Source organism: Benincasa hispida, chromosome 5, assembly GCF_027475165.1.
Source record: "Benincasa hispida cultivar pf3 chromosome 5, pf3_genome.v1.1, whole genome shotgun sequence".
Classification (NCBI taxonomy): domain Eukaryota; kingdom Viridiplantae; phylum Streptophyta; class Magnoliopsida; order Cucurbitales; family Cucurbitaceae; genus Benincasa; species Benincasa hispida.
The window spans coordinates 53,018,501-53,090,589 of NC_143482.1; the positions used below are offsets into that span (position 1 = coordinate 53,018,501).

Genomic DNA, 72,089 nt, shown 5'->3' on the forward strand with positions numbered 1-72,089 from the left:
CCTCTCGTTTCCTTGGGATAGCCCACAAAGAGGCAAACCTTCGAACGCGGTTCCAACTTCTTTGGGCTAGTCAGTAGCACATATGACGGACAGCCCCAAATCCTGAAATGGCGTAAACTACCTTTACGGCCTCTCCATAACTCAATAGGTGTTTCAGAAACAATTTTTGAGGGAACATTGTTTAGGATATAACATGCAATCTACACTGCATAACCCCAAAACGAGTCTAGAAGATGAGCATAACTTATCATAGATCGAACCATGTCCAACAAAGTTTTGTTTCTCCTTTCTGATACACAATTCTACTGAGGTGTACCTGGGGCCGAGAGTTAGGACGCAATCCCATGTTCTATCATATAGTTCTGGAATTGGAGGTCCATATTCTCTCCAACACAATCAGATCGTAGTGTTTTTATCTTCTTACCTAACAACTTTTCAACTTCAGCCTTATACTCCTTGAACTTTTCAAGAGCTTCAGACTTACATTGCATTAGGAAGAGATACCCAAACCTTGAATAATCATCTATGAAAGAGATGAAATATTCATACCCACCTTGAGCTCTAACATTCATCGGACCACATAGGTTTGAATGCAAGCTCCAAGGCTTCCTTGGCTCTGTAACCTTTTCCAGTAAAAGGTCATTTGGTCATCTTGCCTTCGAGGAATGATTCACATACCAACAAGGAGTTTTCTTCTAAACTCTTTAGAAGTCCACTTTTCACCAACTTCTCAATGCTATTGAGGTTGATGTGACCTAACCTTAGATGCCAAAGATGTGCGTTTTCCTTTGGAGAAACCTTTGGTCTTTTAGCTGTTGTTGTCGTACTGAACATTTCCATGTTAAATAAGCCTTTTATGACTAACGGCCTTAGTACATATAAGTTATTTTTTATTGAACTAGAATCAATCTTCATTCCATTCTTGAAAATAAACACTTTATTCTCAGAAAAGGAGAGGATATAGCCTTGTTCAATGAGACAAGAAACCGAGATTAAGTTCCTCTTTATATGAGGAACTACAGAAACATTATCTAGTAACAGATAACGTTTCTTGTCAACAAATAAATTCAGCTTGCCCACAGCAACAGCGGAAACAACCTCACCATTACCGACTCTAAGAGTCATTTCTCCTTGTAGCAACATTTGTTAGGAACTAAATCCTTAGTAAGAGAAACTGACATGATTGGTAGCACCTGAATCTAGGACCCAAGCAGAATCATCATTCTCTACCAGACATATCTCCAAGACCAATAAATCATATTTACTGTCTTGTCTCCTCTTTTGGAGAGTAGTCGGATGGATGTTGTTTGCTATGAAATTCGTTTCACACGATTCTTTCCACTGTAATAAATCGGTCATTTTTAAAAGCTTTAAATGGAAATACTAATGAGTTGCTGAAAAGAAAAACACATTGACCTACGTTAGGTTTTAAGCAAATATCCATTGTAAAACAAAATAACATCCAATAAGGTTTTAGCAAAACTAACATGAACCCCGTGTGACATCTAGTTTCGCAATGACGCTTCAAAGGTTTAGGACAAAAGCCACCAAAGGGAGGTCAGTTATCCTTCCTCTGAATTGAGAAGTTCTCAACCAGTCATTAATACCAGAATAACTTTTTCTCCTATAACGACTAGCCGTCATTGATTTGGCCAAGAGATCATTAACTTACTTAACAATCTCCCGTAAGTGTGACCCGCCATCTTAAGCCCTAGAGGTCCGTCCCAAAAGGCCAATCCGAAGGAAAAAATCTGATTAGGGCAAAACCTAAAGCGACCCTATCCATTTCTGGAGTTCACCTTGATATTGACCAACTGCACAAAACCTATCCGAAGGGGGCCGCATCGAAGGCGACACGAGGGCATACAGAATGATCTCATGGTGTGAACCAATGACAGAGACCATAGGACGTGTTGGCACACACCCTTCACCCACTTACTATAAATACTATCTCCGTCCAACTTGACATTGACTCATACAAACACCATTCGAAGGGGGATGTATCCTAGGGTATCTCGAGGCCAAGCATGAATCTCACGGTGTGAACATACAGGGAGAAACATGAGTGGAATCATAGACATATCTGATACGCCTCCTCCTCCCACTGAGTATTTTATAACCTAGGGTTTAAAACGTTCGATTACAGTCTGTAATTTGGAATATCAGAGAACCTGGCTCTGATACCAATTGAAGAAAATTGGAATCGAGATTTCCATGAGCAGCGAAACAAGACTATTCCAAATTACAATCATGAATCAACAATACATTTATAGTCGAATTCAATAAGCGATTATACAATTTACAGAGAAATTACAGCATGAAATAACAAATGTACAGAGGGACAAACTATACTAACAACGGCAGAAGCGTCTCCACACTCCAATGCGCACTCTGATCGAACAACCGCAACCACGAGCGCTCGATCTACACGATCGCAACACCGCACGAACACCGCATGAACTTTTTGCGCTCGTCCTCAACGATCTCCTCGGTCACGATCTCTTCCACAACACGAACTCCTCCGTAACAACGAACGACCTCCACAGCACCACGAACGACCTCTGAAAAACCTCGACGGTGTCGAGTTGAGTCTGACACCACCAACAAGGCGACCTTGTATTCTTGGGGTGAGAATCCAGAGGGTGGGCTCTGTTCGGACTTAGTGTGAGGAAGACGAACGGAAGAAACAGTGATCGCGTACACGACTGGGCAAGTGGGAGAAGTCGGAGACCTATCGTATAAGTCGATGCCCAATCGTTTAGATAAAACTTTGCGATTGTCTAGCAAACGTTATGCGATCGTTTAGCTCTATCATTTAACTCGTCGATTCTATACAATCGTTTACCTTGGGCTAGCGATCGTCTAGCAAAGCTATGCGATCGTTTAGTAAACATTACACGATCGTTTAGCTCGCCCAGTCGTCGTTTAGTAAATCTGTATTTACTTGACGACTTTCGTGAGTTTCTTTTCGTCGAAGAGAAAACTCAAATTTTTTTTAAAACTTTTTTGAGAAACCTCTTTTTTTATTTTCAAAATAGGAAACCGATTTCCTTTTAAACTCACGGTTACCATGATCAATAATCACCCACTACATTTGGTTATTTAAAAGAAAAGGTATTAATTATCTAATAATTAATATTATTATAAATATAAATGATAACCAACTTATCATATTATATTTATAACCTATAGTTTTAATATTTCATCTCATGAAACATATAAACCATAGTTCTTTTTCTATTCCATGGTACTTAATGTAAATCTCATTTACATCAATCCTTCACTAGATGCATCTTATACATCATATCGATTATATCATATATAATCAAAATACCTCTTGTCAATTTGAACATTTCAAATCAAGAACTGATTCTTTAACAGAATCCAAGCTACCAAGGGGACCTCATGGACCTGTAGATCCGAAGCTTTAACGGTACGTGAATAACTAACTAAACTCTTTAGTCACGGGATCCACCATCCGTTAACTGTCAAGCACTCCACTAAAGACCGACAGTTGAACTCTCCTCACTACAAATATATTATGTATCCATCTTAACCAATCAGCAGTGCGACAACTCTTCACAGATCACTCGTAAGTACAGCTGGGCCAATAACCATTACACCTCTGTAGTTACATCTGTTTCCTTAAATACCACTGATACCTCTAATGAACATAAATCATAGTCCTACTATGACTGAGTCTTCTCTTCCAAAGAGAAGCTGTGGCCACTATGTTCAGGCCCCGGAATCAGCCCTTAAGGGAGCAATCTCTCTACTTATCCCTGCTTCGGGAAAGGAGTGAATTCCATATTGTGGATTGAGTTCCCAGCTCCCAAATCAGACAAGTCCCCAAAAAGGTAGGCATGTTGAGTTGGCAATCTGGCCACTCTCACCCATACTAATCAAAAGACCGCCCTCAAAGGCAGGAGTTCACAAAACACTCAGGATTGAAGTTGTGTCACCTATGGTCGTTTAGATGAGATGCAAGTCTCTAGTATCAACAGTGTTATATACAGAGTCTAGTCATCTCGTGGTCCAAGTCTTATACAAATTCTTTATATAGGACACCCTCGTACCATGTCTCCACATGAATGGTCAGGATCTACCATTTGTAGTAGTTTACAACACTTGCAAACCTCAACAAAGCGGGCCGTATCCGTAGTGTCACCATGATTAGGTATCCCACCTTAATCCTTATACTACAAATCGATTTAGGTTATCACTTAAGGCATGATCCACTTATATGTCACATATACATGCTTAAGTTCACATAAGATAACCAAAAAGCTTTGTTTATTGGATATGAGTAAATGCCAGAATTAAATAACACTTATTTTATTCATTGAACAATGTGTATCTTTACAAAACAACGAGACTCCGGGAGAATTAGGACACCAATCCTAATAGTTAGTTCTTCTTCTTCCCTGTAGTGATTTTTCACAAGTGATAGAGAGACACAGAAGGGTTCTGTGAGAAAAACTGAAACATATCTCTTCCTCTCAGTACTCTCATACCTCTTCCTCTCAACACTCTCAAACCCCTTCCAAAATAGTCAGAGCCCAAAAAAATCCTAGATTCTCATCCAAAGAATATAGAGGAATCTTTCGTGGTGGTGTCCTTGTAGAAACCTAGAGGGTTCGAGTTTGTTCGTGATAATTATTGGAGAAGGAATCTCATAAACAAGAGTTCTTCGAGGGTAAATTTCTTAAACTCGTTTCTTTTCTGTAATCTTTGTTTTAATGCATGCTGTAATTTTCTTTTAATGCATAATTTGTATGTCTTTGCTACAAAATTTATATTCTTTAAATTTTGGGTATTTAGTCCGATCCCATGCTTCTACTCAATGACCTTTATTGGTTCCTTCAGTTATATGGTGTTTGAATCAATGGTTGATTAGTTTTATATGCGATGATCCATTAAACTAAGATCCAAGATTATCTCATGTGACTTAAACAAGTATGTAGAGACATACAAATGGATCATATTTTACTGATAATCTAAATGACCTGTAGTATATGGATAAGGTTGAATGTCTTATCCTAGTAACGTTACTGATACGGCCCGCTTTGTAAATATTACAACTGTTGTAAAGTGTTACAAATTATATGATCATGATCATTTATGTGGAGACAGATGTAATTACAGAGGTAAAATGGTAATTTTGACCCACTGTACTTATGAGCAATTTGTGAAAGGTCGATACTCTATCGATTGGCTATATCCAATAGACACATAAATATATCTAGAGAGTGAAGAATGTAGTTGTCGATCTTTAATGAAGTGATCGACAATTAACGAAAGTTTATTAATTTAATTAAAGAGTTTAATTAATTAATAAGTATCATTGGAGCTTAATCTATAGGTCCATAAGGTCCCCTTGTTAGCTTAATTAGGATTAATAAGAATTAAATTAATTTTGATTTAATTTGAATCATTAAAATTAATTAAATTAATTTTGATTTAATTTGAATCATTAAAATTAATTAAATTAATTTTGATTTAATTTGAATCATTAAAATTAATTAAATAAAATTAATTGTATAAAATACAATTAATATAATATATGTTGATACAATGTAAACTATAATGTATGTTGATACATTATATAGTATAATGAGAGATATAAGTATGTGAATATGATTCAAATATTAATTATGTGAATATGATTCATATAGAAATTATATATTAAAATTAATGTGAATATGATTCATATTAAATCAATATAGTTTTATGAGAGAAATAATTATTTGAATATAATTCTAATATTAATTATATGAATGTGATTCGTATAAAAACTATAGGTTAAAACTAATATGAATATGATTCATATTAATACCATAGGATATTTGAGAGAATAACAAACTATAAGTTATATTATATGTGACATAATATGAACTATATGTTATATGTGATATAATATATAGTTTAAATACATATTAAAGTGATTAATATATATTAAATTTATTTTTTAAAATTTTAATCTAAATTAATAACTCCCTCTTGGAGTTATTCTCTCAAATTTGACTCAAATAAGAATGGGGAGTTAACTTTGGAGGTGGTGGGTTGAACATGAAAGTGTTCCACGTATCATCTTCATCTTCTTCCTTAGATCTCTCTAGGTCACTACACTGTGTGATCCTTTAGAAAAATTCTCTAAAGCTCTCATCCTCTCCCTTTTCACCAAAGTAAAATGCAAGCCCACGAAATTCTACGTGATTCTCACCTTGAGAATAATGAGGAATATCCCAGGGTGGTGTCCCCTTTCTTATTGTTGTGTTCGTTGTGTCGGGTTTATGAGATCGGGAGAAGAAGACGTGTCGTGGAGAGAAAGTGAGAAGATGATGTTCTTGAAGGATATGTGAAATCCTATTTCTTCTTTCTTCTCTATAGTTCACAGTAGCAGCATGCTTAGGTCCTTGTTTATCCTTAGTTTTCGTCACTCTATATGTTGAATGTTTTGTAAAACGAAATTTAAAGACACATGGCGTTCGATTACTTCTGTTGTGTGTATTCAAAATCCCTCATATAATTCGACTATAACTAATTGTTCATTAGAGGAATCAATATTACTTAAGAAGTTGGATGTAACTACATGGATAAAACGACAATTTGATCCAAATGTAGTTACAAGCAATTCGTGAAGATTCGACTAACTATTGATTGGTTATATCCGTGGACACGAAAATATATCTACAGTGCGAAGAGTGTCACTATCAATCTTTAGTGAAGTGATCGACAGTTCATGAATGTTGGTTAATTAATTAAAGATTTTAACTAATTAATCTCGTATCATTGGAGCTTCTAATATATAGGCCCATTAAGTTCCCTTGCTAGCTCACTAAGAGTAAAACAAGGAATAAATGGTTTTGGTATAATTTGAAATGTTCAAATTATTTAAGGAAACTTTTATATTAATATGATGAATAAAAAGTATAATATATATCGATACATTATAGTTAATTAAGAATGTGACTTATAGTTAATACTATGTATAAGAGAACTAATATAATGTACATTGATACATTATAGTGAATCATGAATATGATGCATGATTAATAAGATAGATAAATATTTTAATAAGGCTCAAATTAATATAATGTATATTGATATATTATAATATATAGTTAATTATAAATATGATTTATAATACTATATAAGAGTAATATAGTTTAATAAGATTGAAATATTGTTTATATGAATGTGATTCATGTAAATACTATAGGTTAAAATTAATATGAATGAGATTCATATTAAAATTATAGGTTATGTGAGTGGATAATATGATTCGAATGAAATTAAATATATAATATTTAATTGTTAACTAATATATATATTAAATGAGATTTAATGTGTATATATTAAATTAATTTAAAAAATAATATTAATAATAACTCCCTTCTGGGAGTTACTAGGCGTTGAAAGAAAGGGTTATAACTCCCCTTCTCCAATCTCTCACGTAAGTAGAAAAAAAACCTGTAAAATGAGGATTATCGTTCTGTAAGAGTTACAAAGAACAAAAAGACAGAAGCTCTTAAACCCTCTCTCTTAAAAAAAGGAAACTCTCTCTCTCCCAAAATTAAAAAGGAATCCTATAATTCTATATTCCTTGTCGGAGAATAGCAAGGAAGTCCAAATGGTGGTGTCCTGTTTGTTGGACAAGAATTATTGTACGATGAGATCGTGCAAAGATATTGAAGACTGCTCGAGGCTTCGAGATGAAACAGAGAAGAGTGTCTTCAATGGTAAGTTTCCTCATGATATTATCTATTCTCCATCTCTCAGTAGTATGCTTGTGTGGATGTTTATTTGTGTTATTTTCTTCTCTATATTTCATGCTTTTCAAATTGGTTGTCGAATCACGACATTCACACCCTTCCACAAAGAATTCCATTCATTCAACTTCAACTTTTTACCAGATTCTCTCTCAACAAGGGCATGAAACCGTTTAAACACTTGTAACACATGATATTTAGTCTTCAAGGTATAAACCCACATTTCTCTTGAATGATCATTAATAAACGTCACAAAATATGATGCACTTCCCAATGTTTTATTTTCATAGGACTACAGACATCAGAATGTATCAAGACTAGTACATTTGGTTTCTTTGAATGCTGAGATGACTTCAAAATATCTCTTGTCTATCTTCCTACCAACCAATGAGGACACCTTTTTCAGGGTGCACTCTTTATATTAGAAAGATCATTTTTCTTGGTTAATATCTTCAAATCTTTCTCACTCATGTGACTGAGTCTTTTATGCCAAAGCTCAACACTTGCTTCATCATCCACTATATTTATATCCTAATCAATTATTTTAGCCTCCATAATACAGTGAGAAATATTTCTCTCCCAGTAGAAATCAAATTCATGTGAATATCATGAACGTGTTTCACATTCTTCAAAATCAGCTCAGTACCGTTCTTATTCTCCAAGTGTACATCTTTGATGCCAACTACTTTTGATGATCTGTCATTACCCATTCTAACACTACCAAAACCACCACGTATATAGGATGCAAAAAAATCCCTCTTTGATGTAGCATGAACTGAGGCACCACTGTCAATCACTCAATTGCTCTATTGTGTAACAAGATTTATAACATCACCATCGAATAAGATGTAAAAATTTTCGGTGGCTACAATAATTGTGTTTGCATCACTGTTGTTGTCATTCTTCTTTTTTTTGCCTTTACCATTTTTATTGTCCCTTTTAAATTTTTGACAATGCTTCTTTATATGCCCTTTCACGTGGCAATAATGGCATTCAACATTTGCAAACCAATCACTTTACTTTTTTTTTTTTTTTTTGTCTTTACCCCTAAGACCATTGCTCTTACTCATCCTTCTTCCTTTAGTAACGAGAACATCGGAATGTGAAGAAAAGTCCTGTGACTTTCTTCTCATCTCCTCGTTCAACACACTACTTTTTACTAAGTCCATACTTAGTACACCATTTGGGGTTGAGTTTGACAATGAAGTTCTAAATATCTCCCAAGAGTAACCATCTTAGCTGAACTAGTATCCATATTCAACACAAGGAAATCGTAGCTAATTTAACCAACGCTCTGATATCGCTTTGTTGAGATAAACACTATATCTTTTGGATTAATTATCCACTTTTGTGTGAATCTAATAGAATACTAATCAACTAGAATCAATAATAATAATCAAGTAAGGACACAAGCAATTTTAACGTGGAAAACCTCTTCAATATGAGGAGTAAAAAACTACGGAGCAAAGTCAAAATCTCCACTATAATCAACAATGGGTACAAACAAACTCTCCCTAGTCACAACTAGAGGCATACACGATATATACCTCAAGATAAACAATCTCGGCAACAAACGACAACAAATAGAGAAGAATAAAATTAGAAACGTCTCACTTGAAGTGACAACCAATTACCCACAATATCTGACTATAGGTAGCTCCAAACAAAATCTCCGCCGTCTAGATTGAAGACCTTCGTGTTAAAAACACATTGTTAAAATTTCAGCTCAATCGAACCATGGATCGATCCTGAAATGGCTGAAAACACCGCTAGTTGGATGAAGCTTTCTCAATTTTTCTCACGACCGTTTTTCACTATCCTCGATATGTGTATGATTCAATTGCTGTAAAAGGTTTAACAAAATAAAACCTAAAAGCTCATGTGGGCCTAAAAATGGGTCTTCGCTTTTTAAAGGGAAATAACCCAACAAAAAGAATACAATAAAACTTAAGAACTAAACAAATTAGAAAGTAAAACAGAATCCACCCATGAAAGATGACCTTCAAATAAGATTTTTGAAAATTTGAAACGACGAGATAGAAAGCTAAGCCATAAATAGTTGAGGTACACTTACAAATTAGATTGTTGCCCATCAAAATTTATAGACTAAAATTATTACATTTTTAGGGTAAAAGACTAAGGGGATGTTTGGCTCACCAACATGAGTTGAGTTGAGTTGGTATAATATACCAACTCATTGTTTAGCCCAACAACTTTAAATGTTGGTGGAGTTGAGTTGGTATGTTTTACCAACTTACCCCAACTCTTCCTTCTTCTCATGTTTTCAATGGCTTTACCTACGACCACTGTCACACTCCAAACTAACTCCAGGATCCGACAACTACCTCCATCGACAATTCTGACGACGAAATTTGGATTTTGACAACCATCTTTGATGACAGCTCCGGCGACCAACTTCGAGCTCCGATAACCTTCACACGATCAACTCTGACAACCAATTATGGCCTCCGACAACCACCTCCGGTGATCCAACTCTGATGACTACCTTCACGCTACCAACTCCGATGACCAATTAGCTCCGACAACAAACTTCAATGACCAACTTTGACTACAAACTCCGATAAAAATCACCTTCGATGATCACCTTTGAGCGAGTAACTCCGACGACCAACTCGGGGCTTTGACAATCACCTTCGACGAAAAACTCCGACAACTAACTCTAATACCACCTTCATGCGACTAACTTTGAGCTCCGACAGCCACCTCCGACTACAATTTTCAGTGAAAATCATCTTCAATGATCAACTTTGACAACCACTTTCGACCAACCAACACTGGGATTCGAAAATCACCTCCGATGACAAAATTCAACAACCAACTCCAATACACCTTCATGCAACCAGCTTCAGGCTCTGATAATCACCTCTGACTACAAACTCCAGTAAAAATTATCTTCGATAATCAACTTCGACAACCGCTTCCGACTACTATAAGACTGATGAATGTTAAAGTATGTTGTAGAGTTGTTAATTATATATAAAAAAAAAAAAAAAAAAAAAAAAAAAAATTATTTTGTCTACATTAAGTGCAATATTTATGTGTAAAAATTTGTAAAAAAAATATTTTTATTTAATTTAATTCACATATCAAATGAGTGTTAATAATATTTAAATGAAAAGTATGTATGTAGTTGAAAAATATGTAACATATAACAAAAAAAAAAAACCATAAAATGAAAAAAACAAATTCTGAAATATTTTCCAGCAAAAATTAGTGAAAAATAGATATTTGTTCTATGACAATCCTCCAAATTTAGAGGAAATGAATGTGAAATTGTTGAAGAAATGTGGTGACATTCCATTAGCTGTTGTGATGATGGGAAAATTTTAATTAAAAAAATTCATGACATAGTAAAAATATAAAACAACAATAGAAAGAAGAAGATGATAATGAAATTCATGGGGTAGAATCAAAAGTTTTGATTTCGCTTTGGTTTCTCATTTTATTTAAACATATTTCTACAAGAAATGTAATGGATTAATTGTTGTTCATTACCCAAAAAAGAAAGAAAGAAAAATTTTAAAATTAAAAAAAAAAATTGCAATCCATATTTTATTCAAACAAAGATGAATAGAATTATTAAATAAAAAGATTTAAAGAAAATAGTAATCATGAAAGCATATTATTGAATAAAAAAGTTTCAAAAAACGACATCAGATACTCATATATATGAACTCTACACCCCAAATACAAACATATGAACTTAGACCAAACAACTTTGCACCCCAAACACAGACATATAGAGATGACCATGGGCGGGACGGGGATGGGGAAGGCTTCCCCATCTCCGCCCCGTCCCCCTATTTCATTCCCCGTCCCCGCGGGGAACGGGATGGGGATTCCTCGCGGGGATCGGGTTCCACGTGGGAAAAACTTTCTCGTCATCATTTTTTTTCTAACAATTTTTTATTTCAATTAAATATATTTTTTTAATAATTTCTTAAACATATCCAATACAACTTTTATTTAAATAAAATATTATCAATCTTGGTAATAAAAACAGTAATATACCTTCAATTTAAAAAGATATAATTAAAATACTAAATTCTCATAATTTTTATAAATTAAAATTTAACAATTAGAACATCATATCTTAAATATTACAACATCTAAGAAAGTAAAGTAATAAAGTTTTAAATTTAAATAATTAAAACCTCCATAATTATCTTAATAAAATCTACAATATATATATATATATATATATCGAGACGAGGTCGGGGTCGGGAATATATCCCCGTCCCCGGCCTTGAATTGCAAATGGGGAAAAAAATTTCCCACTTCCTCTCCCATTCCCTGTCTCATAGATTTTTTTGGACATCTCTACGTACATGTGAATTCAGACATCCCACCTCAATTCTCCATCCAACAGTCCTTAAATCATTATTAAAATTGATAAACTTAAGTCATTACTTTTGATAAATATAAAAACAACAAATATTTTTCTTCCTTTGACGAGACGCATTAAAATTATACAACTGCAATTAGGTCGGCATTTTTTTTTTTTTGAAAGGAAAGCTTTTCCAATTTGACTGTTTCAAACGAAGAATTATAAATAAATGTTGACACTTCATGACATTTGGAACATTCATATTTAGACAAAATTGTTCTTTTGAAAAAAAGATATATATGTGTGTGTAACAATTCCCAATTCCCATTCAGCAATTCATCTTTTTATGCAAATCAACCTACCATATTGTATTCTAAAACATTAAATTGAATAATTAACAAAAATTAAAGAACTAAAATGACTTTTTTAGATCAAAATGAAATTAAAAAATAAATAAATAAAAGCTCGATAACCCTAATGAATATTTGGAAGGTTTTTAAACTTTAAAACATATCTATCTTTTAATTTTATGTATAAGTGGTTCCTTAAATATTAAGGAAATGTTGAAGAAGAGGAAACTTTTCGTATTTTATCATATAATTTTTTAATTTTTAATTTTGTGTATAATAATTAATAAACCTATTCAAATTGTTTTTAAATTTACAGATCTAATAAGCATAAACTTGAATTGAATGTAGACACTTTAATTAGATATAAAATTCAAATTAAATGTATCTACTAGATTTGTTAATTAAAAAAATTAATATGCCAAACTTTTTTAAAAGTGTTTGGGCACAAGAAAAAGTTGGAAAAAGTGTTAAATAAAGCACGTTTCTGATTGGGTCAACAGAGTTGAAGGAACGTAGAAAAAATGGCAAAAGGAAATATTTGTTAGAATACAACACATCAAAATTTACCTGCTTCTTTGACAAATAATTCTTAAGTTATTTAGTCCTAAACTTTTACGTTAGATTAGGGCTAACAATGTATTTTTACTTAAAAAGTATTTATTACATTTTTCAATTTATATCTAATAGGAATAGGACATGAAAATTAGATAAACATTTTAAACTTTTTCCTATGTTAAAAAAAAATGTTCCAAGAATTTTCAAATTTTCCAATATTATCTTTGATTTATATAAACATGTCAAAACTAGCCTTATAGCATAAATCCTTTAGATTTTGGATGAAAATTAGACTCAAAATGGTGTGATAATAACATAGTACAAAAATTTGGATCGTTACACTATCATAAGCCACCACCATACAATTTCAGCCTCGAATTTTGTCCTAAATTCTAAAAGAGTTTATACTCCAACAATAATTTTTTAATTATTTAGAAAAGATCAAGATTAATGTTAAAACTTTTTAAAAAATAATGTTTTTTCCATTAAAAAATTTACAAACTTTAGCATTATTTTTTTATAATTTAACATAAAAACTAACTTCAAACTAATAAAAGAAGATTAATTTTTAGATTTATTTACAAATCCAGCACAATAGTAAAAAGTTTTCTAAGCTCATTAAAAAAAAAATTGTTTTTTTCTATATTTAAAAAATATTTCTAACAATTTTTGTATTTAAAACAATTTATCTTTTTGTTATATTCTCAGTCTTTTCTCTGTATTTTTCACAAAGATCCGCATTTTCATAAAAGTTAGGGCTTGAAAGTCTTTTAAGAGGGTTGTACGTCCTCATCCAATGAGGTACAATAATTTAGGGTCACAATCAACTCTACCTTAACTACTAATTGTACTTTTTGAAAAAAAGATAAAAAAAAAAAAAAAAAAAATCCTCTATCAATTTTCAATATAATTCTTCATAGGAAATTAACAAAAGCCAGCTTAGGATCCCCTATCATTCCAAACTTTGTATTTTTTTTTTTTACCAAAAAAAAATAGTTACAATTTTTCTATAATTTGTCATCATATGTAATGTTAATCAATAATTGAATTCTATTCAACTATATTGTCTTAAATATGTTATCACATTTGAAATAATATCGATAAGTCAATTAGGAGGCTTGAGCCACACTTATCTTCCATCAATAATAAGATTTCAGTTGATTACGTTTGTTGTTGTTTACCTGTGATTCCTAACTGTAATGAACTTGGGGTCCACATCCAAATTTGTAATCAAAATATAAAATCTAATTGAAGAGCGGAGGTGATCAATTTGATTGTGTTTGAAAATTACATGAAGCATACTATCTTTACTTTTACCGTTACTGTTATCATTAACGTTACAAGTATTTTTTTTAGGACAACCTTATAAATATTGTTACTAACGAAGATTGTGAATCTGTCACATTTATTGTTATATTTACTGTTATCGTAGTGTCAAACAATAACATAACAGTAACAATAAATGTGATAGATTACGTTTGCGATTTACGATTGATACATTAATGAAATCTTCATTACGATTAGATTAATTTTCATTATAATTCGATAAACGTGATCTTAATTTATTGGTAAGAGAATGATTTGGTGGTCAAGGCATCTATTTTTTTTTTTAGCTCCACATCTCTATATGATTTTTTTTTTTAAAAAAAAAGAATATATGATTTAATATTATGTTTAAAGAAGTGCTGAATTATAATTTAATTAATAACGGCAAAACCCTAAAAGCCAAGAATTCATTTATTAAAAAAAAAGACCTAAGAGAAAAGGTATCAAGACCATAGTGTGTCATTCAAATGTCCCATTAATTGATTGTATTAATTAAAATCTTCCAATTCTAAAATGTATAATATTTTCAACAAGACAGCTATTTCATATCTCAAAGTTATGGTTATACCAACCATCTCTTTGTCCCCCCTTTCCATCTCTTTTATGACACTACCTTTTTATATCTTATTCAAAGTTTCTTTTTATTTTTTATTTTTTAAATTGTAATGTATTTTGATTTTTTTTTTTTTTGGGGAAAAACATTATTGATTTAATCATGACTATTTATAATTCCAATAATGTTAAGAGTTAAAAAGACTACCTTTTTAATTTTTTGGGTTTTGTGGAAACAAATCCTGTCATTAAGGGAGTTTGGTCTCATTTAGAAGTTTCCTCTTTATTTATTATTATTTTTTAATGACATGGTTATTATTTTTCTTGCTTTTTTGCCTCATATTATAATGAATTTATTTTAACAAGGGTTTTGATATATTTTATCTTATTTTTGGTTAAGATCAATAATTTTATTTTATTTTTTGGATTTTAAGTTTACACCTAAAAAACTCTTATCTTTTTAAAGATCAAATAATTTAAAAATGTCGAGATACTCATAAAATTCTTAATTCTAGCTTTTAGATTTTTCGCTCGTCTTAAAAATTTTAAAAATTTGTAAATAAGAAATATATTGATGGTAGAAAAAAAAAGTGAATAATCATCTCAACCATAGGATTATTGAGTTGAGATCTTCCCTTGACCAACTTCTACTTTACTCCACCCTAAAGGTTCATTATGGTAAAAAATCATAACTTTTTTCCCTAACCTTTGCTTTTTCTCAACTTTTTTTCATTATTACACATCCTTCTCTCAAACTTCCATTTTCTCCTTTTTGTGGTCTAACTCTTTTTTTCCCCCTCTCATCTCCTCCTTTTTCTTTTTCTCAAAAAAAAAATAAAAAAATGAATTCTTATAATTTTACTAAAAAAATATAAATCAATTCTCAAATAGTTAAGGAGAAATTTTAGAATACTAAAATCAACGGATTCTTTTTCTTTTTCAAATCTTAAATTTCTATATCTTTTAGTTCTAACCCAAAAGTTTGAAATTTCATAATTTATTTAAATTCCTATCTTTTTACCAACTTTATTTTTACGAGTCAGAAATTTCAAATTCTCATCTTTATATTATAAAAAATACATATGAAAGAGAATTTTTAAAAATAGAAAAATAAGAAAAATTATTTATACAAAATAACAATTTTTTTTTTCCTTATAGAGATTAATAGAAGTCTATCATTGATAGATGCCAATAGAAATCTAAAAAAAAAAAAAAAAAAAAAAAAAAAAAAAAAAAGCGAAAATTTCGAGGGAGAAACTTTCTATGACTAAAGTGAATTATTCCATTCAAGAAGGTCTACATAGTTTGAATCACAAAGAACACAGCTAGCTAGCTTCCTCTGCAATTCACACTGAGATATAATGAAAAAAGAGATAGAGAATGGATTGGACTATGGCCTCCAAAATCAAAACTAATAATTACTAATATTCTATACGTAATTTATACCACAAAAAGAAAAATAAAAAGTGAACTTTTTTTTCCACCCGTGCACCTCCACAGTTTACTTTCTTCACTTAATAAATATAATCTATTTCAGAATTTTTTTTTTTACATATATATAAATAAAAATGTTACATTTTTTTTTAAAAAATTTCAAAAATAGAAAAATAAGGTAAACTACTTACAAAATTATACAAAATAATAAAATTTTAATATTCTAATAGAGATTGATATAAGTTTATCACTGAAAAATGTTTATCATCACTAATAGAAGCTGAGAAAAATCTATCAATATTTTTTTAAATAGTTTGATATTTTTCTATTTGTGAAAATTTTCTTTTTTTTTTTTACCATATTTTTCTTTTTAATATAAGTTTTAAATTTTTTTAAAAATGAACTGGAAATATGTCAAAAGAAGTTTGAACTTTTTGGGTGTTTTTTTTTTTTTATTATTATTAAAAAAATTTAATTTTAAGTTCAACAATGGAATCATTTAGGGTACGAAAGTACTCAACAAACCCACTAACCAAAATGGGAAAAAGGAAGAAGCTTTTATGAGTTCTATATGAAACCAAGGTTCCCATTTCCCTTGACCACTTTCTTTTCTCCTTTTTCTTTAAAACCTTGGTCAACCAATGCCTGATGTCCACGTGGCATGGCCTCACCAAATTTTGAAATTCACCCTCTAACTTATTTTAGGCAAGTTAATTAATCAACATTTTAATAAAATATTTCAATTCAATATTTATGCAAGTTTGCTAACAGATCTTTTCATTAATTGTTTTTTATACATACTTGAAAATTCTAAATTTAATTTTAAAATTTTAATATAACTAACTGATAAAGTACATAAATACAAACACATGTCACATTCAATACGATAACGACTTTTGATAATAATAATGATTGGTAAAATTTGACCTAAACTATGATACAAAGAGTTTTATATTAATATTAAAATATACGTAAAGCACTAAATTGAAAGTTTTAAACCCGTTCAACAAAATTACAACCAAATTGAAACTATAGGATGTTAGTTTGCTAAACATAATTCAAGCTCTACTCACATCTTTGTCAAATTGGAATTTACTAAACCTAGGTTTAAGATATTTGGTATAGATACTTAGACTAGTTTATCAATTTACCATTTGATTAATTAATTAATTAACCGACCGTGTTTTAGAATATAAGCATAGTATGATGATCATGTCTTTGATTAATTTTCCCTTTAATCAAGTGCGTCGGCATCAAATCTTTGACTTTATAATTCTATTATGACTAAACTACCTCCCATCCAACTTGATTCCTCACGTTAAATCAAATGGCAAGTTCTAGTAAATAAACTCCCACTTCAAGGGTATTCCCGTCTTTTTGACATAGAGACAATTCCCAACTCATGTGTGAATCAGTGAGTGTGTTTTAATCCTCTACACGTCACTTTCATAATTCAATGGTGTGACCCACCACCATCTATCTTTCAAATCAAACCCCCCATCCCATTCAACGGCTGTGATCATCCCAAAGATAAATGCTTACAGTGTGTGCATATGCACAGAAACAAACCCCCACATCTTATATATCAATAATCTGGACGGCTACAAATCCAAACTTTTTATTTACTTCATTTTCCTTTTAGAAATATGACTCATTTCCACCTCCGTCTTCTTCTTGCCATTTTTCTTCTTCTTCTAACTCCGACCATCGCCGTCTCCGCCGTCTCCGCCGTCCAGTCAAGGATTCCGATGAGAAAACAAGTGATTTTCCGGCCTTCTTCACCGTCGGTACACAAATCTACAGACTTTGAAGAACAAAAGCGAAGAGTCCCCACAGGATCAAACCCTTTACACAACAAACGGTGATTATTATTATTATTATTATTATATTTCACAAAGTTTCTAAAATTATTATTTTTAAAAATTTACCCACTTTATTTTTAATTTTTAATTTTCACACCCAAGATAAATTGGGTTTTCTTTAGGATTTTTGTGTTTAATTTTAATTTATATGGTAGTTTTGGATAATAGAGAAGTTTTATTTTAGATATAGTGAGAAGTTGATAAATGGTGAAGGGATGTTTTTTTTTCCACTTAGGAAACTCAATGTAGAAAATTTTGGTATTTGTATTTTTTTTTTTTTTTTTGTGTTGTAAATTTTGCAGGCTACTACTCTCTATTGGAGTTCTGATTATACAATATTAACCAATGTACATTAAATAAATAGAGAAATTTTTTATTAATTGTTTCTATTTTTTTTTCTTTGAGTAATTATAATTCCTCCCCATTTTGTTTGTTTGTTTGCTTTAATTTTTGAAATAATTACTCTATATGATCTCTGTAATTCATGATCGTGATTGCATGTAGAAATGTCTTTCTGAAGCTACCTCTCATCTCTCTCTCTTGGAGGTGAAAATAATAATAAAAAAGAGAAAAAAAAAAAAAAACGTAAGTAACAAGCTTCCTAAAACCCTACAAATTTTGTTGGAATTTGAAATAATTTTTCAAAAAGAGTAATACTTAGAAACATTCATTTCAGTGTATTTTCATCCAACAAAAAAATAAAACTATTTAAAAAAAATTTGCGGCTACATGATAACTTAGTTAGTGGGTGCAACTTGAAATGCACTTAAATTTTTCCTTTTTTTTAATGCTTAAAGACACCTTTTGTTTTTTACGTAAATTTTTAGTACTTGAAAAGTTATTTTAAAACAAATCAAAATATGAGTCTAAATCAGAAATCGATTTGAACTGATTTTTAAATGTTGGGAAATATTTAAAATATTTTTTAGCTCTTAAAAATCATTACAAACAAAATTCAAAATTTTCAATTATCTTTCCTACTATTTTGACTTTCATGGAGGGTTTTTTTAGTGTCTATCAAGTTCAACATTGGTAATAGGAACAAAAACACTTAACAAAATCCAAAAGTAATTTTTTTTTTTAATTAGGTTCAGAACAATTATCTTTGACTTAAAAAAATTATTTTAAATGATAAAATTTGTTAAAATATCTACAAAATAAAACAAAATTTTAGAATCCATCAACGATGGATATTAATAACTTCTATCGGTCTTTACTATTGGTTTTGACATTTTGTTATATTTTGTAAATATTTTGATTCATTTTTCTATATTTGAAAATAGCAAAATAATAATAATAATAATAATAAATAAATAAATAAATAAATATATATATATATATATATATATATATATATATTTTGAGGTTTGATCATAACTTTTGTGGGTTTTTAGCCATTTCCCAATCCACCATTAATGTCAGAAAACCTGCAACTTTAAATGGCCAATTTTAATACACATAATTTCACACAACTACCAAACAATTAAATACCCATCATCTTCTTCTTCTTCTTCTTCCTCCTTCATCATCATCATCATCACCATTTGCAGAGGGAATAGAATATATGTTGGGTGTGTGTGAAAATCTCTAAAGATCTTAACTTTTATGGCATAAAAGTTATAAAAAAAAATAGACCAAGCTTAAAGCCTAGATGTCAAAGATCTGAACTTTATCATCAAAGTCACAAAAATAGCCTAAGTTTAATTAAAACCTACATATAAAAGATCTGAACTTTATCATTAAAAGCTACAAAACTTAGGCTAAATATGGCAATAGAAGCCATTAATGGAGGAATCTGACTTGAAACTTGGTAAATGAAATGGTGGGGTTTGATGAAAATTAATCAGAAGGAAGATTGGTACTTTTTTTCTCCTCGAGATCGAAGGTTTAAATTCTCATATTGAAGATATTAAAATAAAAATATTTTTAATAAAAATTATAAGAAGTATGGAAGTGGTGGCAATGGTCCACCATAGATCTGTAGTATATTTGAGTGCAGCCACTGTGGGGAAATTGGGTTTCCAAACACTCCCTTTCACCTCTTAGGAATTTTTTTGGGTTAAAATATAATTTTGGTTCTTATATTTTAGAATTTATTTAATTTCAGTGTAGTTTTTTTAAAATATATAATTTTAGTCTATGTATTTTTAATAAATCTTAAATTCACTTTAGAAATTAATTTTTATTGACTAAATAACTATAATTTTTCTGAACTGGAATATAGTACATGAATATATTTTGAAATAGTGAAAATGCTAATAGATAATAAAAATATTTTAAAAAATCAACAATAAATTAGCAATGAAATGAAATTTAAGATTTTACTGAAATTACGTGAACTAAAATCAGATATTTTTATTAAAAATTGAACAAATTCTGAAAGTATTGGAATTAAAATTATATTTTTATTTTTTTAAAAAATAATAAATAAATAAAATTTGGGATTGTGTGTATATGCGCGCATGTAAAATTCAACTCATTTGAATAAAATCATTGTGTAGTTGAAAATAGAAATTTTGTTTTACTATATCCCTTTTGCCACAATAAGTCAATGGGGGAATCAACATCAATATATTCTCACACATTAGTTTGAGTTGATGCCTAAAGTTCAAAGAATAAATATAATGAAAAGGTCACTCAAGTTTTAAACTTTCCGGGATCTAATGTAAAGGAATCCTTCTATTTATATAGAAGTTTTCGTGTATATTTGGGAGTGATTTTGAAATTATTAAAGTTATTTTTGTCACGTTCAAAATCACTCCATAATATAATGTAAATTTAATTTTTAATTTTTCACTTTAAATGTAATTTTTATATCATCAAAATTGATTTCGAAAGATAAAAAATATGTTTTAAAATGATTTAGAAAATGACAAAAGTGATTTTAATAATTTCATAATTACTTCCTAAAATAAAAAGTAATCATTTTAAAGTTTTTAGGCCCAATTTGCACCCATTTAATTTAATTTTAATTTAATTTAAAAAATTATATATATATATATATAATCATTGGCAAAGAAAAAATTTACTAATTTAACTATACAATCCTGAACATTAATTCTTTTTAATAAAAAAGATATATTTTTTTTATTTTTGAAGTTTGGATTTAGTAGCATTTAAGTTTTCAAAATTTCAAACTCGACATTTAGAAAAACACAACTCTTCATGAGAGGATATATTCTTTTTCAATAGACACAATTCTAAATTAAAAAAAAAATGAAACTATTTGAATTACTACAAATAATCTATGAATATATGGTTTTTTTTCTTTCATTTAAAAACACACAAAAACATAGAAGATATTTTCCTCAAATCCTCATCTTTTTTATATATAACTACTCCCACACTACAACATTCATTGAATCCTATGATTAAACTTTAAGGGAACGTTTGGGGTAATAATTATCTAAGACTATAATAACCACCTCTTGTTATAAAAAATACTTTTAAGTAATCCCAATTATTTACTATTTGTTACTATTTTTACTATTTCACATTAATCATTTTTTTATTCTATACTAGAGTGTTTACTATTTCTTTCTCAAACTAAAATAGTTTACACCTCAAACACATACTATTATAACCAAACTAAAATAATCTGCACCAAAAACACAAACTATTGTAACCCAACTATAATAACCAACTATTTGCCCCAAACACGCCCTAAAGTGTTGCATGAATTAGGATAAAAGATTTGAAAAAATATGTAAAAATTTGATATAAGATTAAAAAAAAATAGTTAAATTTGGAGAAAACTTCACAAGATATAAGATTTGGTATAACATTTGGAAAGATTATATGATATTTGGAAAAATTAGTAACATCTCAGTATTAATACTACCGAGAGAAGACCCAAAACAATCAATAAGTTAAGAAAAAAATAATTTCTTAATTAAATCTCGATGGTCAATCTTGTCTGAGATGGACAAAGAAATACTAGTTTAACGAGTTTTCGAAAAGTGTGCTAGTTTTGAAAAGTTAAAACTTGATAATCTTATTTCTAACAATTTTCCACAATAGTACTAGATTTTTTTTTTTTCACATGTTAGTAACTCATCCTATCTTGAAAGATAATTGGTCACGATAACAGTCTTAAGGAAATAAGTTAAATTTGTTGTATTCAGATTAATTGCTTTAAGTAATTCTTAGTTCTTTTATAATTTGCTCTAAACCAAAACAAATAATTTTCTAGTATTTTGTTGATCTGCTTATTTTTTTCTGTGATAAATCAATATATTGATATCATGTTATTAATATGAAATTTTTGAAAAAGTTAAAAATAAAGATAATTATGTAAATTAGACAGAAAAATATTGTAAGTACTTTTTTATTTTATTTTCAAAAATATAAAAAATTTAGAAAGTCATTAGAACTCATTTTTATTTTTCTAAAAATAGAAAAAAAAAATTATCAAACATGTTTTTTTTTTTTATTTTTAGCTTTAAAAACAAAAAACAATTATCAAACTTGTTTTTTGATTTTTTTTTGTTTTTGAAAAACATAAACAAAAAAACAAGTAATCAAACATGTAGGTTTTAGTTTTTGAAAATTAAAAACCAAAAACCAAAAACAGATTTATCCAAAACTAAAAATAAATAATTATCAAACAAGACATTAACTACTAATATTTATAAAATTTGTTTATTTTGTCTCTGTCGTGAGTTTTCCATTATTATAACAAAGAGTAAGCTGACACGCAACAGTTTTTTTTAAAAAAAATTCAATGGAGAAAGGAGAAGGGAGTAGAAGGCTGAGAGTGACAAACGATAGCATTTGATAAAAGCAAAGAAAAAGAAGTGAGAATGGACAAATATATATTTATATTTAAAAGTTCAAAAATATTTTTTTTATTAAAAATGTCACGTTAGCTTTCTATTAGCTACAATAACAAAAAATTAATGGTAGATATCACAAACTTCAAGAACAAAAACATCCAATTTGAGAATTCAAGAAAGTAAATGCTATCAAACTCAAATCTTAAAAACCATAATTCTACCCAACTCAAACCTCTAGGCCAAAAATGTAATTTTCCCCAACTTTTATGAATATTCCAAATACCTTAGACTGTGACTTAACCTCTAGACCAAAAATGTAAATTTTCCCATTTTTTATGAATATTCCAAATGCCTTAGATTGTGACTTTTCCTTCTTGTCATCCTTGGCTTATCTTATGTGATATTGTTTTTTTTAAAAAATTGTCAATATTTTTCAACCCAATTACATAATATAATAATGTATATATTCAAACCTCCATTTTCTTTCATATATATATATATATATAAGATTAAAGGGAAGAAAAAACATTTAGTTAGGGCCTAGGGGAATCATCTTCAAGCCCAAGAAAAAAGGCTGTCCACTTTTTTGTGCTACTTGTCCTCCAAGAAAAACATATTTGGTCATTGAAGATGCTACTATTATTATTATATGTAAGAGAATTTGACCTTTCAACATGCATTAATTAAATAATTAATTGACTAAACTGTTTCTTTTTTACTTTTCATTGATATACTGTTTTTTTTGTCTTAAACATTTTTTTTTTTAAAAAAGCCCATTGATTGTTGATGATGTTGTGATTATCAAACAAATACGTCAAAAAAAAAAAAAAAAAAACAAAAAACAAAACTTTAAAATAAATAAATATTTAAAAATAATTTTGAATTAAAAGTAAATATTAATAATACTTTGATTGCATAATGCAATGATTTAATTGATTTATAAAAAAATGATGAGTTTTAAAAGAGAATTTTTAATCAAGGGGAAGATCCCACAACCTTTGCCAAAAAAAAAGAAAAGGAGTCTCCCCTTTCCAAGTCTCTTTGAAAGATTTAAAGGGATAGAATAACTTTTTTGGATTTTTTTTTTTTTTTTTTTTTAAAAAAAAAACTTGATCTATATTGTTAGAGATTTGTTAGATTGGCTATGTATATTTTTCAATAAGGTAGGTTGTGATGATTGTTTGTTGTTATCACAAATGTAGTTTTAACATCGACAATATTATTTCTTGTAGTATATTTTTTTTTCTTATCTGGAAAATTTATGTATATTTATTTTGTCCAATATTTTTCTTATTTGAAGTGCTGATTATTACTTCTGATTGAGGAGTTTGCTTTCTTTCTTGGCCTTGATTTTAAAAGGAGAATAATGATATTATTTTAGGGCAACTACATTTTGTTTATCGTCTAAAAGTGTTTTTTTTTTGTGGGTTTGTGCAACATCAAAGTATTTTTTTTTAAAATCTATATTCACCGTGTTCTGTTGTGTGGTTGCATTGATTAAAAATTGCAATACCTTGATGATAATTTTTGTTTTAGAGGGAGCCTAAGGTATTATTGTTCAGAAGAGATTCTCGATCTTAGAGCGAGCCTAAGACTTCATTTTTTAGAAGGAGTTCTCTATCTTAGGAAATACCTAAGATTCATCAGTGAAGGGAGTTCACTGAGGTAACCGAAGATAGAGTTAGACTTTATGTGAGTCACTGTAGTAGTCGTTGAATTACAAATAGGTATCACATTGTAATTGTTTAACTCTTTAGTATTAGTGAACTGTCTTTCCTGGGCACGCTGTCCCCAAATGTAGGTGAATTTCATCGAACTAGGTTACCAACTTCTGTGTGCATCTACTTGTTTTTTTTTTTTTGTTATTCTTATTTTGTTTTTATAGTGCTTGTTTGTACTTTCCATTTAACATCTATATTCTTAATGACGAGTCTTCTTGCAACTTTTTCATATATAATATTCATTTTGATTAATTTTGAAGAGTAGAGAGAAAGAAACATAGTGTGACTTTTACATATGATGACACAAGTATTTATATAGAAGTTAAATGATTGTGACGATGGTCATTTGAACTTAAGAAGTAATAGTTACCGTTATTATTTTGCCAAGAAAAAAAGGTTATACTTGTATAGAAATAAAACTACGAGAAGATTGTATGCTTAAACATAGTTTAGTGAAAAATGACATTATTTCCTTTAATGTTAAAGTTTAAATCTCATGTCCTATATTTATTGTACTAAAAGGGTAAAAGATATCTAAATATTCCTTTGCATTCCACTTTTTTGATAGCAATAAACTTCCCTTTCCTTTTAATCTCTAATGTTGAAGTATTTTTCTAATTAAGCCTCTATTATTGTTTAAGAAGTTTCAATTTAGTCTTTTATATTTTAATATTTTTAAAATACATTTTTAGCTGACGATAAACCTATCTGGCATAATATATTTACAAAATTGACAAAAGAAAAAGAAAAAAAAAAAAAAGAAAACAAAGACAATCTAAGAAATAAAAACTCAAATTTTGTACAACGGTCCTAGAGATTTGGAGAAAGTATAAAGTTTTTACCTCTTAAATGATCTCTTCCCACATTATCTTTTTGCCAATTTACAAAGTATTATATCATGAGTTAATTTTAAACCAAGTAAAAAATTAGGTTTAAATACTATCTTAATCCATAACTTGGTTCTATTTCAATCCTTTTCAAACAATCAGTATTATTTCTTAGACTTTTAAATTTGTTGTAGTTTGGTCCATCGACTTTCAAAATGTCTATTTTAGTCTCTAAATTTTGAAAAACATTTATTCTCATCCTCATTATATTACTTTTCTATCCTAAATCAAATTTGTTTTGTCCTATATTAGTCTTACTTATTTGACTTGAAATCACAATAACATATTAGTACATACTTGAAGCAGCTCGTTAATTCATTAAAATAGAGTCTAAATTAAAAAAAAAAATAACAAATAGTAAATAGTATTTTTTTTAAGAAAAAAACCTTAAATATTAAAAAAATATATATAAATTTAAAGTCAAAATAGAGATCTCATGATAATTTAATAATTTTTTCTTTTTCTTGATACATTAGGAGGGAGATTCAAACTATAACTATAGACATCTTAATCATTAACATATTTATGTCTGTTCAACCATGTTTGCTTTCGCTAAGTATTATTTATTAACAAGTAAATTTCATAGTTTTGATATATTATTTAAAACTAAAAATTCATTTTTTAAATAATTATTTTAAATGGTAAAACAGTTGAAAATGTTTTCAAATATATATATGTAAAATAAGATAGGCTTTTCTTTTTGTTTTGTTTTGTTTTTTTTTTTTTGAAAAGGTTTTTTTTCTTAATTACAAAAATCCAGAAAATAATGCTCAAACTATAAAACTACAAATACAGCTTTGCTACGAAATCTTCAGCCACTCACCGGGCCAACGGAATTCTGACAAATTGGAGTAAGCAAGATCGATGAGTTTTTTGGCCGGAAGATTGGCCGCCAAAGAGGCGGCATATTTTATTCAGGAATCCAAACACGCCGTCGGCCGCCTTGCCCAGAAAAACCCCGCCCAGAAGTTTCCGGCGCAATCACCGCCTTCTTCCCATTCCCCGGTGGACGGTGAATCGCAAGCCGACATTCTTCCTGAGGTGTTAAGGCACTCTCTGCCCTCTAAAATCTTCAGGGAGGAATCTGCAGACTCCAATGGGTCCTTCTCTACTTCGAAATGGGTTCTTCCTTCTAACCCTAATTACCGCTCTGTCTCTATAGATTCTCTCAACCCTCTTAGGGCTTTCCTCTCCCTTCCTCAGGTTACATTCGGCCCCAAAAGGTTTGTTTCCTTCCCAAATTGATTCTAGTTTCCAATTGATCTGTTTTTGTGGTTTATGACAATGCAGAATTTCGAAATGGAACTTCCAATTCTGCTCGTGTTTGTGTTTCTTATCCCTGTGCCTAATTGGGTTTTCGTTCGATGAAATGGATTTTGATAGACATCCTTATTGGACGTGGTTTGATTTTCTTCTTCTTTGTTCATTTCTGTTGTGACAATATCTGTGGAGCATAGTTTGTATTTGAAGTTGGTTGTTCTGATATATTGTTTTTTGCAAATTATCTTTTTACTGGACAATGTGATTTTTTTCTCTCTTTCTGGGCCATTAATTGAAGAAACGGTAGTTGGTGTGGATTTCTGACGTGGTGTTTTTTGGAGCAATATGTCAATCACGTAATGATTCTGATGCACTTGGAAAGTAAACAGTATCCATGTAGTTGAAAATTTTCTATTTGCTGCTCAAAAAGTTGCTTGGACATGTGGTTTTGTAACTGTTTGTATCACTTGAGGTTGTTCCATCCTTCATTTATGGACTAGTGAGGAAGGCCTCCTCCTCTGTGGTTGGTGGCTTTTGTGGCTTGAGAGAAATAGGAGAATTTTTAGAGTAGAGATGTTTGGGAGCAGTGGAATACAACTTAGTACCACTCGCCCTTGTATCTAAAGAGTTCTATAATTGCCTTTTTTCTCTTATCTTCACCAGTTTGAGCCATATCTTGTAATTCTTCTTCTGTTTTTGTCTTTGGTTTTGTATTGTTCTGTTGGGTTGAACTTTTTCTGTTTGTCCTTTTTCCCGTCTTGCCATTCACATTCTTTCGTTTTCTCTAGAAAGTTTCGTTTCTCATGAAAAAGATAAAGTTGAATGCAGGTGGGAATTGCCTCAATCTGAAAACTCAGTATTGGCCTCAACTGCTAACGATTTGCGGACCGACAAGCATACTCCTGTTAATCCTGAGAAGTTGAAGGCTGCTGCTGAAGGCCTTGCTCATGGTAACCTCCTAAATGGAAGGGCTTTCTATTTCTCCCTCATCCTAATCATTAGACCTCTGTTTTTCATGTAGTTGGAAAGGCATTTGCTGTAGCTACCGCGCTCGTCTTTGGTGGTGCCACCTTGATCTTTGGATACACCATCTCTAAGCTAGATCTCAACAATGTAAACATGGATTGGATGTCATAACTTTTGGTGGTCTTTGTACATGTACATTTCCATTTGACTCAGGTCATGGCAACTTTATCTTTTGACAGGCAAGTGAGATTCAAACAAAAGGAAAAAGCATGATTGAACCAAAGATGGAAATGATTAGAGAGCAACTGATTCCCTTCAAAGTCTGGGTATGTTGTTATCATTTAAATGATTCTCACAGCATTCACCTGTTACTGGATCTTACAACTGCCCGTTCTTTATCTAACCAAGGTGTTTTTGTTTGAGTTTTAGGCTGATGATATGTCAAAAAAATGGCATGTAGAAAGAGATGAAGATATCAAAGAGAAGCCTCTCATAAAGGAGCTCTCAAAGATTTTGGGTGCTAAGACTCCCAACTAAACTGCACTATTTTTTTTTTTAACCTTTTGTTGTTTATCTTGTGTATATCTATTTGTAAATAATAGAGTATCATATTTCCATCTTCACAGATGGAGTGTAGGATGTTACTGCTTGCTAGCTAAGTTATACAAAGATCGAATGTTGATATTATGCCTGAGGCTGAAAATATATAACTTCTCAACTTCCTGTTTCTTTCTCAAACTTGTTCTTCATAGCTTGTAATCTAAACCAGCTCCATACTTCCAGGCCTCAAGTCGTCGTTTCCACTCGAATTTCATCTTTGGTGTTAGTGAACTTAGGAATGACCTTGAAAAATACGCAACATGGTAAAGGTAAGAATATAAGAGAAATATGATCGCAAATACATGAATGTTTCATGGAAAAGGGAGGGAAAAAGGTCAGCTTTGTTCGACATAAATGGTAGTGAAGACCGTTTACCTTACAATTGGATCGATAAATGTCGAGAGAAATGTGTAGTAGCCAAGCATGCCAAAATGTCCAGTCCAGTCAAGCAGCACTGAGATGCCGACCTAGAGCTCAATAAAACACAACTGATATTCAATATAACAATGTATATTTAATTCAATAACTATGAGGAAACTGAATCCACAAAGAAATAGAAAAGCTTCAATGAACACAAATTATAATGGACTTATAACTTACCTGTTTGAATATTGATGGAAGAAGTTGAGGTTTAGTTAACATAACTAGACCTAGGGTTTGGGTAAGAGGTACAAACTGCACAACATCCTGCCAAAATAGGAAGAACAATATGATTAATTGTTTAAACTATGTTTAGTTGAACTAATGAAGGTGCACAACTTCCAAAAGATTAAATACATCAAAGAACAAATATGTGACCTGAAGGAATGGTCTGAGCACTGGATCCCCCAATCTCTGTGAAGAGACAAAACAGAAAACAAAAGAGAACAGAAATTCTTTTATATCTGAATTCAAGAAATTGTGAGTATTGTTCCAGCATTGCATAAGCTTACCTGCATACTCTGGAAGTTTACATGAAGAAGCTCATTGATAAAACATGGAGAAATGTTTGATCGTTGCTTTACTGACATAGCTCTTTGAAACAACCACGAACTACTTAAATTTGGCTGCAACAAACATGTATTGTATGCTTTAGAAGCTGTGTAGTTACAATAAAGGCTCTAGCCAGAATTCAGCATGTTAACCAACCATGTAAGGATTCAGCAGTGATAAGCTATCGGAGTCGAGGAAGTTGCCGGTTACAGCTTCATATATCCCTTTTGAAATCAACAAGATATGAACTTTTGTAACTTTGTGCTTCCATATCATCTCTATTAGAAGCGTATAACCAATACTTAATATACAGTCGATTTGTTCTTTGTTTTTCCTGTCCTATTGTGGATTGTTTAGTTTAGTTGTATAAACTGTGCTTTGATACTCCAATAATTCAAATTGAATCAATATTAAGGGAGAGAAATTGACTGACATTCTTTAAGATAAGTAAGAACTTAAGAAGTATAGATACAAATACGACAAGACACAAACACAAACACGATGAAACATCATTTTTTAAAAATCTAGGATACGACGCAACAAGGATACATTTATTAAAATATATATCATTTTTATTACAGAAGAAAATTCAAAGTAAACGGATTGATGAATTTATATGCTTAAAAAATTAGTTTGATGTATTTCACAGATTTATTATTATTGTCATATACGCGTCCTTTTAGTCTACTGAACAAATGTTCTATGCATATCTAACACATTTATTGTATTAACAAATGTCCAATATGTGTCCAACAAGTGTGAGAGTGTCTTAGTGTCTGACATGTGAGCACTTGAGACGGTGGAGGGTATCTCCAAACATTCCAAGCTCCACTCTTATAGAATGTGCTAAGTTGTACAATGACTACATACCAGTTGACAGCCTTCCAAGGTGCCTAGTCAAGCTCCCAAAGCCACCAAATGAAACAGGTGACTGAATGCCACTTGCATCTCCGAACTATAGAGAAAGATAATTTAGTATTCTTTACAGTTATAGCGACAATCAGTCTCTTTTCAGGTTTTAGAATGCTAAGTCTAGATTACCTGTAGGACACGATCAAAAGCAGCTGGCAGCGGGCTGATTAAGTTGGATGTGTTAGATATTAAATATTATACTGTACAGTCCATAGGAAAAAAAGAAACAAGGACTTTACGGTAAAGGCCTCTGATTATGAGAATATCACTAAGTTTCTCATTACTGCTCAAAACTACATCTGCTATTGAATTCATATCTATCGTTAAAAGATCACTATGGCATAGTTGGTTGTAAAATCGGCACGTACCTGTCACGATAAGTTGGAAAGATGCCATATATAATTCTCATTATCTTTAAGTCATCAAGAGAGACTCCCTACCATGGAAACATGTTTACAACAATCATAAAATTCATTGAAGTCTCCAAGGGCAATGAATAAGATGTTCAAATTGAAACCAACGTGATATGCGAACTAGAAGATAACCTGATATTTTGGCATTAAATCCCAGTATTCTTCTAAAAGTTCTTCGAGTTTTGGTGACCCTGGTTGAGGATCGATGTATGTAAACATGTAAGTAGTTCGATCCACAGGACCTGACCCGGCTGGAAATGCCTGTGAAATTGTAAGAAAACTTGAATCTTCAGCAGCAAAAAATCCAACTATTGACAGAAACGAAGTTTACCTCCCAGAAAAGTTGAACTTCTGAGCTCCCAACCTTCTTTACGGATGAGCTGCTGTAAATTACATCACTTGTTGAGTTATCCTTAAATCCACGAGCACAAGATCCAACAACTAGACAAACACCATCAGGTTTCCTCCCACGTCTTATCTACAACATGACTACATGCAATATTGTGAGGCAATAAATGGGTTATGTAGCATTCATATGTTACAAACTTTGTCCAAACTAACCTAGAACTATACCTGTTTCACCACAGGTGAAAAATTCCCCATTGCATCTATAGTGAGTTGAGAAGATAAAATGTTCCCATCAGAAAGTTGCATCACCTTTGGAAATAAATGATTAATAACATAAACTCGCAGCTTTAGTAAATCCATTTCTTTGAACGAGTTGATTACTTCTCATAACTTGGATTTGTTTGATCATCAATGCAATAAATGGTAGTTTAACAATATTGTTTAGGGAACAATGACCATTTTCTAGCTAGCAATATCTCTCATTTTACTTTGATATGACAGCAGGATCAAATTGTTATTACCATAAATCAACTCACAGTCATATCATCATATATGCAAATGCTTGAAACATTGCAGCCCTCAAAAATGACTCCACCAAGAGAAATGAAACGTTTCTTCACAATCTTTATAAGCTTCTCTGGACTGCAATGGTAGAATCAGTAATTCTGATTTATAGACTGAGTTCGAAAATATATAAGTAAAAAGAAAGAAAACACTCACGAGACACCAAGATGGAGGATGTCTTCAACCCAGATTTCGCCTTTCCCTTCAAATGCACATCTGTTCTGCAATTTATGATTGATGAGCAAGTGTACGAAGCATTAAAAGGTAGGGTGGAATACCATCTCATAGTTCATACATCATTAGTAATGGAAATGTGCAAACATTTTAGCTAGAGAAGTGTTTACATACAGACATTGTTAACTAAAGTTAACTTTAATTACACTAATAAATTTCCTTAGGGGCTGTTAACTAAACTTTCTAACTTTAATTACACGAAGCACTAGAAAGTCATTCCAAATAGGTTTTAAATCTTAATACTTACAGGATTAAACTTCATAGCCGTAGCTTGTTCAATTTCATCTTCTGTTAAAACTCCAACGTCAACGAGTTCCAACAGCTCTTTTCTTGAAATGTTCCATTCTTGTTCCCTCTGATCCATGACAACCAACAAAAGATTTATCATAAGAAAGATCCATTCTCATTGATATATATAACTGATTTATTGTTCTTTCACAAGATCTTGGACAAACTCCATTGTCAAGAATATTTACCCCTTTCAGAACATTTCTTTCGACTATACCGACACGAAGACCCTTCAAACTCAAAGCTGTTGCTATGAAGACTCCCAAAGTACCTCCACACACCAACACATCAAATGTGTCAATGGCCTTCTCTCCCAAATCAGAATGGCTAAATGCACCAGAAACACGACGAACGACTTCTTGTGTGGCTTCAGGTACTGCAAAACAATGAGCAAGTCGATAAGATCGACTTGCCTTACCTCTGACCCAACAGCTTAACAGGGCTTGTAAAAAGACCATATCAAATATTTCTCACCTTCTTGGCCAGAGCAAATTGTGGACCAAATTTGATCCAACCGCTTCAATGCATTGTATGAATAAGCTCCACCAGCACCACCAACTTCCCCTGAAACTGATATGCCCTCCATTATCCTCTGAAATAACACATTGCAGCCAGCACTCGATCAAATCAGATGTTGAACAAACGTTTGCAGCCAGGAGTGCAGCTAAAAAACTTTCAATACATTCCGACTTTTTATATAACTAGTCCATCAAGCGTGCAATGCACATAAAATTTATGGCTTAAATAGTTGTTTTACATTGTTTGACCCGAATAGTTGTACCTATTAAAAAAAAGATCCCAATTGTTGTAACTATTTGAAAAGAAATAACAAAATAGAAATTTTTGAAATTTTAAAAAGCAAAAAAACGTGATTGTCCGTTCAAATATATCTTCACGGTTAGATCGTAGTTTTTATACCTATGGCCTATATCACACTCATATACGAAAAAATATACCATTTCAACCTGTATAGTTGTAAGGAGAAAAAGACGATTTATGGTTTAGATCACACCCATTATAAAAAAAATACATGACTTCGCATGTAACCACCACAATCTGAATAGTTACAACAAAAGACAAAATAGGGATTATGAAAGTTTGTAAAGGCAAAATGGATGTAAAGCAAGATTCATGCCATAGACCCTTTTATATATAGAGCATAGATAGTTAGTCTTTCCATTATGAAAATCATACAATCTTTCTGTATCATCCTTTTCAATCTAAAAGTAAATGAGGGGTAATTGCCCTTTTCTCCTTCTACCACAACAGAAGGGTTACCTTGAAATCCATAAATAATGCGATTGTGCAAAAGGGTTACCTGGGTTCTGGAAGAGGCGACTTGGGTTTCTATATCAGCTTGAATTCTGAATTTCTTCAGGGGTTTGGCCGTCGTTCGTCTATGAAAAAATGATCTTCCATTTGGGTTCACAGGCAAAAGATTGTGAGATCTAAGATGAACAGAGGCCATGGCTGAAATATCCATAGATACACCGCCTATCTTCCGACCTTTCTCTACAATTACTTCATTTCTACTCACTCAGTGAGAGAGCTGAAATGGGTTATTGGTATTGAACCATTTGCGAACCACAAATGTACACGTTAACGACTAAACCCGTCATCGTCGTATTTGGTTATTTCTTTAAACCGGATAAGGAAACCGTGAGTCCCGGTTTCCAGTCAAAAATTCCCGCCAGTGACGTGGAAAGGGGAAATTTTGGATAAACCTTCCTCGAGGGTTTTAGGGATTGCTATTGTTTCGACACTGCAACTCGCTTTCTCTTCATTTCCTCAAGTCTGTGGGCAATTCTAGAGGTAAAGATCTGATTCTCTCTATCTATTGAAGACTAAAGAACCATTTCTTGCAAATATCTTCTAAATATTAGTTTGTGTTTGTAATCTTTTATGCATTTTCGAACTTTCTGCGATTTTAATGAGGAATTCTAGGGAAACGAGGAGGGTTTTCATTGAATGGAAAGACCCATTTCTGCTTTCTTGAGCTCGACCTTGTGTCGTCAGTTTTAGCTGCTAGGACAAGTTTTCATTACTGGGTCTTGTAGATTGTGACTTCCAGATTTGCCATGCTGAAACTTACGAGTCTATTAGTAGAATTCCCATAGCTTTCCAAAACCTGCTTGTTGGAGATTTTGTGTCTTTATCTATCAATAAATGAAGTTTTGATGGTATGGAATGCCACCATAAATGTACAATGAGAAGTTGGAAACTCTGTATTTATAAACCCATTCACAAAGATTGAGAGATCCCAACAACAAAATGAACAGGCAAATTCTATCAGTAAAGGTTCAAGAGCAATAGAACTTTTAGGAACTTGTGGGGAGTTTTTGACCCTTTCTCTGGGTTTAGGATCATTTAGATCTTATTTTGCTTGAATAGAGTTCTTTCTTTCACTAGTTGGACTCTTTCTTTTTGTATTTCTTGTGTATTCGTTCATTTTTTTTTTCTCAATGAAGGCTCTGCATGTTTGCGAAAAAGAAAATTTTTTAAACAGCTCAAAAGTTTCATTGATCCTTTGCAGACAGTTTTATCCATCTTCTGTAGTACTTTGGGCTTCAACATTCTCTGAGGTAGCATTTATATATTGTTAAGCATGGCGAGTATGCTTGCTGCTCCTACAATGGCCTCATTCCATGTGAATATAGGGAGCAAAGACCATACAAAGTTGAAATATACCATCAAGAGATCTCACATTATAAGGGCTATGCGGATAGAGAAACCTCTTGAGGAATTGTACAATATTAGAGTTGAACGGAAAGTATCGGAGGACCGGCTTTTCCAGCTTGGAGTTTCGAGATGGTCGATATGGAAGACGGGAAAGTGCAAATTGCCATGGGACTGGCAAGCAGATCAACTGGTTTACATTGAGGAAGGTGAAGTGAGAGTAGTTCCTGAAGGGAGCAAGCAATACATGAGTTTCGTAGCCGGAGACCTTGTTCGGTATCCGAAGTGGTTTGAAGCTGACCTTTTTTTCAATGGACCGTATCAAGAGCGTTACAGTTTCAAAGCCTATGGTGACGACCACTAGTCGTTGCATCGTTTGCCAGTGAAGAACATTCATTTTCTTGTTTCTAGAATGCCATCAGTTCACTTTAAGTTACAAAATATATTACATTAATATGTAAAGTCTTGAAATCCTTTGGAAAATGATGTTTGGGAGAACGCAGATTGCAATGAACAACAATGTAGCAATGCTGCTGAATTGGCATTTAACTGAATATTCGATGGCAAACTCCATTGTTGCAATTTCAAGATTTACTGTTTCGGGATTCTTGATTCAAATAAGATTGGGGAAGTAAGTCTTTCCACTATTGTCTCAACCCCCATGTGGGACTTCGCAGATGTATAAGTAGATGAACATTCTGTTTTCATCACCTTTGAAGTATGGCCAGTTAAATTAGTTTTTAAAAAGGATTGTTTTAAAATATAGTATAATGAATCAACTTATTTACAATAAAATGTCCCTATCTATAAGTGATAGAAGTGATAGATAGCCACGGTCATAGATTGATAGGCAGTGATGGACATTGATGGACATTGATAAGCATCTATCATAATCGACATTTTACTACATCTAAAAATATTTCAACAATTTTATCATTTAAAACAATTACCATTTAAAAAAAGAAAAGAGCCCTTTTGAAAAAGAAAAGAGAAAAACATAGTTCTTATTTTAAATTTAAGTTTCAAGGTTTTTTTTTATGTATTTTTATTTTTTACAATTATGTGGAGATTTAAACCTCCAACCTAACCATTAGATATAAATTATTGCTCACAAAAAATAATTGTAAATTAGAATGGAATTTTTCATATTCTGAATATATTTACAATTCACCTAATATATTGGACTTTAAATATATATATATATATATATAATATGTGGAATGGAAGCTGATTTAGAGGTTGATGAGATAAACATTATGCAGTTGAGTTATGCTCATAGTAACAATGAGATTAAGTTTGAAACTAAGATTAATGAATTTAAAATAAAGAAAAATATTTTAAATGACAAAACTACTAAAAATATTTACAAATAATAGTAAAATATCATAGTTTATTTGTGATAGACCGTAATAGACAACAATAGAGTACTATTTGTGTTTATTTATAAACAACAATAAAAGTTGAAAAGTTTGAGGACCAAAATAGCATTTACAAAAACCAAAATGAACCCAAATTAAAAGTATAGAAATAAAAATAAGATTTAAACCAATTTATTTTGGTAATAGAAATAATTTTCTTAGTTGAATGAAAACATGGACTATTTGTACTTTGGATCTCTACGAAATAATTGAATACATATGTAAATAAATAAATATATATATTGGGCAAAACATAGATGAATTTTTGTTTCATACCATCTCTATAAATCTCTTCAGTCGTCTTCCTCAAAGTTGAATGCCGGACTCTGCAAATTGGGGATCTTTCAGAGAAACATGAGCGGCCACGACTCCAAGTATTTCTCTACCACCAAAAAGGGTGAAATTCCCGAGCTCAAAGAGGAGCTTAATTCCCAGTACAAGGCATTTCTCTTTTTCTTTCTCTTCCTAATTGTTTGTTTGGTCCGTCATCAATATCGATTTACCTGCTCCATCCCTTAGGTCCCTGTAACTTGCAGATCTATTGCTTTTGCTATGACCTTGTAATTCAATTTTAGTGTCCGAATTCCTTGAATTGTATCACCATGTTATTCTTTGTAATTTGGGATTCTGCGGAAAGTTGTATATGAATTGAAAGCGGATAAAACGTTGTAATTGGTTTACTGAGAAGAGAAAAAACAAGTTGAAATTTGCGACTGGTATTGCAATTGAGATGGGTTATCCATGTGCAGCCACCCATCTTGATTGATTTACTGTGTATGCATGAACTTGCTGAGTGCCTTAAATTTCCGTACGAGAACCTTCCGTACAAAGAATTAACCTCAAAGTTTAGTTTGAGGGGTTGCTTGGAGCATATAACCGGCTAAAATATTTTTACTTGACATGAAGTTTTATACCTTAGAAGTAGTCTTGATGGCTGAAAAATGAGGTTTGTTTTCAGTTTAAATTATGTATCTCTTAAGGAGCAGCTTTTAAAAATATTTTGCAGGATAAGAGAAAAGATGCTGTTAAAAAGGTCATTGCCGCAATGACCGTTGGGAAGGATGTATCATCACTGTTCACAGATGTGGTGAATTGTATGCAGACCGAAAATTTGGAACTGAAAAAGCTTGTTTATTTGTATCTAATTAATTATGCCAAAAGCCAGCCTGATCTAGCAATTCTTGCTGTGAACACATTTGTGAAAGTAAGTACTTGATTTCTTAATTCTTTGTAGTTAGGAATTCTAGAAGTAATTTTTCTAATGCATATTTGTGCAGGATTCACAAGATCCAAATCCTTTAATCCGTGCTTTGGCTGTAAGGACAATGGGATGCATTCGTGTGGATAAAATTACAGAGTATTTGTGTGATCCTCTTCAGAGGTGCCTCAAGGTTTGTATTGTGGTCTATTATCAAACACACATGTTTGGTTGTAAATATTTAGTATTTGCATCTAATTGTTGATGCAATGTCACTGTATGATTTCTGGATAGATTCTCGTTTTCCTTCCTTACTTCCATGGAATACCTATGGTTAGGAGGAGAGGAGTTCTATACTGTTTTTTTCTGAAGAATAGACATAGCTATCTGATCTCTTGGTTTTCTAAATTTTTTGATAGGACGATGACCCTTATGTCCGCAAGACAGCTGCCATATGTGTTGCCAAACTTTTTGATATAAATGCTGAGTTAGTTGAGGACAGAGGTTTTTTGGATTCTCTCAAAGATTTAATATCAGATAATAACCCAATGGTTGTTGCAAATGCTGTGGCAGCTCTTGCTGAAATTCAGGAGAATAGTTGTAGACCCATCTTTGAGATCACAAGTCACACACTGTCAAAGCTTCTTACGGCTTTAAATGAATGTACAGAGTAAGTGCTGGATTTTCTTTGTTCAAAGATGAAAACTTTGTGAATTTTATACATTATGTGACTGAGATCGAATGAGAAATAATTGTCCAAGATTAGTTTTCATTTTCTTTTTCTCCCTATTACAGCTAATTGTGAATCAATGGTATGTAAGAAAATTGATCTCTTTGAAAACATTCTCCAACTTTCACTAGACTGGAAGCAAACAATATTTTGGTTTTAAAATGTCAAGTAGCCATGTCATATGATTTACACAATTCTCGGCAATTGATAAATCAAAAATAGAAATACAGGGTTAAAGTAGTCTAGGTACATATGTGCACAAGAAGCAGGATTTTAGCTCAACATATTGTTATAGAAGTTATGTTGGGGGTGTAATGTTGTTTTCATTCTGGCTCCTGCATTTGTGCAGGGAGGGCATGTTGACGCTTCGTATTAATTGGTTGGAGTTTTGTCTCCATGTTAGTTTCTTACGTTTCTGCTGCATTCGACTTCGGTTGTACATTTTTGTTTGTTGACAAAAATACTGTACTCTGATTTTCTTCAGATGGGGACAAGTTTTTATACTCGATGCACTATCTAGATACAAAGCAGAGGATGCTCGTGAAGCAGAAAATATAGTGGAGAGAGTTACTCCCCGGCTCCAGCATGCTAATTGTGCAGTTGTTTTATCAGCTGTGAAGGTAAATATTCTACTAAGTGATTGATTTTCTCAACCTTATATATGTTAGATGATTTTGAGAATGTCCAAGTGTATTTCAACTAACTAATTTTTTTTATCTTTCTTTCCCTATTTTTCCATTATTAATAGATGATTCTCCTACAAATGGAACTTATCACTAGCACTGATATAGTTCGAAACCTTTGCAAGAAGATGGCTCCTCCTCTTGTTACGTTGCTCTCATCAGAACCTGAGATACAATATGTTGCACTGCGAAATATTAACCTTATAGTACAGAAGCGACCTACAATTCTCGCTCATGAAATTAAGGTGAGTTGGTGATAAGTTTTCCAATATGATGGTAGCTTGTAGTTTGCAATAGAGGGATGTAAATGATTAGGAAAATTTGTACCACTTGTTTTCTTGAAGCTTACTAACCTTTTGTTTTCTTTTTCCTTTTTTCTGATTTCTTATCATTGACGTAGGTTTTCTTCTGTAAGTACAATGATCCAATCTATGTTAAGATGGAGAAGTTAGAAATTATGATAAAGCTTGCATCTGACCGAAACATAGACCAGGTACCAACAGTGTTATCTATTCATTTTTGCGTCGATTAATTAATCTTTTGGAACATATGATGAACTGATACCCTTCTGATTAATCTTTTCTTTTTCAGGTTCTGCTGGAATTCAAAGAGTATGCTACTGAAGTAGATGTAGATTTTGTTAGAAAGGCTGTTCGTGCCATTGGTAGGTGTGCAATCAAGCTAGAGAGAGCAGCTGAACGGTGCATAAGTGTGTTGCTTGAGCTGATCAAAATTAAAGTGAACTACGTGGTCCAAGAGGCTATTATAGTCATAAAGGATATTTTCAGAAGATATCCTAACACGTAAGCAATTGTTTTCGTTCCTGCTCACTTTAGTATTCATTGGCTGATTGATAGTTTCATAATTCCAACTTAATTGTGAATTTCTTTTCGGTTTACAGTTATGAATCCATCATTGCTACACTCTGTGAAAGTTTAGACACGTTGGATGAGCCAGAAGCCAAGGTAATGGTTGTGCGGTTCATTTTCAACAGCACAACTGGTTAATGCTTTTTTACTTTTTGTCTCTCATTTTTTAAAATCAATTTGTTGATGTCACACTTATATTCTGTTCACCTCTTTTCCTCAAGGCATCAATGATCTGGATTATTGGAGAATATGCAGAGAGAATTGACAATGCAGATGAACTTCTTGAAAGCTTCTTGGAGAGTTTCCCGGAGGAACCTGCACAAGTCCAATTACAATTGCTTACCGCAACTGTCAAACTTTTTCTTAAGAAGCCAACTGAGGGACCACAGCAGATGATTCAGGTCATTTCTTGACAAGCATAATTTTCAATTGCCAAATCTTTTGGAGTAACAGAGGTTGTGCTTCTCTAGTAGTGTCACAAATGAATTTAGTTCTCATGTGTGTAGGAATAATTGCCACCAGCAATCTTCTTTTAAAAACACCCATTGACATAAAAGTATCTGTTTGAAATCAGTGCAATCAGAGATTTACTGGTGTAAATTATTATGACAACATTTTTATGCAAGAACAATTGCTACCAAACACAAATTGTCTCTCTAAGATGGGCCTTGTCTGTTCATTGTCTCTGTCATCAAATATTTTTCTTCTTGAAACTGTCAATATCTGATGGTTCTTTGGTATCTCTGTGTTGTGTTGCCATTACTTTATTGTCAGTTTGAGCAAGATGAATATGGGCACTTTTCGCAGATACAAGAGAAATATGGGCAAACTTTGAAATTATAGTACACTGTATTTATGGTCCCCAGAGACGATTACAAATTGACTTCATGTCTATTTACAGGCTGTTTTAAACAATGCTACTGTGGAGACGGACAATCCTGATTTGCGGGACCGTGCATATATCTATTGGCGTCTCCTATCAACCGATCCAGAGGTTTATTTTGCTAATGAAACCTTTTTAGCTTCATTGTCATTATAAACATCCAATGTTTAGGATAGAAAAATGGGTAACTTAATTAGTTTTGTAGATCAATCCTCTAGCTTATGTAACAAGCTTATGTAATTAGAGGAAACCAAGTTTATATCATGATTATTAGGAAAAAGAATATATACACACTACCAACCCCATCTCACTCTTGATGGCTGGGCACATGAATCTCAGTTTTCTGGTATTTCCTATTTTGCAGGCAGCGAAGGATGTGGTTCTTGCTGAGAAACCTGTGATCGGTGATGATTCAAATTTGCTTGATTCTGCACTTTTAGATGAGCTTCTTGCCAATATTGCCACTTTATCCTCTGTATATCACAAGCCCCCTGAAGCATTCGTGACCCGTGTGAAGACTGTGTCCCAAAGAACTGACGATGAAGATTATCCAGAAGGAAGTGATGCAGGGCATTCAGAAACTCCTGCCAATGGTACTAGTGGTGGCGGTGCATCACCTCCTACTTCAGATGCAACTTATTCGGTATCAAAAAAATCAGCCCCAGCCCCTGCCTCATCTTCTCCAGCTCCAGCTTCAGTTCCAGATTTACTTGGTGACCTGATTGGACTTGATAACAGTGCCATTGTCCCTGTTGATCAGCCTGTGGCTCCTGCTGGGTAAGTTTGTACTTGTACAGATTTTCATATCTTCTGGCTAAGCAGTCTGCAATAATTTTTCTGTCTCAAGACACTAATGCCTGAAGTACTGCAAGTGAATAAATATTGCTAGATTATAAAATCGTGCCCTTCAAAGTTTTCTGATCAACATTTTCATGGGGATCACTTAATGTGTTTTCTGGCCTTGCAGCCCTCCACTGCCTATTCTGCTACCAGCATCAGCTGGTCAAGGTTTACAAATCAGTGCACAGCTCATACGCCATGATGGTCAAATATTCTACAGTTTAACCTTTGATAACAATACGCAAATGATACTTGACGGTTTCATGATTCAGTTTAACAAAAATACCTTTGGTTTGGCAGCTGCAGGACCCTTACAGGTAGATTTTACATAATGAGTCTGAACTAGATTTATCTATAGATAAAACTAACTTCTTGTCTTTTACCATCGATAGGTTCCACAGTTGCAACCCGGGTCAATTGCAAATACTCTCCTGCCCATGGTTGTGTTCCAAAATATGTCTCAAGGTCCCCCGAGCTCACTTTTGCAGGTAGCTGTCAAGAACAACCAGCAGCCTGTGTGGTACTTTAATGATAAAATCTCGATGCACATTTTCTTCACTGAGGATGGGAGGATGGAGCGTGCAAGCTTTCTTGAGGTGAAAATATAGTTCTAGTTTTCTTCTCGTTTCATTTATTGGGAACATTAGGAGTTAAGGAGTTGGGGGGAGTTCTTGGACCCACAACTAGAAAACATTAATTTTATGTCTTGTGGGCCTTAGAGTTCAAAACTCTCCACGACTTCACAATTTCTCTAAACGCCCCTTTATTAATGTTACGCTGATTTCCTGATTTGCTTCCTCAAGGCAGTCTTAAACTATTCAGTCTTGTTTGTGGCATTAACTATCTTTTTCATTTCAGACTTGGAGGTCCCTTCCAGACTCGAATGAAGTTACCAGAGATTTCCCCGCCCTTCTTATAAACAATGTTGAGGCCATTCCCGAACGACTAGCTGCAACGAATATGTTCTTCATTGCTAAAAGGAAGCACGCAAACCAGAATGTTTTCTACTTCTCTACGAAAATCCCGAGAGGAATCCCATTCTTGATTGAACTCAGCACAGTTGTTGGAAGCCCTGGATTGAAATGCGCCGTCAAAACTCCAAACATTGACATGGCACCACTATTCTTCGAAGCCTTGGAGACGCTTCTCAAGGAATGATTCCAAGTTTGTGTTCTTCATATTCTTCTTTTCCTATCCTTGGTTTTTCTTTTTTCTCAGTATATGTAAATCCTTGCTGGGTATTTATGCCTGGTCTTTTCTGTATCCTCTCAGGTAATAGTTATATATCATTCTTTGTTATTCGGGTAGATTATTTTCCCTCTTTTTAATGCATTAAAACCAACTATATAAATGAATATAAAGATAAATTGCATTAATATCGACTTTATATATTCCAAACTAAGAATAATGGTAAATACCAAATTATAACCAAACAATCGAGATAATGTATGAAATACTGAACCAAATCAGAATGTTCCAATCGAATGTGGTTTTTTGAGCGAGATTACCAAAACGATCGAAAAGTTTATCACTCTTTTTTCTCTATCTCGTCCTTTCCTCCTCACAAATTGCTCCTCTCATTGTCTCTCTCTTTCCCTTGCCCTAGTAGTCTTGTTCTTTCTCGCTCTCTCGTCCTTTCACATTTTTGTTTCACTGAAGTTGGTCGGAGTTGCTCTCCTTTCTCGTTGCCGGAGTTGTTCTTGTGAACTCACTAGAGTTGGTTCGCGGTTTCACCGAAATTGATCATCAGAGGTAAGAGAAAAAAAGAAGAGAAGGGCAAATTGCAAAAACTATCTTTAAAGCATGGTGCTAGTTGCAATTAACCCTTAAACTTTCTATTTCAAAAATTGAATCCTCAAAATTATATAAGTGTTAAAATTGAGTCAAATTGAACTTTTAAATTTGCGTAATTGTATAAATAATAACATTGATACAAATTTAAGAGTTAACTTTACTATTTGTGGTTTCAATTTTTACAATCATTTTAAGTTTGAGCATCCAATTTTAACACTTATAAAAATTTAAGAGTCCATTTTTTATAATTAAAAGTTTGGAGGTGTATTTGCACAATTTGCCTAAAAAAAGAATGAACGAAATCTGAAGTTGGCAAATCCATAACTTCACTTGGATATCAACCAAAGATCAGTTAACATTGTTTTTTTAAAAAAGACCATTCTTCATTATGAGCCTCCAAAATAGGTCAGCTGGGCAATTCTCCCAATGAAGACTGAAATTATAATAATTCATCTCCTAGCAACTATCTGTTGAACTTGAAAATTTAGAACTACAGTTTTTTAAAAAGTTCAATAAAGTCCATTTGTAGGTATATTTGATTATTAATTATAGGTATTGTTTGATTATTTTAATCACCTTCCATTATTTTCAATTACAACATTCATTCACCCTGAATAATAGGAACTCAAACTACACACTATTAAGTGAAGAATGAAGAAGCTGAACAAAAAGAGTGTGATTCTCTGGTCGTCAAAAATAAAGGCTATAAAATCAGCCGTATTTAAAATGTGCAGGTTTGTGTTGGTTCGACCATTTTTCTTAGATTCATATATGGTGAAAAGGGTTGTGTAGAGATTACCAATAGATCAATAATACAAAGAGTAGGTGGGCACAAGATACAAGGCACATGAGTAATAATAATATATTGGCCCATAGAGATCACCAAATAAACTCATCATATGCTTACCCAAATATTCGCCAGGTTCCTTAGATGGTAAGAATTGAGATAAGAGATCATAAGATAGAAAATAAGGAAGTTCTATAAGTTTATCCCCTTGTTTGCTTTCAAAGTTGGTGAGGAATTTCAGAGCTCAATGGCTATATAATGGCTGTTCATTGCCTGGAAGTGGAAGTCAACAAAATCAATTCTGTCCAATGCATCATTTTACCTAGAAAATACTTCATGTGAGCAGAAGAGTATCTATTTAGAGGAATATGGTGTGTTAAAAAGGAAGAAGCTTTGGTGCAGTGTTTAAACTCAAGTCACAAAGTTGGCAAAATTTTATAGCTGCCATGAATGAACCAACCTCCATACTCTTCTGCTTCAAGATCCAAGCACAAGAGCATTGCATCCACAGTACAAAATCCACCTGCAATAAGAAGCATAGCAGCAATCTAACATTCTTTCTTGAGTTGATGCGGCTGTAAAAGATGCCACCACTAGACCAGCTCACTCCAAACAACCCATCATTGTCCTCTCTTCCCCGAAAAAGAGAAACTAGAAAAAGTAATAATAAAAAGGGGGTCTTGGAACAGTTCAATACAATCTTTTTTTAAAAAAAGCCAGAACTAAGCAAATTACAACAATTCCACACTTCTGCCCTACGTCTTTCTATTTCCATGCATATGTTTCTTAAGTTAAGCGCTTAAAAAAAATAACTGCAGTTTTTGCATCGTGTACCCACGACTACAAACACAGATCTGAGATCACAATATTGCCCCCACAGGTTTAGCACAAGTAAATGTATTTGAACATTGTAGTTTCTTGAAGGAAAAAAAACCTCTGGTTTGTGCGAGCACAATATCTTATCTTCACTGTACATTTCCACAACATCGACATTAACAGAAACAAAAGGCCCAGGAAATCGCACCTCCTTGTCACTTCCATGAATCTTGATCAGCTCATCATCTCTTCCTGCGCTTTGGCTCCACCTAGCATGAGATTTCAACATGAGAATCCTTATTTCTGTTTCATTGATTAAAATCCTTTCACAATAAATAAAAACAAGAAAGCACGATACAGAAATTTATTGTCAGTGTTACAGCGCCTTTGACCATTTTGCAGCCAGACGTCGGGGATTATCCAAAAATCAGTTATCCACTAATACTATGCTATACCCTTCAGTGTTGAATTACCATATCAAGGGCAACAAGAAATATTAAGAGGGGACCTGACTATTGGGAGATTAGAAGGACGATCCATGCTGGACAACTTTAAAGACATGGGCAATCATATGCCCATGTCAAGGGCAACAAGAAATATTAAGAGGGAACCTCATTGGGAGATTAGAAGGACGATCCATGCTGGACAACTTTAAAGACATGGGCAATCATATGCATCTAAACAGATGTAGTTCAGATCCCTAGAGAGAAGAGATTGATGGCAGAATCATTTGTCATGAGTAGGAGATGTGATTTTTATCTATTTCATGATTATGTACCATTCTGATCTTTTCTTTTGGTACATGATTCTAACAATTATCTGACCACTCAAATGATTTTGCAAAACCTGACATGGGATCACCCACATAATCAATTTGGAGAAACTTAAGAGGGCATAGTAACTTTAGAGGTCAGATACAACCAAGTGAAGGAGAAAATGTAGTACCAAATGTTAATTACTTGTGCATAAGAGGCAGTCTTAGAGTGAAGTAATCCCAAGCAAACTAAAGAGTTCAGATGCACCTTCTAGTACATATCAATTCTGCAACATCAATTTTGGGTCATTTCAAATTCTATTGATAACAACCTAACCATATAACATAAATGAAGTTCCATTATCCAACTAGTGACGAAGGAATACCAAAATGAAGTTATAAGTCACCTAAACCAAATTGTGTTCAAGACCACTAATACTATACAATGAGTTTTCACAGAAGAGTTTCATAGAATACGTTTCAAGAAACTACCCTAGTAGACTTTGACTCTCGAGCTTCTGCCCTGCACATAATTAGAATTCAGTTGCCTAATGTTAGATTTCATTTAGTGGCATTTCTTCCCAATATCATCATTTTGCAAATATACAAAACCAGTTACAAACTTACAAGTAATCATTTTAGAATTTTTAATGTTTACATGGTTTGACCACAAACGGGCAAATAATGTTCTCATGTAATTCTACCATAAATCCAAATGATGTACAGCTCCTCTATATTTGATTCTATATAATACCATTTTTGCAGTATAGCTCATATATAAAGGTGAACAACATCCCTATATATAAAGGTGAACAACATCCCTTACCTTAACCTCAGCAGAAGGTGATACTGGAAATGCATTCGAGGACCTCTTAGCTTCATTTTCTGAGGAACAATCTGAACATAAAAAGTGATCCAACTTCTTTGCTTCTTCAATGGTCATTCCCATGCATGATGGATGAAACCTGCAAAACATAGATGTGAGTCTGGAGAATAAAAAAACAAGTCTTTTCATCTCCAAATTGTTGGTACATTCCCTGATAATGCCACAACAATGAATAGAGTGCCTATTATTAAATTTCCTAGAAAAACCATCTGCCCCCAAAAGTAGCCTATGTACATAGAAGAACAATGTACAGAAATATAATATCCTGCAAAGGGAGGACGCCACTGTCTCCAAACAAAAGCTACATAAATGCAATAATAGCACAAGCAAGCATCAGATTATCCTCCCTAAAGTTGCACACGATGAAACAAAGCAGTAAGCACATGCTTAATCAATCTACAGCGGGCGATTAAGAAATCAAAGAACTTACCAATCTTTGCATCCCTCACACTGAACCATAAGGTCATCGGGGTTGTATGGCATCTCACATTTACAGTACCTGCAATTCAAAGAAGCCCCAAAACAAAGATAAAACACAAATATTCTAATACAATTAAAAACTTAAGGTTTTTTTAGTAGAAACATGAAAGGAACTAGGGGTACACCATAGAACTCACACAGCTACACGGTCTGGTGTGAATCCGCCAGTGGCAGCCTTGTACTCGAATCTGCAAAAGTAGTCCTCTGCACCAACATTCTCAAGTTTGGTATAATTTTTAAAAGAGTGCACGGTGCATTTGCCCTCTATAGTGTGAGCACTCTGAACATCAAAATGGTCCGAGAGAAAAAGCTCCTTTGCCCCATGGAACTGCCTCCGTCCCCCAATCGATTCTTCCGGCCGATAATACCACCGAACCCGAACCTTCACATTATTCCGATGATCAGCTTCAATTTTTTCAACGCGAGCAACGTATGGAGGCTTATCGGAGTCCGACGGTCGCATTAATACACAATCACCAGCTGCAACAACAACCACCACAAAAAACCCAATTCCAAAAATCAATGACACACACTAGAAGCAACGAAAAGCAATTACAGAAAATGCGAACCAAACTTTGAATGACAAAAGTCATATTGCGAAGAAAATGACCAATTAAGTGTCGCTTTGAACACAAACAAGCAACAAAAACGGGAAGGAGTTTTGGGTAGGGAAATGTAAACCCAAAAACAGAAGAAGAAGAAGAAGAACAACAAAAAGAATCTTTGTTCCCAGAGAGACAATACGTCGAACAATTTTGTTGGTGCCTTTGATGGTGTATGAATCAAGATCTTTCTTCCCGGGTTTAGTCTTGGCCATGAATTAATCCTGCTAATAATCTATGATACTGTTTGAGTTAGAGCGCTACAGAAGAAGACAGAAGACAGAAGACTAAGCAAAGCAAACTCTGAAGGAGAATGCGAGTTGAAAAGGAGTTTAGATTGGCCTCATGGATTGCGATTATTGAGCGCAAATCGAGAAATTAAGAAGGTTGTGAGACTGAAAGTGTATCACTCCCAGAAACCCTAAAGGAAGAAGGTGAAGACTGAGAAGAAGGAGAAGAAGGAGAAGAAGAAGAAAAAGAGAGAAAATGGGAAATGGGGATTTTGTTGGGATGCGGCATGAACAAGATGATTCATCATCATCACATGCATATGCATCACAATCCACTTTCATGACTCATCCATGCATCCTAATTACCATCCATTTCATCAAATTACTTTTTTTTTTTTTTTTCTTCTTTTAAGTACCTTCTAACTAGGGATGACAACGTTGCACTACGGTACGGGACGGGATGGGATGGGGTGGGATAAAACTTACTATAAAAACATTTTATGTTTAGTAACAAAAGAATATTTTAGCTTTTATTGATGATAAAAAAAATTGATTAAATTTTAGTTTAGAAAAAATAGTCCAAGTGCCCTACAAACAAAAGAAATTGAAAATTGATGTGGTGTCAAGCCACATACTCTAAGGCTCAAGTTATTCTCAAATTCTGCAAGTAACTTGTGTTAATGGACTTTTATTTAGGAAACAACAACAAGGCCTAGAAGATTAAGCTGATCCAAGATGAATGTTTGGTTGTTGTCGTGTGAGCTAAGAATAGCTATGTCGCCCAGACTTCAACATGTGAAAAGAATTCCCTTCTCTATCTCTTTTCATTTCATTTTGACAGAAAAGCTATTGAAAATAGAAAGAAACTCTCTAACCTTTTTCTCCTCTTCTTCTTGCCATTTGAGATGTTTGAATGAAAAATTGTTGATTCAAATGTGAGAAATTCCAACATGCAAGATAAGAATCATAAGGAGAAGAGAAAGATGAACACGAGGGTGTATAGTGGTTCGGTGATATCACCTACATTCACTTCTTCAAAGATCTTCAAGCTTCATTTGATTCCAATAGTACAATCACAAGAAAATTGTTAAGATAATTCCTCTCGTACAGCTCCCTCTCAAGAGTTCTTTTACACTATGTCAATATACACTTTTTCATATGCAGAAAAGAGATATTTCTGAATACATGTTTTTTATTTCCTTTTATTATAGATGAATCATAAAAAAACACAGTAAAGTGCAGTTGTTGTAACCTTTTAACAGATATTAACTAATTTTTGTTTTATTTATTTGATAGGTAGCTAGAGATTTTAGATTCAGCTCCATAACAAATCTCCCTTTCAAAGCAAAATCTCCTTGAAGATCTTCAATATCAAGTTACTATTTCTCTTCAATTAAATCTACTACTCTTAGTAGATTTACGCAATGATCAAACTTGGGTCTCGGTAGAGGTTTAGTTAGGAAATCAACTGCATTCTCTTCTGTTTTAACCTTCTGTATATTGACTATGCCTTTTCGATGATGTCTCTTACGAAGAATAGTGTTTTGTTCTGTCATGATGTTACTGATTCTTGTAAGATGTATTGCATTTTGATTGTCACAAAGTAGCTATACTGATTCTTGTTTGTAGCCAAGCTCACTTATTAAGCCTTGTAAGTATATTGCTTCTTTGACTGCCACTAACAGTGCTATAAATTTTGCTTTAATAATTGACAAGGTAACCACTGATTGAAGATTGGACTTCCAGCTTATTAGATTTCCCCTAGCATAAAGAAGAAACTGGTTAGTAATCTTCTCTTATCACTGTCCTCTACAAAATCAGTATCAACATACCCCTTTAGGAGTAGTTTAGGTATATTAGAAGTTGTGTAGAGAAAACCTCTGTTCACTGTCACTACTGTTGGAGTTGATGCCCTAAATCTTGTAGGGTCTTATAATTTATAAATGTTTTGAACAAACTAATTGTTTATTTAATAAAATATATGATATTTATTCCATATTTTAGTTGCATTAACCACAAACCAATAAACTAACATCCAAGGTTATCTTGTAGCTTAATCATGTATGTAAAGATATACGGGTGAATCATGTTTAAGTGATAACCTAAATGGTCTGTAGTAGATGGATAAGGTTGAGTACCTTATCCTGATAACACTACGAGTATGACCCTCTTTGTAGGTATTACAATTGTTGTAAAGTGCTACAAATGATCTGATCTGATCATTCATGTATAGACATGTGAGCGGGGATATTCTATACAAAGGAGTTTGTATAAGATCGGACCACGAAATGTTTTGTCTCATTATATAGCGCCTTTCATAATAGATACTTATATTTTACTATGAGGGCGGTCCTTTGATTTGTATGGGTGAGAGTGGCCAGATCTCTGACTCAATAAGCCTACCATTTTGGAGATTCGTTTGATTGAGGAGTTGGGAACACAACTACATAAGAAGGAATTCACTCTTTCCCCAAAGTCGGGGTAAGAGATAAATTGCTCTCTTAAGGGCTGATTCCGGGGCCTGAACAATGTGGCGCCACACTCTCTCTTGGCCCGAGAGGGGTTTAGTCATAGTTGGACTATGATCTATTGTTCATTAGAGGGATCAATGGTACTTAAAGAGTTAGATGTAACTACAGGGGCAAAATGGTAATTTTGACCCAACTGTACTTACAGGCAATTTGTGAAGGGTCATCGTACTGTTGATTGGTTATATCCAATGGACACAGAAATATATCTATAGTGCGAAGAGTGCAGCTGTCAATTTTTAGTGGAGTGCCCGACAGTTAACAGATGGTGAATAATTTAATTTAAGAGTTTGATTAATTATTAATGTACGATTGGAGCTTTAAGCTACAGGTCCATGAGGTCCCCTTGTGTAAGACCTTAACACTAAAACTAAAGTTAAATAGAGAAGAAAAATATTAAGTGGGGATATTGGAATAAAGGGAGGAAAACATCAAAATTTTCCAAAAAGGTGACCAAGGGTCCAAACGCTTAGGAAGGGCTTAAGATATATTGGACGCAAGAAGAAATGAAGGATGGAAGCAAGAAAACTTAGAAAAATGGCTAGGGGTTGCATACAACCAAGAAAAGGCATACAAGAGCCATACGGATAGGGCAGCAAGCATGCGTTGAGTGAACATGCTAGGCGCGCCAGCCATGCATCGAGGCCCAACGCACAGGCCATGCGGCAAGGACAAGTGCAGCCTATACGTCGATGGTGTATGCCGAGCGCGCAACCCATGCGTCGATGAGTGCCTGCCTATGCGTCGAACGAACAAGTAAGCGAGCCATCCTATGTGTTGCCAGGCAACCATGCGTCGATGCGCCAGGCCAAGCGCACGCCCACACGGCCGAGAGTGCCTATGCGGCCGAGCATGCCATGCGGCCAACCATGCAAGCGCCTAGGTAGCACACCATGCGTTAATGGTCAGCACCATGTGTTCATGCCTAGTAGGCCGAGTAAGCACACTTAGCAAGCCATGTGTCGAGGGTGAGCGACCACCCTATGCGTTGGTGATGACCAACTCATGCGTTGGCTAAGTTGAACTTTGATGAAGGAAAGGTGAGTTGCTATGCGTTAAGGATAGAAGGTGAGGCTAATTGATGGAAAACTTCAAGGGAGAATACCAAAAGTATACGAATATAAGACAAACAATTTAAGTAGAGAAATATGTGAGGTATTTAGGTGATTTAGGTGGCAAAAGAAGGATCACATAAAATTCTAGTAGGAGGTGGCTAAAGGAGATTTCATGCAATTCACCCAAGCATGAGGTGGGTGAAAGAGATTTCATGCAACAAAAGGAATTTTGGCTGGCAAGCTGAAAGGAGAACAACTCAAGGCTAGGCTAAAGATAGGCTGGGTAGACTGAATGTTGGCAACTCCAAAGGGAGACAAATGGGAGTTGTGTTGTCAACATGGGGTGAGTTTGAAATGGCTATAAATAGGGGATTTGGGCAAGGGAAATTTATTCGTACCAGCACCTAAATTGTATGTTGAGAGCATATTTAGAGAGTGATGTTTGAGTTATTAGGCTGATTGGAGATCAAAAGAAATAAGGCTGCGTTGGTGAGACATTGAGGCAGTCAGACGCACAGCCGGCCCACGCCTTGCGCACATGCAGCACTGCGTCCATCCGTCCGTCCGCGCGCGCATTGCTCGACGCATCTCGTGTGCCAGCCCAACGTAGCTGCCTTCCCCATGCGGCACATCACGCCCAAACGTGCCAGCCCCTGTGCGGTACAGCACGCCCACTCTGCCTACTGCCCAACGCCCAGCTGCCTATCTCGGTCCAAATAACCTCTAAAGAGGCCAACTTTGGTATTTTGGCTAATTTTGAGTAGGGTAAGCTGGTGTTTTCAATATATAATGATATTTTGACTAAATTTGACACTATTTATTGATATAACAATTATTAATTAAAGAATTTCTATTGATATGGAGGAATTCTTAGGAAGGTAGTTTGAAGGTGATTTTAGTGGAAAAACTTGCTGACGATGAGTGTTTACGACCGGCGAAAAATATAGTCAAGTACCTAAGCATGACTAGCGGGATAAAGAATTTTCGGTGTGCACATTGGCGGGAAAAGTGGGTTATAGGAAAGTTTCCATAAAAAGTTATGATGATTGATAATGTGTCCATGATGTGAGTATGCCACGTATAGCATTGAACTGGAAAATGTTGATTGAATGAACATATACATGATCATGCATAAATTATATTGAAATTATGATTATGTGATTGATTTCCCAAAAATATGATTTACAAAGTGATTACTATTTTAAAAGAACCACTCACTGGGCTTAGTAGCTCACACTCTTCCAAATGTTTTCTTATATCCCTCCCCCCCAGGTAGCAAAGCGGAGCGTTCAAGGAGGAGTCTGCTAACCACCATCATACCAGGACTTGGTAAATTCTTAGGCATGGCTCGGATCATGTAATAAAGAATATAGGAAATTAAACTATGTGTATGAAAAATAGATAGAGTGTTGTAAACATGTTGAAATCCTTAATAGATATGGTAGTGGTGGTGGGGGGGGAGAATGTTGAATTTAAATGTTGTCTTGGAATACTACTGGTTTACCCTCACGCTCCCTTCTCGGTCTTGGGGGTTAAGGCTAGGGAGGGGGTGTGACACCTTGGTAGCTCAATAGGATTAAATGAGAATCAATTTTTGGATTAATTTGAATTGTTCAAATTATTAGAGGGATTTAATTATATATGATATAATTAAGTTATTTTAATTATATATGATATAATTATTATAATGTATTTGATACATTATGAGAGGAAATAAATATTTGAATAAGATTTAAATATTATTTATATGAATTGGATTCATAATTGTTAAATTTAATATACACGTGATTTATATTAAATGTCATATGAGAGAGAAAAGAAACTATAGGTTATATTGTATATGATACAATATTAAAATTATAGGTTATAAGTTATATTTGATATAACATGTAGTTTAATATATATATTATTATAAGTTAGTTATCATGTTTATATATATTAAATATTTATTTTATATAAATTAGTTTTATTATTTATATATTAAAATCAATATATTTGAATTAAGGAGGGAGTTACAACTCCCTTCCCTCTTTTCTTTCCACCCAAGTAAGCAGGTGGTTGAAGTTTTATGGGGCAAGAAAGGAAATGAAAAAGATATACGTTATTGAACAGAGAAAAGAGTTCTCTCTGTAAGTTTTTGAAAAATTCCTTTCCCTCATCTCTTCTCTTAAATCATTCCCTCACTATTCCAAAATAGTTAGAGACCACCACTCCTGGGTTCTCTACCTGAGAATACTAAGGTCGCCATTGTGCTTGTGCCCGTTGTCAGTTCGAGGGAATCTTGAAGAAGGTCTTCAAAGGTAATGGTTTTTGAAACCTCTAAGTTTTTTTTTAAGCATGCTGTAATTTAAATAAATGCATAAATTTGTTTTCTCTTTTCTGTAAAAAATTACATTCTATGAAAAATGAAAATTAGGATGATCGCGCTTTCGCTCAAGTTTTTCTTCAATGAGATCCTTCAATTGGCATCAGAGTCAGGTTTTTTGGTTTACTGATCCAAAATTCCATTTTTCTTATTGAATCAATTTTTACAGTAATGGTGGGTTTTAATATTCTGCATTCTGTTGATGATTCATGCGATGAATGGTTTTATGACGAATGTGGTTTGTTGATGGATGTTTTAGGATAGGATACTTAGTTCTAAGGCTTTATTCTTTTACAAATTTGGTTTGTAAAGACCCTTGTTTTGGGCATATTGATGTAATAGAGTATGTATTTAAAGTTTTGAGTCACTCGTGCTATTCCTAGTGAGCTTCAAAGAGGAATTTCAAAGCACTGCATCAACGAGGAAGAAAGCATCTCTAAACGATCGTATAACTTTTGCTACTCGATCGTGTAGCTTTTATTAAACGATCATGTAGGTTTTGCTAAACTATCTTGTAGGTTTTGCTAAACTATCTTGTAGGTTTTGCTTCAAGATCGTGTGGTTTTTTGCTACACGATTGTGTAGCTTTTGCTACAAGACCGTGCAATGAGTTAGTATAGTTATTACAACAATGTTTGCTACACGATCACTGCAGAGAGTTCCATGATGGGTGGTTTGGTTTGAGTAGTTCAAGGCATGGCTCACTTGTTTCGAACCAGATGGTTTTTATTCTTGTAATAATTAGCTTTTAAATTCCTTTTAGGTGTCTTATCTCGGTCCATTGACTATTAGTTTTTTAAATATACATACGATATATGTTTGTTCTCTTATATGTCATATAGTTTTAAAACCCACCATAGGTTATGCATTTATATTCATGCATCATTTTATATTATAAGTATTATAATTTATATATATGCATGCTTTAAATTATATAGCATGCTCATGCATCATATAATATAAATGTTATAGTATATGTATGCATGCATTTATAGCATATCCATGCATCATTAATATTATAATTGTTATAGTATATGGTTGAATGAATGTATGGAAAATATGCTATAAAATGATTCATTACCTTGTTATATAATTGTTATATATGTTAGTAATGAATTAAGATTGCATGAAGCATGACATTACCTTAGGTTAATTTATAAATGTTATGATTAACTTAAGTATGTCAAGCATGCAATGAATGTTTTAATTGTTTCATTTATTTATAATCGTTATAAGTAAATGAAATTAGAATTAAAATCAATAATATCTAAATGAACTATATGCATGCAAACCTTACGTTATAATCATTTTTAAAATTGTTTTAAAACATGATTAAGATAGACCTAAGATCACATTTCTAATGAGATTAGAAATCTTAGTTTAATCTTTAATCGGTTTAATAAGATTAAATTGATTCTTAATATAAGATTAAATATGTAACAAATGTATCTATATGAAGAAAATCGAACATGAGGATTTCCATAAGCAGCGGAAGGATCGTTCCAAATTTCAATCGTATATGAATATACACAATTACAGTCACAAACGGAAACAACAGGCGATGCGCAAAACAGAAATTACAGCATGCTTTACTACACAATCAAAGGAAGAATTCACATACCTTTGAAGACTCATCTTTAACTCCCTTGATCACGAACACTCGTTCACAGCAAGACGACAACCACGAACACTCTCTCACTTCGACCGCTACATTGCACGATCCACAAAAATCTCGAACACAACGATCACCTGGATCACGAACACAGCGAACGCAATGAACGAACTCCACAGAACCTCGACTAGTGTCGAGTTGAGTATGACACCACCACAAAGGTTACCTTGGTATTCTTGGTGTGATTTTCAAGAATGGAATTCTCTTTCAACAACTTCTAAATTTAGGAAAACATTTTTCTTTTTATCTCACGGTTACCATGAAATCACCAATAACCTCCCACTCAATTGGTAATTAGAGAAAATGAGATAATTATCCAATAATTAATATTCTTATAAATATATATGATAACCAACTCACCATACTATACTTATAACCAATAGTTTTAATATTTCATGATAAACCATAGCTCTTTTTCTATTCCATGGCACTTAATGTATCTCATACACCACACCAATCATATCATATATAATCAAATTACCTCTTGTCAATTTGAACATTTTAAATCAACACCAAGTACTGATCCTCAATTTGAATCCATCGAGCTATCAAAAGGACCTTATGGACCTGTAGCTTGAAGCTCCAACGGTACGTGAATAACTGACTAAACTTTTTAGTCACGGGATCCACCATTCGTTAATTGCCAAGTACTCCACTAAAGACCGACAGTTGAACTCTTCTTACCACAGATATATTATGTGTCCATCTTAACCAATCAATAGTGCGATAGCCCTTCACAGATCGCTCGTAAGTATAGCTCGGCCAATAACTGTTATGCCCCTATAGTTACATCTAACTCCTTAAGTACCATTGATCCCTCTAATGAAAATAAGTCATAGTCCTTCTATAACTGAGTCCTCTCTTCCAAAGAGAAGCTGTGGCCACTATGTTCAAGCCTCAGAATCAGCCCTTAAGGGAACAATCTATCTACTTACCCTTACTTCGGAGAAGGAATGAATTCCATCTCGTGTAACTGAGTTCCCAGCTCCCAAATCATACAAGTCCCCAAAAAGGTAGGCATGTTGAGTTGACAATCTGGCCACTCTCACCTATACTAATCAAAGGACTACCCTCAAAGTTAGGAGTTCCTAAAACACTCAGGATTGAGGTCATGTCACCTATGGTCATTTAGGTGAGATGTAAGTCTCCAGTATTAATAGCGTTATATACAGAGACGAATCATCTCGTGGTTCGGTCTTATACAAACTCTTTGTATAGGACACCCCCGCTTGCATGTCTCCACATGAATGGTCAGGATCTACCATTTGTAGTAGTTCACAACACTTGCAAACCTCTACAAAACGGCCTGTATCCGTAGTGTCACCAAGATCAGGTATCCCACCTTAATTCTTATACTACAGACCTATTTAGGTTATCATTTAAGGCATGATCCACTTGTATATCTCATATACATGCTTAAGTTTACATACGATAACCATGGAGCTTTGTTCATTGGATATGAGTAAATGCCAGAATGAAATAACTCTTATCTTATTCATAACAATGTGTATATATTACAAACAATGAGATTCTGGGAGAATTAAGACACCAATCCCAATAATCTCCCACTTGTCCTAATGCCTCGGGAGACTAATGTATAATACAAGATAAAACATGTACAATAAACAATAAACTAGGGCATACCCCAGTATCATCTCCCACTTGCCCTAGACAAGATGCCGCATGTCCCGTAGACCCAGACTCTCTAGGTGATCCCTCGAACACTTTAGCTGTGAGAGCCTTTGTAAAGGGATCAGCAACGTTGTGCTTCGACGTGATCTTCGTGACTATCACATCATCGGGATGCACAATCTCCTTGATCAAGTGGTATTTCTACTTTATATGCTTGCCCCAACGTTGATTCCTAGGCTCTTTTGAATTTGCCACAACTCTGCTGTTATCACTATAGAGAGTGATCCCATATTTGGAACAACTTTCAAATTTGAAAGGAACTTCCTCAGCCAAACAACCTCCTTAACTGCTTCACAAGTGGCTACGTATTCGGCTTCCATAGTGGAGTTCGCGATGCATCCTTGTTTGATGCTTTGCCACACTACAACCCCTCCATTCAGAGTGAACACTAACCCCAATGTTGATTTACGAGAATCTCGATCAGTCTGAAAGTCAGAGTCTGTGTATCCTATAAGGATCAGATCCTTATCTCAATACACGAGCATGTAGTCCCTCGTTCTTTGAAGATACTTGAGGATCCTCTTGACCATCGTCCAGTGATCAAATCTGGGATTGGACTGATACCGACTGACTATCCCTACTGCATAGCAAATGTCGGGTCTGGTACACAACATTGCATACATCAAGCTTCCTACAGCAGAAGCATAGGGAATCCGTCTCATCTCCTCAACCTCTTGAGGTGTCTTAGGACATTGATCCTTAGACAGAACGATTCCATGCCTGAAAGGTAACAAACCCCTATTGGAATCCTGCATCCTGTACTTGATCAACATTTGATCGATGTACGATGCCTGAGATAAGGCTAACCTCTTGTTCTTACGATCCCGAATAATCTAGATCCCTAGAACATACTGTGCCTCACCAAAATCTTTTATTTGGAGCTGGGCAGCTAGCCACTTCTTAATGTCAGTCAGATACCCTACATCATTCCGAATAAGTAGGATATCATCCACATACAGTACCAGGAAAGCTATGTTGATGATCTTCTTATAAACACAAGGCTCATCAACATTCTGATCAAAGCCAAACGACTTGACCACAGTGTTAAATCCAATGTTCCATGATCTAAACGCTTATTTCAGCCCATAAATGGACCTATTAAGCTTGCAAACCTTTTGCTTTTGATCTGAAATGATGAACCCATCTAGTTGTGTCATATAGAAGGTCTCCTCAAGATTATCATTAAGAAAGGTAGTCATGATGTTCATTTGCCATATCTCATAATCATAAAATGTGGCTATGGACAGGAGTATCCTGATAGACTTGAGCATGACAACAGGTGAGAAAGTTTCCTCATAGTCTACTCCCTCAACCTGGGTATAACCCTTTGCCACGAGTATAGCCTTAAAGGTTTGTACCTTTCCATCTACATATCTCTTTCGCTTATAAGTCCACTTACAACTAATAGGTCTTACCTCATCAGGCGAATCCATAAGCTCCCAGATGTTATTGAAGTACATAGACTCCATCTTCTGGTTCATGGCTTTAATCCATTCATCCTTGTCAACATCCTCCATTGCTTTCTTAAAAGACTTTGGATCCTCGAGCCCATCATTAGAAATGATGTTCTGGGCTTCATCAAACCCATGTAGTGATCCGGTGGGTTCATAACTCTCTCACTACGTTGAGGCAGTCTCAACTTTTGAGCTAGTTGACTAGATGTACCGACCTCAACAACTCTTATTAATCTGTTGGCCTGTTCAACAACCCTTGTTGAACCCTCAGTAGTCTCAGTCTCACTAGAAATCTCATACAAAAGAGCTTACTTTGTGGCTTATGATCCTGGATGTGGTCTTCTTTCAAGAAGATAGCATTTGTAGAAACAAACACTTTGTTCTCACTTGGATCATAGAAGTATCCACCCTTCGTTTCCCTGGGGTAGACTACAAAGAGGCCAACTTTTGAACACGATTCCAACTTCTTCGGGTTAGTCACAAGCACATGTGTCAGACACCCCCAAATCCTGAAGTGGCGTAAACTACCTTTACGACCTCTCCACAACTCAAAAGATGTTTCAGAAACACTTTTTGAGGGAACGTTGTTAAAAATATAGCATGCAGTCTCCACTGCAAAACCCTAAAACGAGTCTGGAAGATGAGCATAACCCATCATAGACCGAACCATGTCCAACAAGGTTCTATTTCTCCTTTCTGATACACCATTCTACTGAGGTGTATCTGGGGCCGAGAGTTGGGATGCTATCCCATGTTCTACCATATAGTTCTGGAATTGGAGGTCCATATACTTTCCACCACAATCAGATCATAGTGTTTTTATCTTCTTACTTAACAAGTTTTCAATTTCAGCCTTACATTCCTTGAACTTGTCAAGGGCTTCAGACTTACATTGCATTAGGTAGAGATACCCGTACCTTGAATAATCATCTATGAAAGAGATGAAATATTCATGCCCACCTCGAGCCCTTACACTCAACGGACCACAGAGGTCAGAATATACAAGCTCTAAAGTTTCCTTGGCTCTACAAACTTTTCCAGTAAAAGGTTGTTTGGTCATCTTGCCTTCAAGGCATGATTCACACACCGATAATGAGTTTTCTTCTAAACTCTTTAGAAGTCCACTTTTTACCAACTGCTCAAGCCTATTGAGGTTGATGTGACCTAACCTCAGATGCCAAAGATGGGCGTTTTCCTTAGGAGAAACCTTTGGTCTTTTAGCTGTTGTTGCTGTACTGAACATTTTAGTATTAAACAAGGCTTTTATAACTAATGACCTTAATACACACAAGTTACTTTCCATTGAACCAAAACCAATCTCCATCTTATTCTTGAAAATAAACACTTTATTCTCAGAAAAGAAGACGGTATACCCTTGTTCAATGAGACAAGAAACTGAGATTAAGTTCCTCTTGATATGATAAACTACAAAAACATTATCCAATAACAGATAACATTTCTTGTCCAAAAATAACTTCATCCTGCCTATAGCAATGCCGAAACAACCTCACCAGTGTCGACTCGAAGAGTCATCTTTCCCTATGGCAACGTTTATCAGGAATTAAATCCTTGGTAAGAGGAACTGACATGGTTGGTAGCACTCGAATCTAGGATCTAGGCAGAATCATCATTCTCTACCAAACATGTCTCTAAGACCAATAAATCAAATTTACTATCTTTAGACATCCTTCTCTTTTGGAGAGTAGTGAGATCTGTATCAGAACCTAAATAAGCTCTAAGTTGCATTTCAGAGAACATTTCTCTTCCATGAACCTCAACAGAGTTAGCAAAAAATACTTCCTCTTCCTGGAGTTTAACTTGGGAACTGACACTACTGGTTTTATCATCCATCCTTTTATGCTCGAAAAGTAAGAACTGACGTTCAAATAAATCTTGCAACGAGTCCATGATCTCACGTGCAATGATCATGTTCTCAACCCTTTTGGCCAAAGCATTAGGTATGTTAGCCAAAATGTGAAGTCGAGCCAATGAATTAGCCTTTATCCACACCTTATATGCATTGTGAACACTTCGCGATGCATGAAGGGTCGGGACTTGAGGACATTCCTCAACCATGACAAATTCGAGGTCGTTTACCACGAAATATGTTTTACAAGACCCTTTCCATTGTATGTAATTGGTCAAATTTGAGGCATTAAACGAAAATACTAACAAGTTGCTGAAAACAAAAAACACATTGACCTACGTTAGGTTTTAAGCAAATACCCATTGAAAAAACATACAATATCCAATAAGGTTTAGCAAAACTAACATCAACCCCGTGTCACATATAGTTTCGCAATGATGTTTCAAAGGTTTAGGACAAAAGCCGCCGAAGGGAGGTCAATTATCCCTCATCTGAATTGAGAAATTCTCAACCAGTCATTAATACCAGAATAACTCTTGTTCCTATAATGACTAGCCATCATTGTTCCTATAAATATATTCTATAGTCAATAAACTTATTATTGATTGTATAAATTGCATACATAAAAGTCTAAATCTAATAAACTAAGATCCATGGTTATTATATGAATACTTGAACTTTATGTAAAGACATAAAGATGGATCAAGTTCAAGTAAATAGCAAAAACGATCTATAGTACATGATTAAGGTTGGGTACCTTATTCTGGTAACACTATTGGATGCGGCCTACTCTGTAGTTGTTACAAGTTGTTGTAAAGTTACTACAAATGAAGTGATCCAGATTCGTTCATGTATTTAACATGAGAAGTGGGGGTATTCTATGCAATGAGTTTGCATAAGATCGGACCAAGAAATAAGTCACTCTTACTTTATAACGCTGTTTACTGTATAAGACTGACTATTTCACTTAGATGACCTAAGTAACTCGATCTTAATCATGAGCTAACTATAAACTCTTGTTTATTCGAGATTATCCTTAGATTTTCATAGGTGAGGGTTGGCTCAACAACGCCAGCTCAATAAGCCTCCCATTTCAGGGGTAAGACTGAATAGATAGCTGAGGACATATGGTGCAAGACGGAATTCACGCCTACCCGATTTAGGGATAGGAGAAAGGTTGTTCTCTCAGGTACTGAATCCATGTCTTAAACAAGGGGCCTCGCCCTCTCACTAGGCTGAAAGAGGTTTGGTTTAGTGACTAGATCACAAACCGATTGTTCATTAGAGGATCAGTAGGAGCTTAAGGAACAAGAGGTAATCTTGGGGGTAAAACAACCATTTGACCCAGACGTTATTACGAACAACCTATGAAAGGTCGACTTACTAATTATGGTTAAATCATGTGGACATAATATATCTACAGTGAAGGGAGTTCAACTATGGACTTTAGTGGAGTGACCCATTAGTTAATGAATGGGGGTTAATCCGGTGTAATGTGTTTAGCCAATTAATCTCAGATCATTGGAGCCCATGATCTGTAGGTCCGCGAGGTCCCCCTACTAGCTCGTAAATGGATTAGCTTTAGAGTAGCATGATAAGTTAATTTGAAACGTTCAAAATTAGAATTAAGGAAATTAGTAATTATATGAGATATAATTACATGTTTAATTTTAAGAATTAAACAGAATAGGAGAATTAATATTTAAATATGATTTAAATATATGAAGGTGAATTTGTGTAAAATTAATTTAATATTTGATATTAAATTAATTAGAATTAATTAAATTGTTTAATTAATTATTATTAATTTTATTAGAAAAATTAATTATTGAATTAATTTTGTAAAATTAATAAAGATTTCATTTTTTGAAAAGAAAATTAATTTTGGAAATTAATTTTGAAAATCAAATTTGAAATAGAATAGAAAATGGAAAATCCCAAAAAGTAGGAGTTTTCCACTTTCTATTCAAGTAGCATGTTCATAGTTCCACCATGAATTGGAGTCTATCTTCCAAGCATGAGCTGCAATACATGCATCAATGATATTTGCACGATAGTCATGCAATAAATTAAGAAGATTGGGCTGAGAATCAGTGATGCCATTGATAGTTTTTTGCTGAAAAAGCTTGAGGTTGAAGAAGGTCTTTAACAATGGGGATGCAGTAACCTAATCTCCAAATTCCCTTAATCCAAGCTTACTTTGAGTTCCACAACTCAATCTAAAACTCCAAGAGAATAGTGGGGAAGATCTTGAGGTGGTCTACAGCAAGATTTGGAGAAGTTTGCAGTTGAGAATCAAGATTTCAAGAAGTTCTACAAAGGTATGACTTGAAACCCTCTTATTATAGTATGAGCATGCTTTAGTTACTGCCAAAATTAATGAATTAGAGTGCTTATTGATCTTTATTACTTCCGCTGCTTGCTGATTACTCCAATAAAGTGGGTCGTATCCATAGTGTCACCAGGATCAGGTATCCCACCTTAATCCTTACACGACAGACCTATTTAGGTTATCACTTACGGCATGATTCACTTTATATCTCATATACATGCTTAAGTTTACATACGATAACCATGGAGCTTTGTTTATTGGATATGAGTAAATGCCAGAATGAGATAACTCTTATTTTATTCATAATAATGTGTATATATTACAAACAATGAAACTCCGGGAGAATTAGGATACCAATCCCAACACTATAAGGGACCTTTTGTCTAAGGCGGGTTCTATCTAGGCTGGGGTACTTAAGTTGATGGAAACGTCGCACCCCTACTTGGGAACCTACCTGGAAAGGTGAACAAGATAGATTTGTTACATGCGTGTAAGTTTGATTAAAGTCAATTAACGAGTTTAATGAAACTTCAATCAAAATTGTTTAATCATTGAAGAAAAGAGTTTTTTTTTTAGCAAATTAAACTTTCACTTAATTAAAATCATTAGCCAGGTTTTTCCAAAGTTAATTAACCTTAGGTAAAACACTCGCCTTCCTCTAAGCTCGAGGAAAATGGGGTATATGATTCTTCATTTTATCCTCTACATGTTTCTCTTTGTAAATTCACACTGTGAGATCTACACTCGGCCTCGAGGTACCATGGGTGTCCCCTTACGGGTGGCATTTGAGTAGGTCAATAATAAGGTGAATGGAGAGAGTGTTTATAGTAAGTGGGAGCGGGACATGTGACAGCACATCCCTCGTCTCTCTCATCAGGTTAAATAAAGTTTCATGCATTGCCTCGTGGCATTGTGGGTGTCCCCCTAAAGGATGACAGTATTGCATAACACTTTATTCAATCTCTAAAATGGATAGGGTTGCTTTAGGTTCATGTCCTAATTGGTTTTTCCCTACATTTGGCTCATTGGGCGGAACTCTAAAACCTAAAATGAGGGGTTACACATATAAAAATTGTTAAGCAAGTTAACAGATTCTGGACCGAACAATGGTGACTGTTAGTCACAGTAACAAGGTGTTGTTTCTGTCTAATGGTTGAGAATGTCTCATTTCAGTGAAGGGACACTAGATTATCTACGGTGACTTTTGTCCTGCCTCACTGAAACATCATTGCAAAATTAGATGTCACTTAGGATACATTAAATTTTGCTAAAACTAATTGGTTGTATGAGTGGTTTAATGCAAAGTAAACTAATAGCAAATAGTTTATTCATTTTCAGCAATAATTTTATTATGGCTACCGCTACATTAAACTTGCTCGCCGCAGATAAATTAATGGGAGAAAATTACGCTAGTTGGAAAAACACAATCAACACAATACTGATCATCGATGAACTTTGTTTTGTCCTTATGGAGGATTGTCCTCCTATTCCAACTCCCAATGCTCCTCGAAACGTTTGGGAAGCTTACGAGCGTTAGACACGGGCAAATGATAAGGCCCGAGCATATATCTTAACAAGTCTTAACAAAGTCTTGGCCAAGAAGCATGAGCTCATGCTCATAGCTCGTGAGATCATGGAGTCCCTGAGGGGAATGTTCGGACAACTGTCCCCACAGCTCAGGCATGGCGCTCTGAAACACATCTTCAATGCCCAGATGCAAGAAGGGGCATTTGTTCGAGAACATGTTCTCAATATGATGGTCCACTTCAACATGGCAGAGATGAATGGTCAAGCATCGATGAAGCTAGTCAGGTTAGCTTCATTTTGGAATCTTTGCCTGAAAGTTTCCTTCATTTTTATAGCAATACTATTTTGAACAGGATTAACTACAACCTAACCACTCTACTCAATGAGTTACAGACCTTCCAATCCTTGATGAAAAGCAAGGAATATAAGGGTGAAGCAAATGTTGCTTAATCTTTTAAGAAATTCCATAGAGGTTCGACCTTTGGGACTAAGTCTGTACCTTCTTCCTCTGACACCAAAAAGTGGAAGAAGAAGAAGGGTGGAAAGGGGAAAGCTAACCCTCTAGTTGCTGCTCAAGGGGGCAGAAGACTAATCAAGGCTGCAAAGGGAATCTGTTTCCATTGCAACCAAAATGGGCATTGGAAGAGGAACTGCTCCAAATACTTGGCAGAAAAGAAGAAGGCCAAACAAGGTAAATATGATTTACTTGTATTGGGAACCTGCTTCGTGGAGAATAATGATTCTGCTTCTATTGGATAATGTTTGTTCTTCATTTTAGGAAATTAGTTCTTGGCGGCAACTAAATGCTGGTGAGATGACGATGTGGGTTGGAGAACTGGGCACGTCGTCTCGACTGTGGTAGTGGGAGGTCTCCAGTTGACTTTACAGAACAAATTTCTTATTTTAGAAAATGTATATGTAGTTCCTGATTTAAAAAGAAACCTAATTTCTGTAAAGTGTTTGCTTAAACAATCGTACTGTATCAACTTTCTTTTAAATAAAGTGTTTATTTCCAAGAATGGTGTTGATATTTGTTCTGCAAAACTGGAAAACAATCTTTATGTGCTAAGATCGTTAGCAACTAACGCCCTCTAACACAGAAATGTTTAAGACTGCAGTAACTCAACATAAAAAGCTTAAAATTTCTCATAAAGAAAATGCCTAACTTTGGCTTCTAAGACTAGGACACACTAATCTCAATGATATTGAGAGGTTGGTGAAGAATGAAATTCTAAGTGAGTTAGAAGAAAATTCTTTACCTGTGTGTGAGTCTTACCTTAAAGGCAAAATGACTAAAAGACTTTTTACTGGAAAGGGTCACAGGGCCAAAGAACCTCTAGAGCTCATACATTCAGACATCTGTGGTGCGATGAATGTCAAAGCAAGAGGAGGTTATGAATATTTCATCACCTTTACTGATGATTATTCAAGATATGGGTATGTTTATTTAATGTAACATGTCTGAATCCTTTGAAAGTTAAAAAAATTCAAGGCTGAAGTTGAAAATGCATTAAACAAAACGATTAAAACATTTTGATCTAATCGAGGTGGAGAGTTTATGGATTTAACATTCTAGGACTATTTGATAGAACACAGAATAGTATCCCAACTCTCAAAACCTGGTACACTTCAATAGAATGGTGTATCAGAAAGGAAAAATCGACTCCTGTTGGACATGGTTTGGTCAATGATGAGTTACGCTTTCTTATGTGGCTCATTTTGGGGTTATGCAGTAGAGACTGCACTGTACATACTAAACTGCGTTCCATCCAAGAGTGTTGGTAGAACACCTTTGGAATTGTAGAATGGTCGTTAAGCTAGTTTACATCATTTCAGAATTTGGGGTTGCCTAGTGATGCGTTATTTTATGAGGTGAAATTATGAAATGACTTGCAGTGATGGGAATGCGTTGAGCAACAAGTTTTCTCAGCAGAATCCAAGTATAAATTCCGCTGAGTTTCCTGGTAAGTCCAAGGTCGAAATCAGGGACTTGGGAAAACGGTATGTGGTGATAATTTTTAAGAAGACTTTGGGTAACCAATAAATCAAGAGTTGTTTTTGGGTTGTTATTTGCTGTATAAAAAGTATGCGGCAGATTTGAGAAAAGCTTGATTATGCGATAGATACTTTGAGTATGCGGAGGAACAGGTTGAGAAGGTCTTTAGTTAGCGTTCCCGGAATGCATTCAAACTATGCGATCATGCTACACTCATGCGACAGCAAATTATTTTCCAATGCAAATGTGGTGCTCTTAGATCTAGGACGCATGTGATGAATGAATGTCCATAGAGCTTATTCCTAAGTCTCTAATTTTTGCCTATGCGATGATGCAAGATGCACACAACAACAAGGTGACCGCATATAATCTTAACCTATCTCTAGGATTCATGCGATGCATTGATAGAAAACAGTGCTTATTCCTAAGCTCCTATCTCTTGATTATGCGTTCTAATCTGACTCTCCTGAGCCTAGACTCTAACCTGACTTTTCCAAGCCTAGATTCTGTCCTTAGACTACCCTCCCGAGTATCTCTAATAGACGAATGACGCATACATAATACAAGATAATCACATAGAATGAAGATTCCCAGTTATGCTCGCTAAGTGCTTCTTAATCCATTCGACAGATTTAGCTACTCAAGCGTAATAAACAAAGAGTGAATAGATATGAAGAAGTAATTTCCATTTCTATAGATAAGTTTAAGTACAAAATGACAATGGAAGATAAGGATAGAGAGCTTGGTAGCAATCCCTTGCTTCCCAAGGTTTTACACTGTTAACTCTATTATGTTCAAAAGATATTCCTGCTTCCACAAGAGTTGGCACTCTCTCTGATCTTGATGCTTCCGACACTCTTCCAATTCAGCGGAATGATCTCTCAGCACAATCTCGCTTCTCTCGCTTCCACCTTAAGTAAAAGAAAAGCTAAGAACAAGGCTACTTCTAACTATGAAGAAAATTATCTAACTGTCGAATTAAACGAACCGAACCCCTTCTCTGAAGGTTGCCTTTGGTATTTATAGAGCTTCGGGGTGAAAGGCTTCTTCTCTCTTATGATTGCACTGATGGGATGGTATTAATTCTCTGTCTGATGCACTGAATATTTGTCATGGAAAAGTTGAGTGTACTTGCTAAAGTAGTTCGTTAGCGGCTTATCAACTTAATTCGAACTCGACCATCATCAGCTTTCTGTCCCATCGTGATTTATTATGCTTTTCACCTCGATGCGCCCACCAAGTTGCACCGGTTCTATGTGGCAATCCTTCTTGGGCAGATGTTTGCGAGCACAAATCACCGTAAAGCCTTGCGGTAACACTGCGTTTGACCGTTGATTTCTTGTGATCGCATTTTTCGCCTTGTGTCAACGCATATTCTGCATAAAAATACAAAAGTTAATTGTTTCCATGCGATGAACGCATGCGACCGTAATGTCATGAACTTAATGCTTTTTGGACGCAATCTTATATATTTTATCAATGCAAACCTGTATTGTTTAATAACTTAGTACTGTAATAACGTGCATTTCTGCCCGTTATCACCCGGCACATGTGCTTAGGGCTAATCCTAAGAAATTGGAACACGTTCAAAATTGTGTCTATTTGTAGGCTACCCCAAAGGAATAAGAGGTGGTTACTTCTTCGATCCTAAAGAAAACCAAGTGTTTGTATCGACAAATGCTACTTTTCTTGAAGAAGACCACATAAGGGAGCACAAGCCTCGAAGTAAGATTGTGTTGAATGAAATTTCCAAAGAAACTCTTGAATCGTCAACAAGAGTTGTTGAAGAACCTAGTACCTCAACAAGAGTTGTTGAAGTAGGATCATCCAGTAGGTCAAATCCACCTCAAGTGTTAAGGGAACCACGACGTAGTGGGAGGGTTGTGAACCCACCTGTTCGCTATATGGGTTTAACAGAAATCCTGGCTATGGTAGCTGATGGTGAAGTTAAGGATCCATTGTCTTACAAGAAGTCAATGAAGGATATTGACAAAGATGAATGGATCAAAGTGAGGGATCTTAAAATGGAGTCTATGTACTTCAATTCCGTATGGGATCTTGTAGATCAACTTGATGAGGTTAAACCTATAGGTTGTAAATGGATCTACAAGAGGAAATGAGGTGCTAATGTAATTGTTGTGATTGGTGTCCTAATTCTCCTAGAGTCTCATTGTTTGTAATTATACACATTGTTTTATGAATAAAATAACAGTTATTTCATTCTGGAATTTACTCATATCCAATAAACAAAGCTCCATGGTTATCTTATGTAAACTTAGGCATGTATATGTGATATACAAGTGGATCATGCCTTAAGTGATAACTTAAATAGGTCTGTAGTATAAGGATCAAGGTGGGATACTTGATCCTGGTGACACTACGGATACGACCCACTTTGTAGAGGTTTGCAAGTGTTGTAAACTACTACAGATGGTAGATCCTGACCATTCATGTGGAGACATGCGAGCGAGGGTGTCCTATACAAAGAGTTTGTATAAGATCGGACCATAAGATGAATATACTTTATATATAACGCCATTGATATTGGAGACTTACATCTCACCTAAACGACCATAGGTGACACGACCTCAATCTTGAGTGTTTTAGGAACTCCTGCCTTTGAGGGCAGTTCTTTGATTAGTATAGGTGAGAGTGGCCATATTGCCAAGTCAACATGCTTACCTTTTTGGGGATTTGTCTGATTTGGGATCTGGGAACTCAATTACACAAGATGGAATTCACTCTTTCCTTGAAGTAGGGGTAAGTAGATAGATTGCTCCCTTGAGGGCTGATTTCGGGGCTTGAACATAGTGGCCACAACTTCTCTTTGGAAGAGAGGACTCAGTCATAATAGGACTATGAATTATGTTCATTAGAGGGATCGGTGGTACTTAAGGAGTTAGATGTAACTATAGGTGCATAACGGTTATTGGTCGAGCTGTACTTACGAGCAATCTATGAAGGGTTGTCACACTGTTGATTGGTTAAGATGGACACATAATATATCTGTGGTAAGGAGAGTTTAGTTGTCGATCTTTAGTGGAGTGCCTGGTAGTTAACGGATAGTGGATCCCGTGATTAAAGAGTTTAGTCAGTTATTCACGTACCATTGGAGCTTCGAGCTACAGGTCCATAAGGTCCCCTTGGTAGCACAATGGATTCAAGTTGAGGATCAGTTCTTGGTGTTGATTTGAAATGTTGAAATTGACAAGAGGTTTCGATCATATATGATATGATCGGTATGGTGTATAGATGCATCAAGTGAAGGATTAATATAAATGAGATTTACATTAATTGTCATGGAATAGAAAAGAGCTATAGTTTATATGTTTTATGAGATGAAATATTAAAACTATAGGTTATAAATATATTATGGTAAGTTAGTTATCATTTATATTTCTAACAATATTAATTATTGGATAATTATCTGTTTTTCTCTAATAACCCATTGAGTGGGAGGTTATTGGTGGTTTCATGATAACCGTGAGATAAAAGAAAAAAATGTTTTCCTAATTTTAGTAAGAAATAAGATTTGCAAAATTGTGATTTTAAGATTTCCATTCTCGGAAAATTCTCACAGAGAAGTTGTCAAGTAAATCAGATTTACTAAGCGACAACTTGGAGTTAGCTAAACGATCGTGGAGTGTTCTTATACGATAGACACTCAGCTAGACGATGAGCTAAACGATCGCATAGCTTTTGCTAGACGATCACATAGCTTTTCCTAAACAATTGGACATCGACCTATGTGATAGGCTATTTCATCTCCCACTTGCTCAATCGTTTACACGATTGTGGTTCCTCCGATTTTCTGCCTCAAACCATGTCCACACAGAGCCCACCTTCTGAATTCTTACATCGAGAATACCAAAGTAACCTTCTTAGTGGTGTCATACTCAACTCGACACTGTTGAGGTGTTGCGGAGGCCGTTCACGGTGTTCGTGACCTCGGTGATCGCTTTGTTCGAGTGCGCGGTGTTCGTGCAGTGTAGCAGTCATGTTGATCGACCGTTCGTGATCAAGGAACTTCAAGATGAATATATAAAGGTTAGTTGATTCTTGTTCTTGATCTATGTAAAGTATGCTGTAATTTCTATTTTATGTATACTTGTTCGTTTCCATTTGTGATTGTAATTGTAAGGTTCATATATGATTGAAATTTGGAAAGATCCTTCCGCTGCTCATGGAAATCCTTGTGTTCGATTTCCTTCAAGAAAGGTGCAAACCTTCAAGGCTAGATTAATGGCAAAGGATTATACCCAGGTTGAGGGAGTTGACTATGAAGAGACTTTCGCACATGTTGCCATGCTTAAATCTATCAGAATACTCCTGTCCATTGCCTCATATTATGACTATGAGATTTTGCAGATGGACGTCAAGACTGCCTTTCGGAATGACAATCTTGAGGAGACCATTTACATGGAGCAGCCCGAGGGATTCATAACCCAAGGTCAAGTGCAAAAGGTTTGCAAGCTTAATCGGTCCATTTATGGACTGAAGCAAGCTTCTCAATCTTGGAACACAAGGTTTAATACTGCGATCAAATCTTGTGGCTTTGATCAAAATGTTGATGAGCTCTGTGTATACAAGAAGATCATCAACAATTCAGTAGTTTTTCTAGTATTATATGTAGATGATATCCTACTAATTGGGAATGATGTAGGTTAACTGACTGAGGTTAAGAACTGGCTAGTGACCTAATTCCAAATGAAAGATTTGGGAGAGGCTCAGTTTGTTCTGGGTATTCAGATCTTTAGAGATCGAAGGAACAAAATGCTAGCTCTATCTCAAACATCGTATATTGACAAGATGCTTGTCAAGTATTCGATGCAGAACTCTAAGAAGGGTTTATTGCCTTTCAGACACGGAGTTACATTGTCTAAGGAACAGTGTCCTAAGACACCTCAAGAGGTTGAGGAAATGAGACAGATCCCCAATGTATCGGCTGTGGGCAACCTAATGTGTGTAATGTTATGTACTAGACCTGACATCTACTATGCAGTAGGGATAGTTAGTAGATATCAATCTAATCCAGGATTAGATCACTGGACCACCATTAAAAACATCCTCAAGTATCTATGGAGAACGAGGGACTATATGCTTGTGTATGGTTCTAAGGATTTGATCCTTATGGGATACACAGACTCTGATTTTTAGACTGATAAGGATACTAGGAAATCCACATCAGGATTAATGTTCACTCTTAACAGAAGGGCAATAGTCTGGAGAAGCACCGAGCAAGGGTCCATCGCTGACTCCACCATGGAGGCTGAGTATGTAGCGGCTTATGAAGTTACTAAGGAAGATGTTTGGCTTAAAATTTTTTTGACAGATCTGGATGTCGTTCCAAACATGTCAAAGACCATCACACTTTATTGTGATAATAGTGTTGTTGTGGCTAATTCTTGAGAGCCTAGGAGTCATACGGTAAGCAAATTGAGTGAAAGTATCATCTCATTTGAGAGATTGTGCATCGAGGTGACGTGGTCGTCACACAGATACCTTCGGAGCACAACGTTGCTGATTCATTTACAAAGGCCCTCACGGCTAAGGTTTTTGAGGGTCACCTGCAGAGTATGGGTCTATGGGACATGCCACGTTTAGACTAGGGCAACTGGGATATTTGTACAGGGGCAACTGGGATATTTGTACAGGGTACGTGTTATACCCTAGTTTATTATTTGTATACTTTGTATTTTGACTATATTGTACACCCCACTAGCTTTAGGTCAAGTGGGAGATTATTAGGGTTGATGCTCTAAATCTCGTGGGATCCTATAGTTTGTAAATGTTTTGAACAAACTCATTGTTTATGT

At 34.2% G+C, this 72,089-nt stretch overlaps 5 protein-coding genes across 13 annotated transcripts; 3 read left to right on the forward strand and 2 right to left on the reverse strand.

Moving 5' to 3' along the window:
• Positions 1-26,284: 26,284 nt before the first annotated feature.
• On the forward strand, positions 26,285-28,546 carry LOC120077905 (coiled-coil protein). Its single transcript, XM_039032007.2, has 5 exons — positions 26,285-26,805; positions 27,671-27,792; positions 27,864-27,955; positions 28,048-28,134; positions 28,238-28,546. Exons 1-5 carry the CDS (start codon positions 26,447-26,449, stop codon positions 28,343-28,345), a joined length of 768 nt encoding a protein of 255 aa, XP_038887935.1. The 5' UTR covers positions 26,285-26,446; the 3' UTR covers positions 28,346-28,546.
• On the reverse strand, positions 28,103-33,753 carry LOC120077904 (Lycopene beta/epsilon cyclase protein). 4 transcript variants are annotated; one of them, XM_039032005.2, is made up of 18 exons: positions 33,458-33,753; positions 32,614-32,731; positions 32,328-32,515; positions 32,099-32,206; positions 31,774-31,838; positions 31,590-31,695; positions 31,279-31,362; positions 31,037-31,183; positions 30,838-30,966; positions 30,661-30,728; positions 30,422-30,455; positions 30,251-30,335; positions 29,537-29,604; positions 29,341-29,454; positions 29,207-29,242; positions 29,009-29,095; positions 28,784-28,875; positions 28,103-28,651 (listed from the first exon to the last, which is right to left on the reverse strand). In XM_039032005.2, the coding sequence occupies exons 1-18, from the start codon at positions 33,620-33,622 to the stop codon at positions 28,555-28,557; spliced, it is 1,791 nt and encodes a 596-aa protein (XP_038887933.1). In that variant the 5' UTR covers positions 33,623-33,753; the 3' UTR covers positions 28,103-28,554. The 4 variants fall into 4 exon arrangements, with proteins under 4 accessions (XP_038887933.1, XP_038887932.1, XP_090169923.1 ...); XM_039032004.2 differs by having other exon boundaries at positions 29,537-29,658; XM_090313797.1 differs by having other exon boundaries at positions 32,614-32,920; positions 33,458-33,678.
• A 61-nt stretch (positions 33,754-33,814) lies between these two features.
• Positions 33,815-35,471, forward strand: LOC120077906 (RmlC-like cupins superfamily protein). The gene is made up of 2 exons (XM_039032008.2): positions 33,815-33,951; positions 34,673-35,471. Exon 2 carries the CDS (start codon positions 34,745-34,747, stop codon positions 35,177-35,179), a length of 435 nt encoding a protein of 144 aa, XP_038887936.1. The 5' UTR covers positions 33,815-33,951; positions 34,673-34,744; the 3' UTR covers positions 35,180-35,471.
• Positions 35,472-36,433: 962 nt separating this feature from the next.
• LOC120078332 (beta-adaptin-like protein C) lies at positions 36,434-42,743 on the forward strand. Its single transcript, XM_039032572.2, has 15 exons — positions 36,434-36,674; positions 37,240-37,437; positions 37,511-37,624; positions 37,851-38,101; positions 38,646-38,781; positions 38,910-39,089; positions 39,245-39,337; positions 39,436-39,647; positions 39,746-39,809; positions 39,935-40,114; positions 40,615-40,707; positions 40,961-41,373; positions 41,564-41,753; positions 41,829-42,032; positions 42,295-42,743. Exons 1-15 carry the CDS (start codon positions 36,588-36,590, stop codon positions 42,592-42,594), a joined length of 2,715 nt encoding a protein of 904 aa, XP_038888500.1. The 5' UTR covers positions 36,434-36,587; the 3' UTR covers positions 42,595-42,743.
• A 1,257-nt stretch (positions 42,744-44,000) lies between these two features.
• Positions 44,001-48,187, reverse strand: LOC120078602 (chromatin remodeling protein EBS-like). 6 transcript variants are annotated; one of them, XR_005482046.2, is made up of 7 exons: positions 47,698-48,187; positions 47,091-47,433; positions 46,904-46,972; positions 46,414-46,552; positions 45,042-45,102; positions 44,478-44,540; positions 44,001-44,339 (listed from the first exon to the last, which is right to left on the reverse strand). XR_005482046.2 is itself a non-coding variant. In XM_039032888.2 (6 exons), exons 1-5 carry the CDS (start codon positions 47,768-47,770, stop codon positions 45,076-45,078), a joined length of 651 nt encoding a protein of 216 aa, XP_038888816.1. In that variant the 5' UTR covers positions 47,771-48,187; the 3' UTR covers positions 44,001-44,540; positions 45,042-45,075. The 6 variants fall into 6 exon arrangements, 4 of the variants coding, with proteins under 4 accessions (XP_038888816.1, XP_038888815.1, XP_038888818.1 ...); XR_016529745.1 differs by having other exon boundaries at positions 44,478-44,668; XM_039032888.2 differs by having other exon boundaries at positions 44,001-44,540.
• Positions 48,188-72,089: the final 23,902 nt, after the last annotated feature.

Coding starts and splice junctions, on each gene's coding strand:
- LOC120077905 (XM_039032007.2), top strand. CDS start 26,447: ATGAGTTTTTTGGCCGGAAGATTGGCCGCCAAAGAGGCGGCATATTTT. Junction 26,806..27,670: donor GTTACATTCGGCCCCAAAAG/GTTTGTTTCCTT, acceptor AGTTGAATGCAG/GTGGGAATTGCCTCAATCTG. Junction 28,135..28,237: donor TGATTCCCTTCAAAGTCTGG/GTATGTTGTTAT, acceptor TTTGAGTTTTAG/GCTGATGATATGTCAAAAAA.
- LOC120077904 (XM_039032004.2), bottom strand. CDS start 33,622: ATGGATATTTCAGCCATGGCCTCTGTTCATCTTAGATCTCACAATCTT. Junction 30,729..30,837: donor ATTTAATGCCAAAATATCAG/GTTATCTTCTAG, acceptor TTTCCATGGTAG/GGAGTCTCTCTTGATGACTT. Junction 29,659..30,250: donor CCTTGGAAGGCTGTCAACTG/GTATGTAGTCAT, acceptor CGCTTCTAATAG/AGATGATATGGAAGCACAAA.
- LOC120077906 (XM_039032008.2), top strand. CDS start 34,745: ATGGCGAGTATGCTTGCTGCTCCTACAATGGCCTCATTCCATGTGAAT.
- LOC120078332 (XM_039032572.2), top strand. CDS start 36,588: ATGAGCGGCCACGACTCCAAGTATTTCTCTACCACCAAAAAGGGTGAA. Junction 38,102..38,645: donor GCTTTAAATGAATGTACAGA/GTAAGTGCTGGA, acceptor GATTTTCTTCAG/ATGGGGACAAGTTTTTATAC. Junction 39,648..39,745: donor TTCAGAAGATATCCTAACAC/GTAAGCAATTGT, acceptor TTCGGTTTACAG/TTATGAATCCATCATTGCTA.
- LOC120078602 (XM_039032888.2), bottom strand. CDS start 47,770: ATGGCCAAGACTAAACCCGGGAAGAAAGATCTTGATTCATACACCATC. Junction 47,434..47,697: donor CACCAACAAAATTGTTCGAC/GTATTGTCTCTC, acceptor TTGTTGTTGCAG/CTGGTGATTGTGTATTAATG. Junction 46,553..46,903: donor TGTGAGGGATGCAAAGATTG/GTAAGTTCTTTG, acceptor TATGTTTTGCAG/GTTTCATCCATCATGCATGG.